Below are 72,089 nucleotides of genomic sequence, written 5' to 3' on the forward strand. Positions count from 1 at the left end.
TGTCAGTGTCAATCAGAATTGTCATGAAGTAAAGTCTACCAAATTTAACTTAGTAGTCTGTGACTTCAGCTGACAATTGTAGAAAAAGCTGCTGTCCAAAGAGTCCTATATGTGCAGTGTATGCAAATGAGTAACCTGTGCAACTTAACACCAGAAAATATTGTTACTGTGATACTGATCACTATGAAAAAAATTAATAGGAGCTACAATAATGATGTATTTTGCCTCACCTCAATTGAAGTAAGCCTTGTTTCATTTTTTAATTTTCTTTTTTGTTAAAAATGTAATGCTTCAAAATCTTCAGCTAATGCTTGGAAATCTCTTTCTCATCTGGCGAGGTGTGTGGCACAGTCCGTGGGGCTGCCAGCTCTGTGCCAGTCCCTCCGTGAGAGCAGGGGTTCGGTCCCCAGCCATGGCACTTTCTAACGCGGGACCCCTTCTCTATCTAAATGGTAAATGGTAAATGGACTGCATTTATATAGCGCTTTTATCCAAAGCGCTTTACAATTGATGCCTCTCATTCGCCAGAGCAGTTAGGGGTTAGGGGTTAGGTGTCTTGCTCAAGGACACTTCGACATGCCCAGGGCGGGGTTTGAACCGGCAACCCTCCGACTGCCAGACAATCGGTCTTACCTCCTGAGCTATGTCGCCCCTATCTGTTCCCTTCTCTGCTTTCTCCATCTGAGAGGAAAGAGGGAATCTTTTTCTCAACACTCGATGCCTGGGAAAGCTTGCTGAGAGACGGGTCAATAGGTTAACCTGCTTCCTTCAGGGCATGAAGCCCAAGGTGGCAGTCAATGCACACGTTGAGATTTAAGTGTGCAAATGCAGTGTAAACCCATTACATGTAGCATTACTTAATAGGGTCACACACACAGATTCAGTTTGCTTCTGCTTGGATCCTTTAACTTCTGCTGGCCACTATCAGCTTTCTTTTAATTTGCAGACACCGAGCTATTTTGGACCCTCTGGCATTGCGCACATTAATTAAATAATTTCAGTTAATTTGTTCAATTCACCTTCTGTAAAAAGACTTTTCATAAATTCTGGGATTTGGCTACCGCATAGTGTAATTACAGAAAAAAAACACATTTGAATGGAATTTGAAAAAAAAACAAAAACATTTCCCAGCTGAAATCTTGACCTGCTGAGTCTAATTGGAGCCCCCCTCCCATGCAAAATAATTTAATAAATGAATGCTAAATACAATCAAAAGTAAACAATCTACTTTTTCAATTTCACACGCATGAAGTGCCAGTAAATGCAAGCTATTTATGAATTTGTCAAACTTTGTTATGGAAAAATGTAAGAACAAAGGCCTTGGGCTTTGTGTGTGTGTGTGTGTAGGTGTGTGTGTGTGTGTGTGCAGTGTGACTGTGCAGGAACATGTAACACAACATTGCAAGTAGACCAATATTCATTCTGTCATATTGTGACACGTACCAATTTGTGTAGTCTTTCTAATTAGGAAAACAATATTTGACACTTTGACATTAATTAAATTAAAGCAGGTACTGCTCATAAATTCTGCCCAGCAGCCCATTGGGAAGTACCATGATCAATCTAATCTTGCTGTGCATTTATTATTTGTGTTTCTGCTAGTAACAGAGCGTATATTTTTCATCTTCTATTGAAGAATTGGCCGATTCAACTTCAGTATCAGAATGTCCAAACAAGGCAATTGTGGGATTTCTCTAGATTTAAACATATGCTGCCCCCTTTCCTCACACTCTGAAATATTTCTAATGGCTTAAGCAGCACTGTCTCCAATATGGATGCCAAAATTTCAGGAATCTCATGGTACCACAGCACACTTCTGGTGCACATTCACTCAAGGTTCACGTTTCCTTTGAGACTAAGAGATGGCTGCAAACGCCTGGAAAACATAACATGGTATTCAAAAAGCACTCGCAAAAAGTCAGTGTCACTGCCTTTTTCTGCTGATTGGGACACAGGTGCACCTAGACGATTGGTGCTCATCTTAGTTTCCATTTGTATGTGTAATTATGGGACGTTACTCCCATAGCCTGCCTATAGCAACTGATGCTACCCAGAGGCTACTCTTCAAGTGATTCACTGCCTGTGTCCGATGCTTTCATGGGATATCAACTTTTTTCTTGTGCCTCTTGGCAGCTTGCCATCCTCATCCTTCTTTTATGTCTCCTGTGGATAATCTCATCACACACAAAGTGCTAGCTTTACATGCAAATGATTTCCACACTGGTTTCCAGTCCCCCGTGTGTTAGGACCAATGTTAATCTAACATATTATATTCATGCACACATGTTTTTATAACTAGATAGCAATATGGTAATACTTCTTGTGAAAACGACCAGTTCTCCCTTGTTACTGTAAATCGTTCACAAACTGTAATGTCTAACAGTTTCTCATTTGTCCTTTCCTGATCATTCTTTGTGATTCTGACAGGGTTATGATATAAAATTTAGCCCTGTGATTAAAAACTCCAGGAAACCCAAGCTACTGTCAAGGCTGGCTACCTGTCTGCTGTCACTTATTTACATTCCACAGCCCACCAGCTGAGCAGCGCTGTCACTGTACAGAAGAACAAACTTTATTTGCAGTGACACAGGCTAATTGCAGATGCCTGATCAGAAAGAGGACTCACTGGTCTGTGATGTGACAGGATTGGAGAAACCCAAGAATCCTACAGATTGGAACCCTTTCCTCCCTTCCAGCTACCCAGTATCCTTTTCTAAAAGAGAGATCTCACTCACATTATTATCATAAAAAAAAATTTCTATTATAGATAGCAACAAGTACTGTTGTGTGTGTGTATGTGCGCACATACTTAGGCAAAGAGCGAGAGTGCCACTAATACTATTATAAGGGTCCTTATTTGTCAACCAACTTCAGCGCGTTCTCTGTTTGGTTAATATGAGGAACAGCTCAAGTGTGAAGAAACCCAATCAAACTAAATCAACAATGTAAAACATTGTTTGGAAATGAGTTTCAATTTGCGAGTGAAGTAGAGGGAAATGCATTCGCTAACAGCTGAAGATGCCTGCAGCCGGAGGGTCGCTGTGGGTTCGAGTGAAGTAGACTTCCCCCTTATTCTAATTAAACGCGTGATAAACGAGCCTCGCGGCAGTGATTAGCAGCGTATTTACCATCTGACAAGAGAGAGCAGAAAAGAGTGATGTGATTGACAAGAGGGTGGAACAGGCCAAAGCAATTTTATGTTTTGGGCTGTCATTAAATGCAAAACATGCTCCTTTAAAATAAAATAATAATACATTTTGTAAAAAATTTTTTTTTTTTTTTTTTTTTTTTTTTTAAGTGCTTGCTGCCCTGCGTCGCTGCGGCACAGAAAGCCAGTTGTTAGAGGCTGTCATTTTAAGAAAATTCAGGGTCCGTGACTTCAAGCGCAGGCTGCTTTTCCGCAGAGGAAAAAGGGTACTGCGTTACCTTGGTGACAGCTCTCGTATGTGGAATATTGCTCTGAGTGTTAGAAAATCCAAAAGACTTTGCGCGGAATGTGCCCATATGTCCATCACCCCCGGACCCCGCGGGGGGAATAAAAATTGAGAAACAGCATGCCTAATATGATGGGATGTCAGAGCCAGACGTTCGTTGGCCGAAATTACAACGGGCGAGGAGGAGACTGCAAATGCGCCCGACGCAGAGACATGAGAACAACGTGCTGCTGAACGTGACCGGCGAGGCTGCTTTCCCGCTAAAACCCGCGCGCTTTTCCCTGGTGTCTGAAAAGGGCTTTAAATTAGAAATATTACAATTTTTTCACCGCTGCTTTTTATTTACACAGGGCTGTCAGTGAACGTGCGGCACACTCAAACTATAGTTCTGCAGAAGTACATGTGCTATATGTATTTGCTACGCTGTAGCCTATATGCTTCACAAAATGGAGTAATTCGCTATAACAGTGAAGGCCCTCGTTAACCTGTCACAGCTTTGTTTAATTAGGCTGAATGAGATGAAGTGTGGAAAAATGAAAGCAAAAAATCAAGCAAGATGCTTTTTTTCAGATTACTAATCTGACATCATAGACTCACTTGGACCCACTCCAAAACAGTGTTTGATGCAATTACAAAAAAGAAAGGGGACATGCCAGCTAATACTATATGCAATATGGGATAATTTTTTCTCTTTGTTTTTCGAGTGTTTGACAAAACAATTTCTATTTCATTCTGCCAATGCTGTTGAAAAACATTAATGGTGAAAAATCGGACTACACGTAATTTGCTCTTCTTCTCTGTACAAGCACAACAACGGCATTTGCAAAAGGAAAGTGGGGTTTGAGTAAACGTGACACGGTAGCAGATTTATTCAAGAATAACACTGAAATAAATAACTGCAACCCTATATGCAACAGTCATGGAAGGATCTTTAGGAGACACATTACTGTGCTTGCAGCTCTCTCTCAGAATATGCGCACACTTTCCATAAACAAATTAATATTAATGTGACCAGCCAATGTTGTACATCAGTTAAGCCGCTTGTCTTCACTCAGACGATTACAGAGATGTCAAGTGAATCAAACACATGCACGATGAAGAATGTTTTGTCATTTGAAGTATATACACACTCTCTCCACTGAAGCTGCTAAAATACCTGACGCAAATGAACAATGTCAAAATATAGTACAGCCAGTACTCCATATTACGAACTCATGCCTAATATGAGAGCAGATCTTTCTTATAAAGATTGAATTGTGCACGTTGCTCTAGGTTTCCTTTCATTGGCTGTGCTCCCCAGCTCCAGAGCACAGCGGATTGGTACAAGGGGTTCTCGCTGGCCAGTGCTGTCCTGGTGCCACGTGGTAGGTGGGAACACACCCTTTTTTCAAAGTGTCAGCTGTCTGCTTTCCCGGTGCAAAGAGGTCGCTGGCTCCGGCAGCCATGTCAGGCAGAATATAGAAGTGATGCTGCTATCTTCTGGGTAATGAGACTTGGTGACAGGCTTCTTCCAGCGATGCACATGCTCTCTGGCCACTGCTGCTGTAAGCTTGGTCATTGCTGGAGTGAAGCCATGGTGTGCTGGTTGCCTGATTCACTATTTTATTCACTCCTGGTTTTAAGATGTATGGTTGTGTTGTTCATACAGTTCCCTGAAGACTAGACAAATGCAGACATATGAACACACAAACACACACGTATATTTGCGCACACGTGCACACACACACACACACACACACACACACACACACACACAGACAATACCTACCTAATACCATACAAGTTTTACTGTATTGCTTGCATTTAGATGATGTGTATGCGTACATGCTTGTAGGCAGACCACTGGCAAACTTTGTCTCAGAATGTCCAGTGGTTCTTAAGCTAGATAATGTTCACACTATAGAAAAAAAGTTTAATTTAAAAAAGAACAGAAGGCAACTTCCGTAATGAATCTGTAGGCTTAAATGAATGACCAGTCACCATGCATATCAGTTTAAAAATAAGTACTTTTTTCCCCCTCTCTTGACCACTCTGTGATTCACTGCAGGCCTCTCAGTAAATTAAAATGGTATTCAGCTTCAGGGAGAAAAGGCTTTTGGCAGTTCCCATTACAACAAATTTGAGCGTTCAGGAGCAGAACTCAACAGTCAAACTGATTCACAGATTAAGAGAACTGACTCAGCCCATGTTTTCCCACTTCCATTTCAATATATTCAATATGTATCAAAGAAATGTAGAGTAAAACTGCCCAGGTACATTACACAGTGTAATTACAAGTGTAATAAGAAGGAGTACTGCAAGCACCAGAAGTAGACGGTACTGTGAGAATGGCAAGCAGTCAAACAGGAGGCCGACAACAGAAATAGGGTGAACGGTAAAATTATTTTATTAAAGTGCAAAACCAAAAACCAACAAAATAATGACAAAACTAAATAAGCAAATAAAGACAGCCATGCAATCACTTCCCAAAACATTTCCTTTGGTAGGATTGAGTAGGCTCCTCACTCAATCCCAAACTCTTCCTACTGATCCAAATGGAGGTCTGAAATAAGCTAACCCCCCTCAGACTGTACCATTCTTACCATTAAAATCAATTAACTAAACATAAATCATAAAAAGTGTCATTTTATATCCAACCTATAAACCTGAAAATACACATACACACACTGAACAAATATGCTTACCCCACTACCAATACATCACAATTACATAGACAGATTCCCGCTCTGCAATAAACCGCTGTGAACTACACTACCCACAAGGCATAAATCCACCATGATTAGTGCATCGCTCTGACGCCCTCCTTTGCCCAAATGCTGCAGAAACGATTCACTGTGAGTATAACTGTGATTTAACGTAGCGTATTGGGGATAAAAAGTAATGTGTACACCTGTTAAAATGCATATAAACAGTTCGCAATGATTAAGATTAAAAATGTAATGTTTTGTTTTGATGGAAACTGACAATTCCCCATACAACTTCAACCAACAAACAAACAAACTGAAACAGACACAGTATGGCGCATTTAAAATATATACGCTTGTAAAAAGGCGAGGCGTACCGCGAACTTTGGAGCATAGAATTAACACGCACGAAGTCGTCCAAACCCACGGCATAGCTAGCTATGGCATGTCCTCACCTCTGTAACGTTATTTGTTGTCCTCCGTGTGTCCATACATCTGTATCGGTGGTTGTAGCTGTGTGTCCTTAGCTCCTACTCCTGCGTGCAGGATAGCATCCGTACGCGCTAACTAGGTTAACTAAAGTAGGCGGTGCGTACGCGCTAACTAGGTTAACTAAAGTAGGTGAAACGCGAACATGTTAAGGTTATCTAAAGTAACGTTAGGCGATACAGCTGTGCTTAAAAATGTCGTGCCATACCACTTGCACATGCATCCTACTAAACGAAGCACCACCTGTGCGTGAGTCTCACGAAACGTCCCTCAAAGGTCGTCCATGAGTGAGTTAGTGACAGACCACTATTTGCCATGCATAGCCCACGGCGGCAGTCCTGCCTGCGTGCTGTGGGAAAAATAGAATTAGTTCTCTGTCACAGGTACCATAATAACTATAAAGTACAAAGCTGATAGAACTCAAGTACTAGAGAAGTGTAGAAGAGCAGGAAAGTGTCCATTTTAAGTGCCCAGTCATTTATATTGACAAGCTTGTTCTACGTTTGCTCCTCTGCTCGCCCAAGCAGATCAGGATGGTGGACTGCTTTATGACCATTGCAGCCCAAACATAACCTCATAAAATGTTCTGTGTTGTAAATCAGAGCAGGCAGACATTCTGAGGTCAGATAGCTTTGGCTTAGGCCTGGAAATTTAAGGTTTAACACCAGGAAATGGGTTCCCGGGAATTCTTGCCCAAACCATTTCCCAAAAAATATAATAACGGGAAAATGTTTTTTTTTTTTCATTAGCTCACACCAGTGCTATTATTTTACAAAATATATGTGGTTTACTTTCGTTAAGACATCTGAAACAGCTGTTTGACATGCTTGTCACAATCCAGGCTGCATCTGTGGTAGCAGAGAGAGCATTTTTTGTTTGTGGGCAATTAAGTACAAAGATCAGAAATCACTTGCGTCCATCGATGCACTTCCGTAGGAAAAAAAATAAGTAATGTGAGTCATTAAAGGCCGTTGCCTATTTCCTTTTATTTAGCCTAAAGGACAATGTCTGTTTTGTTTTAAATTGGGTAATATCTGTTTTATTGACGACTGACCACTGTCTGCTTTATGTATAATGCCAAAGTATATTTCATAGTTACTATGCACCATTTTGTTATATTTTTTTATTTTATTATCTCAGAAATTTTACAGGCTACAGCCTATTTATTTAGTTATAAAGTGAGAGCACATAGGACTTAGGACCATATTTACTAAGGATTTGTGGTACTTTTATAGACACTACTGAGATAAATAGTCTTTTTCCATTTACTAAGGTGTTGCATTGGAGATTCGCGCCAATAAAACGAGAAAAATGTGGCATCCCTAAAATTTGCGTGTTTGGGTTAATGCATGTGGCTGCATTGTGTTTCTGAGCCCACCTGGCTCACTCACAAGCATCTGTTGCCACTGAAAAAATAAAAATAAATAAATTTAGGTGAGAAGAAACTTCCACTCTGTTTGAGCTTTTGTTACTTTCTTTCAGTAATGTTTAGAGTAATTGTGTCAAACCCCCAAGGTTTACCTTTCAGAAGAGAGGAGGATTATGCCTGTAGTCAAAGTCATTTCCAGGCTTGTGTTAAAAAAGATGGTGGTACAGAAGGGGTTAATAAATATTAAACTCCATTTAAAATGCCTAAGGTCTCCCCAAAAGGACACTACATGTAGATGGTCTTCAGCACCACCTATTGTCCCAAATATCCAAATCTGAAGCCCCCTCATGACCTACCAACTCTCTAGTTTCTCTTTAGATGGCATTTTGTAAACATATTTATTGTTTGTTATAGCAACTGGCAGCATAACTGCAACAGCTGCTACATTTATACAGACTGGCACATCATTTTTTTGGTCACCTAGCATCCAATTCCTGCTAGAATACTCTCTCCCCTACATAAACGTTTATTTTTTTAAGCATCGGCTACTTACATACATCAAGTTTATTTTTATGATGCCTATATATTTTCATATATTTTATGTACTTTATAAAACTAATCCAACCCATTTTTAGTATACCTAAAGTATTTCCTGGAATATGTACACCGTTTATTCTGACATCTGCATCCTAAAGTGGTATACTTTAATTATTTTAAAACCATTTGCTTACGGAAAGTAAAAAGGAAGTGCACTTTACATAGCCTACACTCTGGGATTTAGTTCAGAAAAAGTATACTTTGGCATATTTTTATAAACTTTTTATAAACATTTTTGTAAGTGTTCACAGCTCTGCACACCCGAAAGCTTCCTTGCAACCCCAGCTTTCTCTGGGTTGTCAGACAATGCAATGGAGTAAGCATACCCTGCATCTAGATGTATCTGTAAAGAGACAACGTATTGTGCAGTGCCGTTAAAGTATTTGCCCCCTTCCTGTATTATTGCATATGCATCACACTTAATGGCGTGTAAAAGATCTTTAGCCATTCTTTCGATAAAAGATTGGGTGATATGAGTATTTGATGATAACTGGGAACCTATAGGTTTTTGCATGTTTTTCCTTGTTTTATTTAGTACTGCCCGATATTTGACAAACACATTTTTACTGGTAGCTTATGCCATGAAAACAAGCCCAGTTTCCCAGGATTTTCAGGACAGTGTGCATCAATTCCTGGGAAAGATAATTATTTATGTCTGAGAAAAATATTAATCTCTACTGAGAAGAGCTAATGGCATAGTACGCACGCAGTGTTGCAAAGGCTAATATGTGAGTGACATATGAGTAGCATTGATTGGAGGAGCAGCACATTTCTTACAGATGACAACTCACCGGTAACCTGCCACTTTGTTTAGCTAAATTAATGTAATCACAACATGAGCACATCTGAATGACCCGAGGCTGAGGGATCCAAAAAGTCAGGCCACTGCAGGCACCTGATCCTAAGCATCTAATGACATAGTCCTGCCCCGGATGCAGTACTCTATTTGGATAAAAAAAAAAGTGAAGCAGTGCCACAAACATTTTCTGCCACAGGCTGCTGTTGTGTAATATCACATTGAGGGCTTATCCTCCCGAGAGGTGGACAGGTTATGGGAGAAAAGCCCAGGGATGCGTTCCTGAGCGACGTAGAATCCCGGCGATGGTCGCTGTCCTCAAACACCTCCATTTGTGCTAAGCACCTCATTTCTTTTGGTTTCCGTGATGAGCTGTGGGAGCCTTTATAAGTGGCCTTTAGAATTTCCCTCGCTTACTCTTATGCTCGGTGCTTCCTTGGTTCCACAGCCCAATTGAAAAAAATGGAAAGAAGTTAATCAATTAAAACTGTGATAGTGATCCGCTGGAGGTTTATCAAAAGCCAGTGTCTGCACAGCGCAAGGCTGTTTGGCCAGGAGAAGGGGGGTGTGGCTCTTATTGCAGCGGTTATATCACGAACACTGCTAATCTTGCTGGCATAGAACAAGCTGAGGGGCTAGGCCTTTGAGCCAGGCACTTAAATTGGATTTCTTCAGGAAACATCTCCCTGTGAAAATGGATAATGTGGATGTTATGTAAGTTGTCTTCGATAAGTAATAATAATAATAATAATAATAAAAATAATCGTATGAGATGTGAGATCTTTATTGTAGATGAAGTAGGAGATGTTTGGGGTTCACAGTACAGAACACTATTGTGTGGGTTATATTTCAGAGTTGATGATGACTCGATGATTGTAAGATTAACTATTTTTCTCAGAAGCTTTCTTCTGATAGGGTACATGACCTTTAAATGTTTCTTTACCTTATAGGTTGCCACTTTTTTTTTACCTTATGGGTTGCCATTTTTTCTACGCTATATTATTAGTGATATATGTGGCAAACTTCACCAAATTTAGCATCCAACAAGATTTCTCTCAAACACAAAGTAACAAAATTAGTTTTGCAGAAGAATATTATTAGCAGACAAATAAACAACATGCAGATGTGACTGAAATAATACCTTGTAGCTAGTTGGCACAAATTAGCGTATCAGTCCAGATATCTCAATATAGTGGGAGAAAAGAAAGAGTTTTTGCAATGCAACACAAGATCCTTCTGCAACCGTGTCTACTCAGAATTCCTTTTTTTTTTTTCTTCTTCTAGCAGTTCTGTAACTGTAAATTTAGTGCCGGAGCGCGGTTTGATTCACAGTTCAGAAGTCAGCGACTCTTCGCCTCCTGTTAATCCGGCTCTCCTCGGCTGGCTTTCAGCACACATCGCAATGATCACAGAGGCACTTTGCTGCACTGTGAAACTTAATGACCCCCTAAAATGACTGCGGGACTGGGAGAGGGAGAAAAATCTTACGAGGTTACATCACTGCAGTGTAGGCAAATCCTATGGGACAGGACCAAACAAAATGAGATTTTGTGATACTTCGCTCCAAGTGCCAGAGATTTAACCCTTTGCTTGTGTTCTGGTCAAATTTAACCTATTTACGTGTTTTTATGTAGGCTAAGCCATAAAACTTCTTGGATTTTCCATACGAGGAATCTGAACATATAGAAGTAATGCTCACACTTTTCATTCATTTTTTGGTTTCTCACCATGCCTGTGAAATGGTCAAGTGCGAGTATCTCAAGCCTGCATTGAGAAACAGATGTTCATTTGGATATACGTTTACATTACAGGGATTTAGCTGACGCGCTTATCCAGAGTGACTTACACAACTTTTTTTTACCTAGAATTTGCATTGCACCCATGTGTACAGCTGGATATACTGTATACTGAAGCCATGCAGGTTAAGTACCTTGCTCAAGGGTATAACGGCAGTGTCCTACTCAGTGTCCTGCAGCCTTTCGGATACAAGATCAGTTCCTTACCTGTGATACTACACTGCTAGTAAATGAGGTCTATAGACTAAGAATTTCAATAACAAAAAAAAAAAAAACCTGTAAGACTTGAGGTGATAACTGTTGGATAATTTTTTACCATGACATTAGGTGATAATTCACTCTTCATGATTGCTTTATAAACTGTTAAAACTAACTGACCGATTTAGGATGGGAGTATAAACAATAGAAACAAGGCAAAAATACAACCTGAGGGTTAAGAAAATGGAAGCTTCTAACCAACCGCGCAGTGTCTTTTTTCCAAGGGTGCACTTTCAAAGACGTTTTTTTCAGGAAGGAACAATGTTTAGTTGAATGACTCATCCAAGAATCATCATAAAAGTGGAAATCAAATAGAGGTATTTCTTTTATCAGCAGTCTTTTCTTAATTTGCTTTTAAGGTTGCCCAGACACAAACATGTATGTAACCTCGTGCACCATCACACACATATTGTAGCCTACATATACGCACACACACACAAAAGAAATACCGTCAGTACTCTCACTCATTCTCCAGGACGCCATTGGAAAATGCCCATGCAATGGACTCGACATTGAAATAGCATACTACAATGACATTTGTTTGATTGAACTTATTCCCAATGAGTAAGCCTGAGCAGAGTATGATCCCTCCGTCCTTGGAATATGAACCATTTTTGTTGACCTACAATAAATTAGTTACTGGCTTTCAATTCAGCTGTAAATCTGGGAAGACTCACCTCCTCCCCAGTCGTACTTGTAGCATTATTATGGAACTTGACAGTGTTATTATAATCTAACATGATGTTCTTAGGAAGAAAATTGCTTTGTTTTGTGCTTCTTGTTTTGTGCCGTCTTCCCTTCTTGTTTGAGAGGAATTGAGTCCGGACCTCTTACTAATGAAAAGAGAAACTCAGCCTCTTGAGCCTGAATCTCGTTTATTTGATGTCTGGCTAATCTCTCTGTGGGTGGCCCTGTTCCTCAGATAAGGAGAAATATGTTGAAACACAGCTAATAACTTTCTGCTCAATAATGCCACTGAAAACCACATGAGCAGTCAGATCAAATAAAGCCAAGAAGTGGCTTTCAGAAAAAGCTGGCCACCATGTTCATGTGAATCCCTCGTATTGGGTTCAAAAGAATCTGAGAAGGGTGGGCAAGTATGAATTCAACAAAAGAAGAAAATAACTTTATAATGCAAATGTGTTAAATAACATCTTTTCAAAAGCTATTTTCTATTAAGGTTTCCATCTTTTTTATTTATTTTTTTAGGATAGAGGGCCACTGGAAAGCCATCCCATGCAATAGAACATGTCACTTCAAATGAAGGCAAACACTCATATATAATCTACTGTATTTTTGTGAACGTTTTGTTTTAATATCTGTTTTAGTGATGTCATATTTCATATTAGTACTATAGGCATTTAGCAGATGCTCTTATCCAGCACAATATTCAATATATCATTTACATTGCATCAATTTATACAGCTGGATATATACTGAAGCAACTGAAGTACCTTACCGTACAACGGCACCTAGGAATCTAACTCCAGCTCCTTACCCTTTATACCAGCTTGTTCCTTGCCTGGCGTTACTGATGTATTTTATCTGCTTTGTTTAATTCACCTGGATTCTCAGAATTTCTTCAAGTGGTATGCTATAGGTTTGATTCATTTATAAGCAAAACAATAATGGGCCTAAAAATTAATTGCAGGTGCCTTATTGGGAAATGGGGTAAAGAAAAACAATGTCCAAAATTGGATAATTACTTGCATTTACCCACAGGTTGAACAAATAACAACCAAATGCTTGATTGGTCTAGGCCTCAGAAGGTATTCGAAAACCTTTTTTATTTGTCAATATTTGGAATAGATAATGTTTACCACTATTGATTGTTTCCTTGCAAGCTTTTAGCCAGATATTTGCCTATTTTTTCATGCTGCAAACTAGTTGGCAGTCTTCGTCATTGCCATTGAGCTTGTTCACAGGAATGCGTTTTCGAAGCCAATTAAACAGTTCAATAGGCTGTCATTACAGATGTACTTTTTATCAGTCCTTGAATACGGTAGAAGCCAAATGGTTGCAGTTATCAAAGCCTATTACAGGACATTACCCAGTGAACATTTTAATGGATAAAAGTCGGTGACAAGTCAGTGAAATGCCATCAAGGCATTCAGGTGAAAACCCGCCAACATTTTGTTGAAAAGTATTATAGCTGACTAGGAGGTAACCAGGCTATATACAGTTAAACCTTGAACTATATTGGAGTTAACCTAGTCCGTTTATGTCAAAACAAACAACACCGTAAAATGCCCAGTGTTAATTAAACTCTTAACATATAATATTTGATCCCACTCTGATGGACCAGTGTTATCTGTTAGACTTGAATCAACGCAGTCAGAATTTAATTATGCTGGACATTTTACTGTGTAGCTTTCCACCCGTCTATACATCCCGATTCTGGCATTTGCTCGCCGGGTACTTACATTGGTTTTGCGGTATATAGTTGAAATGTAAAAAAAAAAAAAAAAAGAAGGCAAACAACAATGTGAACATGCCAAGAAATATGTCATAGTTAAAATATGATTACAGAAAGAAACCTTGGGATTGTGTTTCCCCAGCAAGCATGTCTTATTTTTCTTTGGATTTGGGGATTGGCGGCTGTGACTCGTGACTCATTTAGCAGTCCAGATTTGATACCTCTCAGAAAGCATTTTCTGTGAGTTGTGTTTGCGAATCTGACGCCATGGGTGTCGCAAATGGGTTCCAATTAGAATGCTGCGGCTACATGCGAACAGCCCGTGTCGATTTGATTAGACAGTATCTGGCTACAATGCGGCCTGTTTACACCGCAGCCTACCATGACCAAGGTTGAGTCACCTGACCAAGTCGTTGCTAGGGCACTGAGTCACTCGAAGGTGGTAGCCTTTCGAGACATCACTCCCCTAAGAAAACAAAGCCATTAAAAGGCAAACGATTTCACAGGAGAGTTACTTTGAATTGAAAATTTTAATTGAGTCTAGAGAAGTTATAGCAGCTTCTCAGTAAGTAATCTAGTTGAAAATTTAAATCAGGATTGGCCGTAATTGTTGCATTTATCAACACAGAAGCAAATCAGCAGCCCACATCATCACGGGGATATGGTATTATGTGTCTGCCTGATCCAGTGTGTGTGTGTGTGTGTGTGTGTGTGTGTGTTTGTGTGTGTGTGTCTGTGTGGGGTGGGGGGTGGGGCGTGCTGACAGATGTTGACACCATGTCATTCAAGGCCAGTTTCATTTAAATGTGCTTAAAACCCCCTTGGAAATCTCAGAACAAACCTGAACAGAACAGGATTTATTTTTAATCAGGAAACAAGAATTATAATGAACCTAATGTCAGGGTCAGGTCAGGGGATCAGAAGTGGGTGTCCATGGCAATAGACAAAAGGATTTTTAACCTGCTATTTTCTGCTCTCTTTAGTTATCATACTGTAGTTGAATGGCACCACAGAAAAAATGGTACATCAAAAGCATGCACATATGTAGTATGCAAAATTAAAATGTTCTATATACAATGTCAATGCATATCTGGGGTATAAATGTTATTCTTTACTATTGAGTTTTGTATTATAAGCTACTGTATTTTAAAAAATATAAACAGCCATTTCTTTTGCCTTGTATACAATAAAATGCCTGTCATCATCTTCATACATTTCACAAATTTGACCTCATTCAGAAAACTTTCTTTTGTGCTTCAGAAATGTTCCTACGAAAAATTGATTTGTAAAACATGTGCAGGCCTGTGTTTTTCTGTGTATCAGATGATGCATGTGCCTATTCACATGATTAGCATAAGGAAATATCCTAGCAATGCTGCAATGCCATATAAGGCCTGCTGGCTTCAGGGTGTCTCTGTATCCCCATGGCTTGGTTATCCAAGTAATCAAGAAACAGCAAATACGCCATCGCTAAGTGCTGGGTTTGACTGTGCACTTGTGGGTCTTTTTATGTATGCATCAATCATCTTCAGTCACTCTTTATCAATGAAGGAAATTAATTACCAGTGTAACCAACAAAGTTTTTGCTGCAAACTAAAACTAAGACAAAAAATTAGGTGGGGAAAAAAAGCATTATCCATCCATTATCTATAATCGCTTATCTAGGTCAGGGTGCTGGATCCTTTCCCAGTATGCATTGGGTGAGAGGCAGGAATACACCCTGAACAGGTCGCCAATGTATCGCCAGGGCAAAAAAAAAAGAAGAAAAAAAAAGCAATCTAGCAAACAAGCTCATTAATCAAACTAAACTAAAAATCTTAATCAAAATTGACAACAAAATACAATTAAAAACTAGTGAAAGATTTAGCTTATTCAGATAGGTCTATTAATGTGGTTAAAATCATTGATGTATTTATGCATAACATTGCATTGATAAATATTTTCCTCTTATTATGAGCTCCGAAACCACTTAAATTGACTTTGCATGAATAATAAAACATCCTAAATAGAACCCTCTTCTGCGTATATGCCTTTATGCTTGTTTCCAAGCACAGGTAGATTTTGAAAGAACACCTTTGGAGATACGTCAAAGATAAGAACAAAAGATGAATGCGGAAATATTCTTTATAATCAAGTCTAATCATACACATGCTTCATGAATGAGGCTCATTCAGCATTCTCTTCTGTTAAGCACATGGAACCAAATTTGGAGCATAAGCACTGTTAGCCTACACCTGTTCCTTAGTTTCAAGGCTCTAATTAGCGTGGTGGAGTTCTGCTGGCCTGGCGAATCAAAGCCTGGTGTTGACCCAGTTATGCACTCATTTAACTTTAATTGTGATAATTAGGTAATGCTGTCCGTTTCATATTTCAGTGGTAGTTACACAGTCATAATACTCTTGTAAGTCTGAACAAAGGTTTTCAAGGGAGACGATAATACTTATTGTTAATTAAATAGCGTTAATTATACTGGAATCTTGAATGAACTCTTATTAATGTTAGGATAGTGCCACAATTGAGGGGGAGAGCTAAGACGAGTTAATGCTTAATTTTGTTAACTGATTTATACCTCTGTCTTTAATGATTCATACACTCTGTTCAGCTGTAGGACAGAGCCATCTGTTAGGCATTATAAGTATTAGCTGTTCTGCAGGGCAGGAAATGGGGGGTGGAGTGTGTGGAGGATCACCTGGGAGGCCATTGCTTGCCTTATGGGTGAAAAAGGATAAAGAATAACTGCGATCTAACTGTTCCCTATATTGATACCTATTTTCTTTCTCTCTCTCTCCCTCTCTCTCATTCAGAAAGCCACCTTTCTGACATGTGACAATAAATAAATAAATGTCCTGCTCACAATCCTTTTTGATTGTAAATTGTCTGTCTCTATCTCTATCTCCCTGTCTCTCTCTTCAAATGTATGTCCCCTTATCAATACAAAATAACAAGATGCAACAAAACGGCTGTGATACTTAATTACTTTTACTAATGAGTTAACCAGAAGTCTAGGTTCAAATCTTGAGGTGAGATACGGTTTGTTCAGCCAGTGTGGAACCGCAGACCATGACTGAGTTGCAGCTCTGCCACCCACACCCCTGCACAGGTGAGCTGAAACGACAGAGACAGCGACAGTTACAGGTACACATTTTACATTCCGCACAGCACTGCAGGAAAGAGCTGCAGCACCTCTCACTGGAAAGGCCTGGCAGCATGCGGGCGCCCGCCACATCACAGCGAGGTGCTAATGCAGCGGTGACTCAGGAAACCCTGGAAACCCTGGGGGGGAGGGGGATGTGGGTTTGAGGCCAAGCGCGTCCCTGCTACTGGGGGCTCCCAGCCGCGGTTGGCTAATGACACAGCCTGGCCCTGAACCTGCGATGGTGTGGAGCACCGCGTAACCCGCCTCGAGGCAGGTTGACCGAGCGTGAACCGATTTTCGTCTCCGTGTTCAAAGTGGGTTTGAACGTAAGGTGAGCGGGCCACCATCGGGTTTTCGGCCATTTTACAGAATAAATAAATAACGAACGAGCGAGAACGGTAATGCACGCTGTGACTCGATCGCTCCCGCTTTCCCTCTGTTTCCCAGCCCCTCAGCGTGAGCCACGGCACGCATCCTCTGGAGACGGGGGATTTCTACTGCGGTTTTATAACTACCCTCAGCGCAGCGATGAAAACAGCGGGGGGAAAAAGCATAATAGCGTGGGTCATTATCTTGCACTTACTGCTGCAGTACATAACCGATGAAGTAGCAGAAAGAAAAAAAATTTATGTGGAGACTGCATTACTGCGATTCTGTTTGTCATTAACATGACACTGGAACGCAATTAGGTTTAGATTTTTTATTTTTATTTTTTCAAGTGGACAGAAGAATTCTCTGTTCAGTGGCTGGAGAGATAATTGCTTAATGCTGAGGAGGAAAAGACCAAAAATAATAAAGATAATTATATTTTGACAACAGCAGAATGCAAGTAACGCTGGTCACATTAATCCCGACATTTGGTGAAATAGACCCAGAAACCTCCCAGCTTTCTTCACGCAGAAAGCCGACTGGGAAAAAGTGTGATATTCATGACAAAAAACAGAAATTTGGCCATGGGCATAAAACAGTCTAACCATTATGGTTACATAAGTATAATTTGCCGTTTTAGCCTGTTTTTGATGTCGATATGCGTGTTCAGTATTGTATGTATTGCATTTACAGTTGAGGCCATGGTTACAGCCCTTCAGAGAGTTTGGACATATCAAATCAGATATAATAATGCACGTATTACATGAAAAAGCTTCACTTGATCAAAAAAAAAAAAGGTGAGAGAGAGATTGCCATGCAGGATATTGCTCTTTAAGTCCTCATTTTTACTCATTATGGTGCACAGCTGCATGTGCCCTGGTGGCCTTGTGTGTCAGACGTGATTCCCGCACTGGAACAACGTGTGTGGTGGAACGTGCTTGCTTGCTAAGTTAACAGCTACCTTTTCTTGCTGCAAACAGATCCCCAGTGAGAAAGTGCTCTGAACATCGGCATACATTGTCCACGCAGAAACAGGCCAGAGGAGGACTGCTGCGTACAGGGTTGTGGTAAAGCACAGCAGACAGGCTTTCACTGCATTAACAAAGGTATTTAGAGGAGGCAGGAGGTGGAGGCAGGAGGTGGCTCATCAATCGTATTTCTAAGTCAGTGGTTCTTAACCTTGTTGGAGGCACCGAACCCCACCAGTTTCATATGCTCATTCACCGAACCCTTCTTTAACTAACTGCAGACTAGACTGAGGGGTGGACCTCTGCGGCGGAGGCTCCACCGAACCCCTGAGACCGACTCACCGAACCCCTAGGGTTCGACCGAACCCAGGTTAAGAACCACTGTTCTAAGTGATCTCATGTTAGCCATTAGCGTAGTTGGCAAAAACAAATTTGTGCCCCAGACCCAAATGTGATGCTGAATGTCTCCTCGCATGCCTCTTCTCTGATGATTGCTGTTGTTGAACTCTGGCTTGGGCCCGGCTCATTGACACTCTCCTGGGAAGCTGGATGGTGGACTTCAGATTGACCTTGGTTCTTTGAGGCTGACTGAGTGGTTCTTCTCTCCCAAAGGCAGTGAGGAAAGTTTCACACTCACTAATAATAATAACTCTAAATAATGCATCACTTTAATAATAATGTGCAATAATGTGGAGTCAGGTGAAATGGTAAATGGGCAGTGTAATGCATCGATTTCACTTAGAGTCAGAACTCATTTAAAATGCAGCTTTACTCAGGGCTCAACAGCATGCAACTCTCACGGTGCTGACCATGCACCCAATAACAACTTTTACCAATAACTCTTACCAAATAAAAACTTACGAATCGGTGTCGCTGACACTAAAGGCAGAACTTAAAAATGAATGCGAGTAGACTCACAATCCAGTGCCAACTCAGAGATGCCTCTGTGTATTCTTTGCAGTTTTTACTTATTTTAGTAAGTGTCTGTTTGGGACAGTATATGGCTGTTTTGTTTGCATTGTGGTCCATCCACAGTACCAGTGGTTACAAAATGATTCATACACCTCACGTTGCTTATGTAGTCTAAAAAAGATTTATTACTGTACATCCATGAAGTAGGTAAACTGCAGGTGAGTATTGCGACATGATGCATGGGGTTTTGTGTTATGTACTTGGTCCTGGAGATTGATGTTTGGGGACGGGGGGAGGCAACATTTCAGACACAGTCTTTCAGATAGTTGGACTTTGCTTGCATTGCACTTTTATTTCCCAGTTTGGAATACCAGCTACAGCTGTAATCCTGTCCCATTGCCTCATTACCCTCAACTGACTTATCCATACAGATTTCACACGGCCATGACAGAGGACGATGAGTTCACATTCTATATGGGTTTCCTCCTGAGATTTCTGCCAGTCAGGATTATTATTATTTTGTATTACTATTATGATGATGATGATGATGAAGATTATTATTGTTATTGTTATTATAGGCCCAGACTTTCCCAATTTTTCTCTAAGGCATCTTTGTGACAGTGTCCTTGTGAAAAGTGTAATTGAACTGAAAGCTCCCTAACGCTGTAAACTCCATCCCATCATATCTCCGGCAATGTGAGATAAGATGTGAATTTTCTGTTTTGACATTGCAATTGGTTTGAGAGTCTGATACCGACCGGCCTGTGCTGCTATATGGTTTGATTCCTCATGTAGAATGAGACTTGCACGGAGTTGTTCTGTCTTATAACCCATTTGATTCCTCGTGTAGAGTGAGACTAAGGCAGGGATGTTCTGCTTTATAACCCATTTGATTTCTCATGTGTAGTGAGACTAAGGCAGGGATGTTCTGCTTTATAACCCATTTGATTCCTCGTGTGGAGTGAGACTAAGGCAGGGATGTTCTGCTTTATAACCCATTTGATTCCTCGTGTAGAGTGAGACTAAGGCAGGGATGTTCTGCTTTATAACCCATTTGATTCCTCGTGTAGAGTGAGACTAAGGCAGGGATGTTCTGCTTTATAACCCATTTGATTCCTCGTGTGGAGTGAGACTAAGGCAGGGATGTTCTGCTTTATAACCCATTTGATTCCTCGTGTGGAGTGAGACTAAGGCAGGGATGTTCTGCTTTATAACCCATTTGATCCCTCATGTGGAGTGAGGCTCTAACACAGGGCTGCGCAGCTACATAATTATTATCCTTACTATACTCCTTTATTTTTCAGGGGCATTGCATGTATTTTAACATTAATGTCACCATTTCCTGTCTTGCCGTGGGTAATTTTCTTCTGCGATCTCAGGACTGGTTCTGTAGGAGAATTCTTCCAGAAGCACTGGGTCGTGTAAGGTTGGAGTTAGCGGGCTTTTGCTTGTTCTTGCAAAGCTTACTTTGTGTCCATGTCCATGGTTACAGCTGCCTACTGATGAGCCAAATATCTGTATTCACATTAAAATATTCAGCAGCAAATATCAACAGAATTCCACAGATGACTCACTGGCTGTTTGCTTTTTTTTTCTCTTTTTTTTTTTTCTTGTGTCTGAACTACTGCCCATTTATGGATGTATTGAATTACATTACATGACATTCATTTACCAGATGCTCTTATCCAGAGCAACCAGAAAGTAAAGTGCTCAAATGCATACAACAGGATTGCAACAGTAATGATGTCTCCTTGAAAATACCAGCACTATTAGAAACAAGCAGCAATGGAAGAAGTGCTTGAATCTTCAACTGTACGGCGAGCGTAACTGACTATGCTGCCAATCACAGTCAACTATTCTGTTAACATATTGAGTTTTAAATTAAGTGCTATGTTTCGTGTTTAGAGGTTTGGAGCTACTGTCTTTGAAATACCAATCATGCATGATAGAATGGTTCTGTAATCTATAAAAGTGTGGCTGTGCATAGAGTCAGTCTATTTTCCGGTGAGCCTTGAGAATGGTAGTTGAAATGAATAATCACTCTTGAGAAATACTAGAGTATACAGAGACTACAACATGGTGGAAATGCAATGGAACAAAAGAGTTCAAGCCTTACACTACTCGTATATCTATTAGCAACAATTATTTTAATCATCAACTGAAGAGAATTTACAAAGCAAACGCACTACATGATGTGATTATTTTTCTTGAGAGTTGGACTGCATAGTATTTGATTCCATCTACTAATAATAACAATATTAAATAAAAACTTTAAAAAAGAGTTTGCTTTTTAAGATATCTATGCATTCCCTATATTGTTAAATGAACAAGCATATTTATATCTATATATAAGATTTGTGCGGTAAAAAAAAGATACTAGATAAATGTTAGAGTGACCAACAATCTCCTCTCAAAACTAAGAAATGGGCTCATTATATACACAGTTGTGGCTCAGCAAATTACAATAATAGCTGGAAAAATTACTCTGAAAACACAACATACTGTAATTTGTGAGCTTGCACACATACAGAAAGGTTAACTGTCACATACGGAGGCACTGCCAACAGTACGCGGCCAATGGAAGCAAACTGGTTTCGCTCCTTCGCTTTCCTACCTTCCTTTGATCCACCGCTCCTATTGTGCGTCCACCGTGTAGACTTGAGCTGACTAAACTACTAACAATGGGGTTCTTCACTTTGAACGTTGCCATTTCAGTCCAGTTCATGGCAGTTTTGAGGACAAGTAGGAACTCCTCAGAATTATGCATCCTGAAGAAGAAAGAAATGTTAAAGCTTTATTCTTTGCACTCAGTGCCTGTGCGTCCTCCTGCTCTTATCTGGGACGTGCTCCACAGTTGTCCTTTGAGTAACCTTCACGCTGCAACTGTTGGTAAATAGTGTATACAGAATGAAAGATAACTTTGATGAAATAAATAAATATCTAGCTAGCTAGCTTTTAAAGCTTTACAGTGGCACAGCCCTGTTTGACTGAGGCTTTGTCTTTGAGGGTCTTTTAAAAAAAAATCTTTTTCTTTTTTTTCTTTTCATTTTTAAATTAAAATTTTTTTTATTGTTTTTCTTTCCCATGATGTGGGATGATTCAGCAAAGATCTCTACATTTATATATACAGTATATATTTATCTCTGCATTATATTCTTTGCCGACAAATGAAGGCTGCTATTGAAGATAGAACAAAAGACAAGAAGCAATATCTGGGCCGGCCTCCTCGCACAGCAGGCTGGGCTTGAAAAATAGAGAAATGCAACAGTTGCACTGCAGTGGGCCCACAGTAGTATTTTTATAGACCACTTTAGGGGTATTTTTTTCTGTGAGGATTCCTGGAAATGCTTGTTCTGTTCACAAAGACACCTGTGTTTTTGGAGATCTGATCAAGAGTGTCTATAGATCTAAATTTGGTGTAGTCAGTGCTTTGTGCTCATTTCTATTATTCATATTTGAGAACACAAACACGCGCACGCATACACTGAACGTACAGGAGAATGCTTCAAATAATTAACGAATTAAGTTAACAATGGCACAAATGGAACTATCAAGCAGTTTTGCTTGACAATGGTAAAACAATATGCCCAATGAGCCGCAGAAGAATATTTAAATTTAAGCTGATTAAGTTGATAAAAAATCAATAAAAATAAAAGTAACATGTAGGCATTGTTGGTGACCGTTGTATAAGCAAAATAAGCCACTTCAGGCTGTCCCGTTATTGGAAAAGAAGGTACTTCGGAGATGGTTAAGCATCACCTCCTCTGTCATACACTATTTTCCAATAATGGAACAGCTCATTGTGGTTTATTTCTCATATATATATATATATATATACATATAATAGCTATTGGCCATTATTCCATAGACCAGGAATCAGCGGGTGTTTCCAGGGAAACAAGAGGAAGACAACAATACCTGACTGCACAGTCTACTGCACAATGAGCTTACAAGGAAGGCGGAGGCGGGGCTCCAGTGACCTTTACCAGTGATAGTTGCTGCCAGCTTTCCACTGTCCTGGACTCTCTACCTCCTCCAGGCTACTTCCCATTCCCAGGTTATTAGCTCATTCTTGTGTAAAAAAGACCCATTGGAGTTTACATCCCTTCCTTTTCACCCAGCAAGAACAATGAGCAAAGCAAGGCGCTTCCTTTTCTACCTTGCTGAGTGACATCTGTCATTTCATCTGTCATTTTTTATTCTTTGTTTCCTTTCAAAGAGGTAAGAATGTAGGGCAGTCCATATGAAAAATTCAGTGCAATTATACGGTCAACAGGTTTCATGCATTCATTATACTTCTAGTATAGCAGCATTAGTGTTTCCTATATTTTGTCAACAGGAAATTGTGCTGAATTTAACGTGTCATGTGGGTTTTGATGTATTATTATGGCCACTGTTCTTACTAAAAAGCATACATGAATTTATCTGGGGATATGTGTGCATATATGAACATTGTATTTAGTCCTATACTAAATATAGTAAACTATATATTACAGCATACAGATTTAGAACCCAGTACATGTGTTTGACCGTGCATTGCGTGTAATGGTCTGGAGGACAGGAGTGCACTGACCGACATGCTCAGTATAATCCTAATTAATCTGTATTAATTCCCAATATGTTGTTGGGGGGGGACAACAACATTTTCACTGAAGATACAATAGTATGAACAAACAGCATCCATGCTCCATGCAAAGTAAAAAGCCAGTGTTAATTCAACTCTATTTGGAACCATAGGCACTCTGTAAGAGTCGATTTTGACCTCTTAATCGTTATCAGAAAACAGTTTGGTACAAATAGGATGTTGCATACTTTATTTATAGAATATTATGTGAACCATGCCAAAATAAAATGTCCAATTTGGATTGCTCAATTAGCTTGATTTTTCACAGATCAAATTATATGTCTACAAAATAATGCTACATGAAAGCTCATCTTCTAACTACAGGAAACATCTGAGATAGTCATGGTCAAAATCCAATGTTTTCTGCGAAATGAAATGTCCCTGAATATTAAGTAGTGCTTAACAAGTAAATTGAATTGTTGATGTATGTTTTGTTATGTACGGTATGAATACACTATTCCTACTTCTTACAACCATTTTGTGAGTGGTATGTAGTAAATATATGCCAAATGTTAGCTAATTAGTTGAATCATATATATTTTTTTTTTATTTAACTTTTTTGTGCAAGTTAAATGTTTTACGACTGTTAAAATTTTTAATTTGTGTATTTCCCACCGCTTCTAACGAAACCTAACATGCCCCAGTACAACATTGAAAAATATTGTAACATGTCAATGGTAGTAAGCAATCAAACTGAATTACACACATCAGTGTCACTTGTAAACATTGCTGTCAATCATCGTCTGTACTTAATTAGTGGCAATTACTTTATAAGCTTAGATTACTGGGGTGGTGCAAATGGGATAATTGTTTGAGAAGTGACTTGACAAACGGGCTATCACAAGCACTAGTTGCCAGAGGACTGAAATGCCATGCGAGAAAACATGGGGAGACAAACTGAAGGCATTATTCATAAGTTTCAAAACTATGTAGGATATATAGGTCTGACCATACTTGAATGCTACATGTATTGTAACCCAAAAGTATAAATTCTTTATCTGGTAGTCAGTGATAAAACTTTTTAATGAGTCCAGTTAGCAATGAGATGTTATGTAATGTTGACACTGATGTGTCGACACCTGTTTATATTGTCAAAAAAATGAAGAAGATAGAAATTGATTATCAGTGACACTGACAAGAGACAGCTTACATCGAAATGATAAATGGAAATGGAAATCTCATGGGATGCAAAGCATTAGCATCACATATGCTTTGTAATTCAGCGCGACTCAATTTTGGACACATTTATAATGGAGGCGCAACACCTACAGTATGAAGCAGACCATTCGTCTCATCAAAATGTCCAGCAGCCCATTAAACTAATACATTTACATCCATCACTTAAAACCGTTATTTTACGAGACAGGCACAGACTGTGGATAAAAGGGGAAAATTACATTGTGGAAAGTGCCAAATAGGTTATTCCCAAGCTTCTCCTTTTAGTTACAGTCCATCAAATGCTTCACTAAATCTGCCCTTTCCAGCTCAAGTTTACCTCAGTTCTTTAGGCTTCAAATAGGTTTTTTTTTTTTTTTCTTCGGCACAAAAACACCGGTTCCCCCGGGGTAACCATCCCTGCCGGGATTACCTTACTGATTTGGAAATCTCAAGCCAATGCCATCTGTCTACCAAAGAAGGTAAAGCTGTGGTGAAAGCGGTTAAAAATAATACATTTTTTTCACAAATGTGATTATTTCTGCTCTTGAAGTAATCTTTTCTCCATCCTATTTTATCTCCTATTGCAATGTTACATTATTGTGTAACTATGTAGTAAAAATTCATGCTCCATCTTTGGTCCTAGAGTTTCAGATAAAATAAGCGAAAAACCAGTCCATTTAGGTAAAACAACAAATCTACAACTATAAAACTCCTTGTCCTGGTTTAACAAATGCTTATTTAAAGGTGGTGAAATAAGTACAACATTTATTTACCAATGACATAGACAGAGTTAACTGAAAAAGACTATGCCAATGACAAGTATGCACATGAGCTGCCAGGTTTGGCTTTTTCTGCCGAATGTAAATTTTCACCAAAAGGTCAGCGATATTGCACCATTGGGAATATATTACGTTCTGAGAGAATATATAGTTGTAAGAAGCCAGACAACACAGGAGGTGCCAGCAGACTACCAGCAGGCTACCATTTGTCATCACTTTTTTTTCTCTGATTGGGGCCAGTTCTGTAATAGTGTGTGGACTGTGGGGTGTAAAATAATAACTGGCTCTTGGGTGACTGCTTCAGAGCGGTGCCCAAACTACAGCCGTGGGGGTCCGCCTGGCACCGCGGTGTCTGAGGCACTGATTCTTAGCAATCCAAATTCTTGACAAATTCTTGAGGCAAACTGTTTCTCAAACAATCACGGCAAATATGTTCACGGTATCTTAACCTCATTCTGGAGAAGAAGAAAATGGCCACGGGGGACTTGCAGGGAGTTATGCGCAGGAAATATGCTTTATGTTTCAGCTAGATGTAAATCTCACATTTGCATTGCAAGGTTGTAGTACATGCCGTGACAAATTATTCAAAGTAAATTTCAAACAAAAGCACAATGAAGGCTCCCGTTTTGCCTCTGAAACAGTTACAGAGAGAAGAAGACAATACGCACTGTTGCTGGATACCCTGAGGAGATGATGGAAACGGGGAGAGAGAGAGAGAGAGAGAGAGAATTGTTGTTTTCATAGCAACACCATTGTGTAAAGTATGAAAATTAAATTATATCAAGTGAAAAATTGGCTGTGGAGAAATGTTAGTGAGGCATGTCATGATGTAAAGTCTACCAGGTTTCAACATGATCAGATAAGAAATATAGAGAATAGTGTTTGCACCAGTAGCACTTTTATGGGATAACCAAATGTCTGTTTAATTTATTATTTTGCATCTGTTGCTAAATAATGGTCACTTTTAGCTAGAATTCCATATGCAGTCCTGCAGGCTCATGCAGTTTTAATTAACCTTTTTTTCTGAAGTTTTTTTTTTTTTTTTTTTCATCAGGCCTAACTGCTGATGGCATAGTAAAATGTTAGGCTCTAATGAAGTATGCTTACTTTAATGAAGCTAATGGCATTATGAAGATACATCCCAAGAACAAGATATGTTCTGCATGAAACAATTTTCACAGTGGATGGGATGGTGCACGTTTATGTTAAGTTTCTTACATTTCCTGTGAAATATTTGTTATGCTTTAACATGGAGGCGAACCATGTGACCGAGATTCGAAACGAATGTTGTGAAATGAAGTCCACATCAATTTGCATACAAAGAAATTAACTGGGCGGCTCCTTTCTAATATACGATGAGTATAACTCAACGTAGCCCCATCATCATCCCATTCTTTTTCCACCGACATCCTAATTAGTTACTATCTTCTCTCCGCCTTCGCTTTGATCTAAATGGTCTCAGCCCAGCCATTAGGACTACAATTAATTCCATTACTGACCCAGGCGCAGCTGTCGGCTGACAGCGCTTCTAATGGGAATGAGCTTCTCACATGTCTTCAGCTGTGTCAGTCCAGGGTCAGATATTAATGAAGTGATGTTGATTGGCACAGCCCCCCTCTGGAGCAAGAGGAGGAGGGAACAGAGAGCTCGGGGGGCAAACGCTGCACCTTTTCTAGCCTGCAGTGACATGGAGAGTCCATATCCTGTCCCTGGGGTACTGCTGTATGTAGGCCACACGCATGAATGCACGTGCGCACGTAGTATGCAGGAACGCATGCACACACACACACACACCAACACCAACACAGGCACCCACACGCATGCATACTTATATATGCGTAAATGCAATGTACACGCAGACACACTCTCTCACATACACACGCACACACACATGCATGCACACGCACACATGCATGCACACACACACTGCACACACACACACTCACTCATGCACACACACATACACACGCATGCACACACACACACACACACGCACACACATGCACACACATGCACACACACATACACATACACATGCACACACACACACACACACACGCACACCCTCTGCAGGCCACAGTCATACCCTGGGAGGATGGAATAGCGGTGCAGCGTCTACAGGCACGCGCCGGTGTAGCGGTTACCTGTCAGAGCTGGGTTATTTTTTTCTAACCGGCTCGGTCGCTCAGGGGCGCGGTGATCCTCTCTGCAGTCTCCGTGTGAGACCCTGACTGACTGCGACCGCGTTCTGGGGCGAACAGCAATCCCACCTGACATTGATGTGCCTATTTAGAGAAAAGCTCCTTTTATTTTCTGCAGATGACTGGCAAGGTAACTTTCCCACTTTTGCACTGTGCGGACTGCAGGCAGTGCTGCCGTGGGATTCAGCGGGGGGTTGGGGGGGGTGTAGTGTGTGTGGACATGGGGCTCGGAACACCAGCGGTGCTGCAGGCTCAAATCCCAGGTTCTGCAGGTGCATCATTCTGTGCAGTGCCCATGGACCTTCAGAGGTATATGGCTTACCTGCTGAATAATATGCAAAAACCTGATCTATGCAAAGAACAAGGAAATAAATAGTAACAATATTTACATAATATTATTGCACCAAAGGGCATTGGATTCACATGTATTCAACTGAAACGTGTAATAGTTAATGTATGGAAATTCAAATTAAGGGTTTGCATCAAAGATTGGAGTACACACCACTGTTGAATGGAAAGAGGCTGCTAGACATTCTTTCAAAGGACTTAAAATCTCTGAATATGAATGAGACCATTAGAAAGATGAATTGTTCGCATTCTTTTATTTGTTTAATTTAAGGACTAGTTGCACAAAAATGCAATAAATAGATAAGATGAAAGATTACGGCCACTTTCCAAAAACAATTAAAAAAACATCAAATACAAATTACGCTTGTAATGAAATGATAAATCTTCTAATTAAATTTAGTGTGCAAACGTTCTGGTTTCATACCCAATGATAGAAATATACGCGCTTAAATGTAGCAATGGTACCATTTGTGACCATTTTCTAAAATAAAAGAAACAAATGAGTATGCATAATGTATAACACATTTTATACATTTTTTGAGTTCTTAACTTCTTGACAAATTTTAGAGGAGAACTGGATAGTATAGGATTTCATTTATTTTGAGTGGTGATTGTTAAGTAAATCATTATAGATGATTTTCATATAATTGTTTCAGAGGCCAGGAATATATTGTAGATTTTGAAAGTGTGTGTGGATTTTAATTAATTAATTAATTTATTTATTTATTTATTTTTATTTACGTCTTCTGAGGACTGAGCAGTTGGAACAGAAAGATCAGGGATGTCCAATCAAGCAGAGTTCTTATTGGGTATGGCAGGGTTTTCACTGCACACTGAAACTTTCCAGTCCTAGAGACACGCCGTGGCCAATTATGCATCGCCCTGAGGTGCTCTCAGAACCAGTCACACACAGATATAGACCACAGGTGTATCTCTGCACTGAAACAGTGCACTTCGGACGGATGCATCAGGCAGCAGCTCCCCAAATTGGTTTTTAAACATAAACAGTATGGCCGCTTTTTCTGTTGCTCATACACAGTAGATAAAATCAGATAAAGCGATGACAATGACAAGAAAAGCGGCGCCTTATTTTTTCTGCGGTGGCATCCAGAGAATTTGTTATTCTCGCAAACAGAGGAACACCTGCATTCTGCTCTGACACCGGGCATATTGTTTTGCCTGTTCTCGCACAGGTCATCTGGAGAGTACAGTAAATCTTGTTTGCTGTCAGTTTCTCCTTCACCAAAAGCAGAGCAGCAATTACACTGCCAGCAGCTACCCTGCTTGACAGTGCTCAGGAGTAACCCGGCCCAAGGTTTCTTCTGCGGTTATTAAAAGTTTGTCTCAAAGGGCTGGGATTTCGTTTTCAACTGCCTCAAAAGTCTAGGAAGCTGATTTAGCCAAAGAGCCAATTATTGATCATCTTGTTATTACACCAACTGATACAACAGGCTGCCTGTCGAAAACCATCAGCCTTTGCCAAGAATTGAAATGAGCTACATCAAGTTTGTGTGCCTAATGTGTTATTGTGACTTTTTCCCCCTCTCGTCTCTTGCAGTGACATTGTGTCAAAGTTATCTGCAAAATAAATAAATAAATAATACTGGTGTCAGGCTTCATTATCGTCTCGGTTGCTCCAGTGAGTCTTTTGTCCCTGTCAGTCATTCTTACTCGAAAAGGAGAAATTAGTCATTAAAAGTACTTTGAAGGCCAAATACTATAAAAAGGATAAAGCAACAGGTGTTAATTATGCAATGTATAATGAATGCTTGATCTGCTTACCTGTCCTATCCATTCTAATATGCAATAAAACACAACTAAAGTAGACAGAACAACTGTTTAGAGACAAAGTTCTGGATCTACTGTAATCAACAGTAGTAATTGTTTTACTTGCTAATAACTGAAAGTCTTTTTTCATCATAATCACAGGCTAGCAATAACCAAAAACAACTCACCAATCTGTGTTTCTAAAGAAAAAAGTAATGCTTGTATTTATTTCTCAGCCTCACTTCTGAAAATCATAATTGAACCCATGCCAAAAGGAACCATGCCAAGACAAACAGAAATGCTGGTTGTTGCCAATGTGGGAATTACTGATGCAACTGTTTGACAGACAGCAACAACTTAACTTTGAAAAGCCATGATAATAACTGGAGAAACCACAACAATTTCACATTTAATCAGACCCTTTAAATGCCATAAATACGTACTGTATCAATGCCCACAATCTAATTACTTATGTTATATGGATGTGCACACGTCCAAATGATCTTCCACAGTATCTTTTCGTCATAAACATGTACTAATCAATTTTCGGGTATATACTGTGTTATACAATTTAAAATAAAATAAAAAGTAAGACCGGATTCAATTTTATTGATAAATGAAAAAAAAAAAACATGAATTTTTGATGTTTAATGACATTTTATTGTATAGCTACAATGTTCATTTTGATTAGAGTGTATAAAATATATATTAACTGGTAATGGAATGATAATTATACCACAATCCCTAAACGTTAACATAGTATGTGAAGCAAAGGCCTGATAAATCTACATTGTTAGGATTTTTAAAGTTCTAGACCAAACCTTAAAGTTATTCCTAAACTGTTTTTTTATGGTGTAAAATGCTCCATATCATCTCCCTCTCCCTCTCATGCCCTGTCTACAGTCTCCCTTTCCCCTGACAGCACTTCAAATCTCAAGTTCTGTCTTCCTTTCTTATTCTGTCAATTTTGAAAGTCCTTGCTATTTTCAACTCCACTTTTGGACAAGTTGATTGCATTTGAAATGTTTTACATTTTAGCTGATTGTATTTTACATTTCAGGCAAATGTCTTTTTATTCTAATTTCAAATTTAGGTCACTGACATATAAATTGTTAAACTTACATGCCACATGATTTTTATATTGATATATGATTGTACAATACAGTATGTACAGCATGTATTTAAAATATCCTAGGGTATTCATGTCTGCACCAACCATATTTTATTTATTTATTTATTTATTTATTTATTTATTTATTTATTGTCCTATGATTAAATTGGATTGAATTGTATCAGCCAAGCTGAACCATGACATTACCTAAACACTGTTATAAACATCAGTAAAACTCCTTTAAAAAGGTTTTTAATTTGCCACGACATTGTTCAGATAAAAAAATTATTGGGCAAGCAAGTTATTGTCTTTTTAATGCTAGTGGAGTGCAGCAAAACAATGCAGCCAATTCTGTGCAATTGCAGTGTTCCCACTTCCACCGATCCCATACTATTAAACAGGAACCACAGTGCCTGCCTCTGTTTCATTCTCTGTGCATAATACAATGGTGTACCCATGCTGTTCTTGATTGTAAGACAAATTGCCTACAAACAGAACATAAATCTTAGAATAATGTAACATTTTTTTTTCTTTTTTTAACTGAATGTGAACCTAAGGGGACTTATGGGACTCATTGATTTCCCACATGTAGGGAGATGGTGCAGGTAGACAGCGTAATCACAATGTAATTCGTAGCAAGAGTGAGAGTTTTATGTATATATATATATATATATATATATATATATATGCTACCAGCATCTTGAAGGTTACATATCCAGGAATCCAGTTCCTCCCAATGACAGTCCTGTAATTTGTCCCAACCTCTTTTAGCCTTCCGAACAACAGTTGGCTGCTTAACTGTTATGGATCTTGGATTAAAACTGCCTATTTACAAGCATGATTCCATTCGAATACATACCCTATTGTCTTTCAAATTCACAGTCAACAACTAATCTATCATGCAATTACAATATGGTAAACATGACATAACTGTCTGGTCCATTATGAGAAAAAAGCAAAGGCAAATGATATAATGCATGTGAACAACCCTAAATCTGTTTGAATCGCTACCATTATAAACTACTGCACAGGGCGGATCCAGATGCTCTTTCTTTGACTCCAGGGGCTAAAATGTTCAGTCCCTGGGGCAGCCTTTTGTCGTATGGGACCAGCCAGGTTAGTCCCCTTTCAGGCTTGTCACCATGGGGAGCACACAGTGCTCCAGAAACAGGAGATTTGCAGCTCCCTTCAAAAGGAGAACAGGGTACAGGTGTACCTGCCAGTAAGACAAATAACTGCACCAAAGTCACCTTTTTTGTGCACCTGTCCCCAGAACCAGGTGACACGGTGCCAAGTGGAGGCTAAATAGTTAATAAGATTTTTATAAAAGTACACGAGCAAGGTCATCGGCGTATGACAAACTACTTAAAATTACCAAGTGACCTCATTTGATGAGACAGGTGCATCTGTTACTTTCTCACTTGTCAAGAAAAAACAAATTAAATGAACAAAAACAGATACAGTCTGCATTACAATTAAGATGTACACAGAATGGCCCCTCTGAACTGTTCGTGCTCTTTGCAATGTGCAGACTTTGTCATCATTAATAATAAATGGACTCAGCAGATACTGTTGCATCGGCGTAGTAAGTATATTCCCAGGGAATAAGTTGAAGAAGCAAAAATAGTTCTTTAGAAATCAGGGTTTATATAACTCTCCCTCCCCCTGTCATTAAATTATTAATGCCCTGCCTGAAAGAGTCTAGCCTGGGTAAGTTACCACCATGCACTCTGTGCAGAGCAGCAGATGCCAGGTGATGTTATATTCAGTTCTCTCATTTTACTCTCTAAACCACTTTTTTATGGGGCATTCAAGCCTGTCAGAACCAATCGCTGACCCGGGAGCAGGGGGCGGGGTGGGGGGGTTTAACAGTGCAAACGGATTTATATTGTCCAATGGGGACTAGACCTGTACAAATAATTTGAAAACCGGACATTCCAGTCCAAAACTGGGCATCTGGCAACCCTTGTTGAGGGCATTTAAAATAATATCTGTCAGCAGTGCATTAGCTATCTTTTTTATACTGTGTATACCCTTATTTTACTTATTCTTATACTTATATGTTGCATTTCAAATGAAGCTTTAGCTAAATGTTGTAATGTAGCTCTTGTATTTTTGGTGCTAATGTAGCCTGTACACAGTAAAATGTCCAGTGTTAAATCAACTCTAACAGAGTACGTATGAGTCAAACTGGGACCATACAAGACTCTTGCTCTGTAAGAGTTGACTTTACAGAGACCATTTTCTGTATACTCCCAACGACCTACTGAGGCACTGCTATTACAGCACTGAGAACGGTGATTAACCTGAACTCCTTCAGTAAAATAAAGTTGATAGCATGCAAAACAAAATCACCTTTGTAAGAAGCTCTGAATTGGGCAGTCTGATAAGCAATTACAAAGTGCAGTAGTGTAAATAACTCCGCAAGTGACAGTTGGACTCCACTGCAAGTTGTTCTGTGGTGAATAGCGTCAGCTTGGCTGTGCGTGCCCTCCCTGATGCCCATGTCTGTCACACCGATAGCACATGGAGATGAAGGGCAGTTGCTCCTTACTATCTATACAGCCGTGACAGGAGGCTAATTCCAAGGTTCACATCGATCTTTATAAACTGTGAGCACGCCGATACGTTCCTCTTTCCACTTCCTGAAATCTTTCAATAAGCGAATGATTCCCAGTCAAAATGAACTCCACTGACCCGTCGCACTCAATCCCGTTCCTCTTCCCTGTGTGTGTCACTTCTGTTTAGCGTGAGTGAGCTTTGATCGGGAAAGATTATGCACGGCGAAAATTAAACGAGCCAGGGTTGTTGTCAAACATTTTTAATGGAATGAAAGCAAGGAAAGCTTCAGTTCCAAGGAAAATGGCATTCGCTGGCTTGAAAGACTACCCCTACTATGATAGGTGTACGGAAAGCAACTGGACAACATGCATGAAGGTGGATAAACATTGCCATATTTAATGATATACAATGAATTAATTTACTTTGGCACCATGGATAATTCATTTTGTTCATTGAAACGACTGCTCCAATCCAGTTCTCAATAACACCCTGAACTTGACTTTGATCAAGCCTCCACGTTTAATATGCTGCATTGCTTTGATCTAAACCTGTCTCTCTCTCATTCTCTTTCTCTCTCAATGAAAAAAAAAAAAAAAAACTGATATATGTGCCACTGTCTCCTCTCTCCAGAGTCGAGGGAGTAAAGCAGTGTGCAGGTCATATATTACCTTTGGAGCAGGACAGCACACTCTCCTGCATATTCCAAATTGAATAATAAAGGAACTCAGTGATTCCCAGCCTTCAAACTCAGACCCCAGGCAGTGTGTCGATCACCTCTGCCAGGCAGCGCGATAGGGCACGCCGAAGCATTGTAGCTGCATATTCTACCTCTCGCGAAGGGGCCCTGCCATCTGGGGATATGGTAATGCCATTGCATTGCCTAGTGGTGCACATCATCATTATTATCATTTATTTAACATGGCAGACACCTTCATTTGTCACAGATTACTTGGCCTACATGGCTTACCGCACAGCACTGCCCACCTGGGATTAGAACCAGCAGCCTCCAGGTAAAAAATAAATAAAAATCAAGCCCAGTACTTATTACTCATTGGTCTACTGCCACGCTAACACTATTTACTTTGACCTATAGTGTGTAATTTTATGAATTCAAATGAAAATATTGTCCAGGGTATATCATGATGAACACAGCCAAATGGAAATACCTGTAGGCGTGACTATAATCATGATGTCTTACAATATGATTTTTTTGGTTGTCTATATGATCTTCATTTTGTTACTGAAATCACTAAAAGGCAACCTGCTAGCAAGCTAGCCCACTAAAATTAGCTTGCTTCACTTTTCAGACATGTTAAAATAATACATACATGATAATATTACTTGGGAGTACGGCTTGACAAGGACATAAGGCAGAAGAATTTTAGTTTCAGCGTTATTCAATATTGTATCCAATACAAAATATCACAGAAAATGCACAACACAAACAGATGGTTGTTTTTAATGGGCTTCATTGAATCTTCTATTTGTACTTCACTAAGACATAATAACTATGCTTTTATGCACGAAACATGACACATTTTTGCTATTCTTTCCTAAAGATTTTTTTCCCTGTCCTTAATGTCTCTCTTTTTTTCAGACTGACTGTGTCTACTGCAATAGCCTGTGTCCCAGTTCTACAATAGTCTGTGAGTTTCATTTACTTTCCACTCAGTGTTTAGCTGCATGTAATTCATATTGCTTGTGGGCCAAGCTTGCATTTATTGACCATGCCACCAGATGTTGCTTTGGGGATATTTTTCACATTTCATTGCTTTGTTTATTCCTTTGTTTTGTTTCTCTTCTAATATTTTCCAGTTATTGGATCATTTTATGGTGAATTTATTATCCCACTCATGTTAAAATGTTAAAATATTCATGAAAGTGTGTGGCAAGCCCATTGTTTGCTGTCCCCCACCATGAAAAACAGGGTTCTAAAATGACTAAATATAAAGTGTTCATTTTGTTTCTGATGATATGCATGGATGTATTTACATAGCATCAGCAAGACAAAAAACAAAAACAAAAATTTCAGGCACCCACTCAATGTGATCTATTATTGAAGTTTATGAATTACATAGAATGATATTAAGCTCAAATAACACCCTAGACAATTTAGTAGCATCTTGCTAAAACTTTTTTTTTTTTCATTTGATCCTTAACTTTGACTAACAAATAAATGCAACTGTTCTTTCTTTCTTTGGAGAGTTCATTTTGATGACTTGCTAAACTGTACTTGTGAATAAAAAATAAACACTTCTATTTCACAATCCCGGCCATAGGTGCCATTCGGCTTAACAAAAAGCTGATCCCTTTTCCCTACTCCCTCCCATAATGCAAACCACAGCAATGGATAGCTTGCCTAAATTTAACATATGCTGTTCCTTTCCCTTTTGTATTTTTGCAAGGCCTGAATGTCAAAGCACCATCATTTCAAGAGCCACTCCAGGGGAGTCATTGACTCAAGAGTGCTAAGTGTTCTATTTTTAAATTCCAAGACAAAGCAACATTAATGTGTATGACCTCCTAATAATGAATCTGCTTCTATTGACAACCTACTGCAAGGAATAGCAAGTGACTGTCGGGCCTCATCAGCCCAAAAGCACATAAATAATGTACCCTAAGGCTATGCTATCTGCGCTGAATTACAACAACTGTGCTCCTGTTAAACGAGCAAACGGTTTAATTCAGAGACAGCTTCAAAGTAAATCACCCTCACTTGTTTTATTGAGATTGTTGTAAACATTTTATATGCCCTTTTGTACCATATGTATGAATAACAGAATGGTGAATGTGCCGCTTGAAAAGTATAAGACTTAAAAAGCATCATGTTTTCAGTTAAGGCTGCACATTAAGATTCATTTTTATTCTCAGATAATGTCCTGTGACTTACAAGGTCCAGTATTTACATAATGGGATTCTGTTTCCCCCCAAGAACCACATGAAGGGTATGTTCACTCAGGTGTCTCAGGAAGCATAATAACAGAATTTTCTCTCTCTTTTCTTGCAAGGTTATGTGGGTCTTCATAAAAAATATTGAGGAATTGGATAACATATAAATCAGCCATTTTGAGTTCATGAGCAGCCATTTAGATACTGATGTATGAAATTAATTTATGATCTAATGGATAAAATAGTTGAGCATTTGAATATTGCACCTGTAATGTCTATGCCCTGAAACAGGATATTTTAACAATTACAGCATGGTATAGCTGTACAGCAGAGCACTGAATATGGCAGTGTTGAAACAGGAGTGCAAATATTCCCTACAAGACTAATCTAAGCTCAGAATTTAATTAACCCGGTTGGAGTGGATTTAATTGTAAATATTTTTAAACTGTGTGGATGTTTTTTCTCCTTTGTAAACCTTTCATATCCTACCACTGCTACTGAAGGCTATGTTGAACTTGTTGATTTTAACCCAAAGTGCGATTAGCGGAGCAGACACAACAATCGCTCCCGGCGACGTGGCTTGTACATTAGTGTTCGGCTGGCTTCTCTTGCAGGGTCAGTGGAAAAAAATGCATAATAGCCCTTTCTATGTTTTTACAGCCGAACTATCCGCCTGAAAAAAAGAGAAGCAGTCTCAGGGGATCAAAGAGCGCAGCCAGCCATATGCAAATTGAATCAAGATGGACGGTGCTAGACGTTTTTTTCGCCATAACGGGCTATTGCAGTTTGTTCTTTGTGAAACAGCTGTCCTGTTTAGCTCCCTGTCTCCAGTGGATTACTGAATCTGATTACTCTGGGGAGAGGTCTTTGGATTATACTGATGTTGTGGTCTGTAAAGATTCAGCATCTCTCAGAATCAAAGAGTTGCTTCCTTTTAACTGGGTTTAATTTGAGTGGTAATATAAAAACTGACTAGTGCCACATATGGCTGGTAGCCCCATAGAGTGACTGTGATGACAAAGCTTTGAGTGTCCGCCATCTCACACACTTAGTAAAGCACTTTAGTTACTGCCATTTATGCACAGACGGACATTTTGATTGCTGTCGAATGCACACTGTTTATTACATATTATGCTGATTTGTGTAAAAGGGTTTACATTATTTCATTTTGTGTTCATGCTGATATTGACTTCATCTAATTCAATTTCATGCTTGCTCTCAGACTTCGGATTCTGTGTTTATTTGGTCAGAAAGTGGCACATACCTGGCTATAACAACAGTGTTGGTGTACATTAAGTCATTTCAACACTCTGCATAATGTTCAGATTGTATTTCTGTTTTTCTTCAATGTTCCAGCACCTGTTTTGTTAAACTGAAGATTTCATTTTTTCCGTTGGAAGCAAGTCTGCATTCACTGCTTTAGCTTCACTGGGTCATGGGATGAGGCAGGAAATTTAAAAAAATCTTTTTTGTTGTTTTTATTAACAATATCCTCGTCCAGTTGCTCGATTTATTTTGTTCAACATCCGTAAGGTAAAAAATAATAAAGCATTCTTTTTTCACCAGGTTTCTTGTCCATGGTGATCTTAGGCTTGTGTACGGCTGCTCGGCCACAGAAACCCATTTCATGGTGCTATTAATGAACAGTTCTTGTGCTGACGTTGTTTCCAGAGGTAGTTTGGAGGTAGTTTGTATTGAGTGTTGACAGATGATTTATAAGCGCTACACACTTCAGCACTCAGTGGTCCTGTTCTGTGAGCTTGCGTAGACTAACGCTTTGCAACTGAGCTGTTGTTGCTCCTATACATTTCCACTTAACAATACCAGCACTTGCAGTTGACTGGGGCAGCTATAGCAGGGCATACATTTGACAAACTGACTTGTTGCAAAGGTAGCATCCTACTTTTCAGTATGACCCATTCTACTGCTAATGTTTGTCAATGGAGATTGCATGGCTGTATGCTTAATTTTATGCAGTGTTAGCAATGGTCATGGCTGAAAAAGCCGAAGCCACTAAGTAGATCAGGTGTCCACATACTTTTGGAAATGTAGCGTGTATATATACAGTATTTATACTTTACAATTTATACGTTACGATCTAAGCTGTTGAAAACCAAGCATTGCCGAGTGAGTTCTTTGGAGATGGGTATGTAAATGTGAGATTTGCGTACTTGCATGTGCCGTATTTTGGTAAAAAGTGAGTCCTATATGCACTTTCATTTGGACTAAAAAATAAAACACCTGTTCTGTATTTTCTAAGCTTTCTGCTTCAGTGGTTTGAAACGCACACATATATCACTTATCCCTCCATGTGTCTGAACAATGTCAGATCTGCAATACTCACAATCAGCAGGAAATATAAATCTGTACATGATAAAAGCCAACTATTTTGTGATTCCTTCTATGAATCTTATAGCAGTGTGTTCTGAGATATATGATTATATTGGCTCCCCTCTCAATTACTCATGGGTAACCATGACCATATGATTTATAATTGGAATAATTAACGCTTTGGCATAGGATTGGTTTACTGGTTAGTTATGTCTTAGTATAATGTAAGAGAGGATTAGATACTGCACATCCAAGGATTCATGCTATGTGAACGATATACCATAGATGATCTATTTGTAATGCCTTTGCACGGAGCTGCCACGCCTGACCTCTCAGAGGTTTGTAGTAATTAATGCATCGGACGGAAACATCTTTGATTTATGTGTCTCCATGCTGGAGAGTCAAAAGTGGTGTAAGGCTGAGATTTGAGTCAGCTGTAATCCTGTATTCAGCTCCTAAGTGTTCCTCAGTGAAAAATGAGGCCATTTTCTTGGGCTATATCAGCTGGTAAAATTAGTTTTAATCATACTGGTGTTAGGTGCATCAATGCATACTGCACAGTCTGTTTGGTGGTGTGTTCAGCATGCATGCGTGTGTGTGTGTGTGTGTGTGTGTGTGTGTGTGTATTCCCATCATGATCACATTCGTTCAGATTGACATTCCTGTTCTTTTGGTACACCCCATGATCCTCAGTGATCACGGTGAGTCGCTGCCATGGCCATAACATCCTCCTATCCCATGTTCCCATCTGCAAGACTATATTACCTCGGTACAGCTTTGGCTGAATACTTCAGTAAGACTGATATAATATTGCCTCCACACCAGATCACAGTTTATGACAAAGTGACAAGCAAAAATACAATCTGCAGTGCAGGGACAGTACAAAGCATGGCTTTGAAAGAGTTCCTGAGGAAACTGCCTTATCACTGTACCAAATGAACACCCAGGCCCGTAGAACATCATTTTTTCAAATTAACATTTGAAAAATTCGAAACTGCCAAAAGCAGCGACATCAACATGAATAAATTAACAACTTAACAACAACAAAACACTACAAACATTTTGTTTAATTAAATTTGAGTGTTTAATTATGTCTATTGCTAATAATCGTAGTATAAGAAAAAAGAGCTGAGCAGTTGTATGAAAGTAGACCACTTCAGCTTGGGTAACCCTTTGAAATATAGCAATTTTCCCAACTATTTTTTATGTTTACCTATTTTTTAAGTACCATTAGGCAGAGGCAAGTAACCCACATCTAGCATCATATCAAGCCTGGTTATTAAAAAAAAACAAAAAACGTTTCTGACTACTACATAACCTGTTAAGCTATTCCCTACAGTGACAACTCTATGTGTGACAAAAAAAAAAAAACAACAAAAACTTTCTAACATCTGTGCAGAATATACCTTTAGCTAATTTCCAAGTATTCCCCTCCCCTTCCTAAGAAAGGAAAATGTACCTTTCCAAATCAACTGTTTCTTATATTTTGTGCACACAGAAAAATATATCTCGACATTGTTTTGACATTTGCACATGAAATTGGGGATCTATTTGGCATTTGAAAAGAAAATACAGAAGGTGGCTAGTTACTGACAGGCAGAATAGTAGAGTCTTATATAGGACACCAAAAAAAAAGAAAAATAATAATTATAATAGTATAGAAATATGTAATAAAATGTGTCCAAGTAATACCATTACTTGTTACCTCCTGGATAATAAACATGATAACAATGAAACATGATGAATACATCATTGTACATTTGTTAAATTGACAAAAAGAGCAACAATAGAATACATACCACTCTTCAAAAGAATACAGCTGTCAAACATAGCACATTGTCTGTATAAAGGGATTATAGTCTGGAAGACACAGCATGTACTTAAAATCCTCCACAGTTGAAAATAAATCCTTCTTAGCCAGTAAAGCAAGCAACAATTATAAATGAAGTTGCTTTAGTTCAGCACAACTTGGGAGCATCCAGTTGTAACTGCCTCCCTATTTGACAGTAACAGAATTGTCGCTGAACTCCACCTTTCTCTTGTGCAAGCTTTGCATTGTTGAGAACAATATATGACTCATTGTGAAATCTGAATTCTTTCCCAAAAGGTATGACTTTTCTAAGCTGTAGCAAACAAAAATATTGGCTAAGCCGTCTATGTTGGCTGAAATTACTTGACTATAGAGGGTTAATGGTTTCTCAGATTTGACCCTCATGTCACTCTTAGTGCGTCATGTTCATACAACTGTTCAACATGTCAGGGTTTATCCCTTGCATAATGAATTTTTAAATTTTTATTATGGCTATGTTCTGTGATGAAATGTTTCAACCGACTTGGACAAAATACGGTTAAAGAATATCAACAAAAACTACAAATGAAAAAAAACTGTTGACATCATCATGGTTGTTGTTCACCTCACTGATTCATTTACCTAGTGTAAACAGCTGCATTGAATCTTACAGGTTTTATTTTTATCTAAATTTATTTGATACAGTTGACAGGGACTAAATATAAATTCCAAGGGCTAAAATCTGATGTATTATACCGAAAAATGGCTAAACAGCTCATTTTTATTCCTGGTCCCTGGGCAGGTGTACAGAATTACAAAAGCACAAACATTAAACAGGTATAGTGAGACACCAGTTTATCTAGGGCAGTTTTCTCACCTGCAATTCAGTCATCGCCCAGCTGGAAGTCTGTAGAGCCTTTTTTGTGTGTCTATTGTGACATTTCCCTGTACAATAGATCTACGTCAATTGCATTAAGCACAGTGAGTTTTTGGCAGCAATATTACTACACTGTGATGTGCTATTTTCTGTACATAGACATTTTTTTGATGTCCAGCTATCATGTTTTTTTTCCCTTTTCTAAGCAATGGAAAGTTGGTCATTGCATAATAATTGCAATTATATTAGCTATACAAAAATTGTTAAATAGAATTAATTATAACAATTAAACAGCTGTGTAAGCTTAAACAATTAAAGGCTGTCACCTCAGTTCAGAACTTCCCAAGTAATCAGTGCTGTGCCTGGTTTGTGTGCCAATCATTTGGTTGAAAAAACCAGTATTTTTGTTTTGTTTTGTTTTCTGAGTCCATTCTATCAATTTCTCAGCAATTTTATTGAATGTTTTAAAACGGTGGGCATTTTAGCCATTTGCCAGTGCTGTGTCTGTTGAGCCAGTGTTTTGTATTTTTATTCTGATACAGTATGTACTCTTAAACCATGAGATAATTTCACCCAGACTTCTGTCTGTTTGTCTGGCTTTTCAGTGAACAACTTGAGCAGTGCCCCTTATCCTTTGTCATACAACAACTCCTTGAATTTCCCTGTACTGTAGTTTTTGGTGTGATGCCCAGGTCCACAAATTTGGATGAGAAATGTAAGTACTGGGAATGGTACAACACAACAAAGTACCAGGTGCCCCATCTTGTTTTCTAGGGTTTTAAGAAAAGTCTGAAACATGCATTCCATGGAATCACCTTGTAGGGCGAGTATCTGCTTGGGTAATTGCTTGAAAATCCTTTTGACTTCTTGAGGAATTTGCCACATTTTTTGAAATTGCTAGCCCAAATACTTCTTGTGAGTGGAAAAGTGTGAGCATTGCATGTTTGAAGGTATAAAGCCTTTGTGATTTTCATTGGATTTCAATGTTTCAATCTTTATTACTTAAACAGTGAGTAAATGAGTTTGATTCTGGCAGATAACAGACACCAGTTTCATTTCTAGCACCAGTTCACACTGACACCCTTACTGATAATTATATTTTTATTAAATCTAAATGCACAGCACTAATCTTATCAGCTAATCAGCCTGAATGGAAGAAAATACTAGTTAAATCTTAAAGGGAAATCGACATAAAGTATAATCAGTATAAAGTGAGTGACAAAGAGGTCCTGAATCAGTAGCCAAGATATATATGTTCATGATGTGTAGTAAAGCTCACATGAACTATTCCCCAATGTGAAACACACTAATCTGTGGACAGTTATGTTTAAAAAAAAAAAAATCACAGATCATTTTTTCCTTGGCTGAATGGACTATGCCATATCTGCAGAGAACAGTCAGTATTTTCCTGATTACTGAGCTTGACAGACAATGCATATCAGATAAAGTCAGATGGGAAAGCACCGCATGTCATTTCCCTGCGAATGATATTCCTCAAGCACCTTGGTACCTCTACGCTATGAGAGGGATTTTCTGCAGGCTATTTGCCTGTCAGATAACAGTCTCCATATTTTTGCGTAATTTAAAGAGGAGAAAAAATCAGATAGTAGCATTCAAGGACAATATCCTGTTACCCGTCTCATTTTTACTGCTTGTATGTCCAATGACATATTTAGTTCAAGGCTGTGATATCTAAACTATATTCATCACTGAAGCGAAAGGCGGCACAGAATCATTTTAAATGGCTATTTCATGAGGCATAATAACTGTCCCTTTTCCAAACCATATTTATCAAAGTGGTCTGTCTACGGGCTGTCCACGCTGTGCTTTATGGTATATGCGGCACATCGACTCCAGAATTCCAAGCAGTGTAAATTGGGATGTATGTGCCTTTTGTTCCAGTGAAGGTGAGGTGATTCCTACAACGTCCTGTTTAATTCTAAATATAAAGAGATGGACTGGGGACAATATCAAAGTAAACAAAGTCGATGAGTTCATTAAGTGGAGGAGAGATAATTTATTGTAAATCCCAAGTCTGATAAGCTGCACATTAAACACCTTCTCCATCATTTTCAAACGAAAATAAAAAATAAAAAAATATATTTTTGAAAGTTTATTAACATCCGAAGGGGATCAGTTTTACAGGCTCAAAAATGTAAGCATTTCTAGTCATAGGAATTGCTTCAGAGGATCTGTATTGAAGCATTTAAAAACAAAAATGTGTCATACTTTAAAAATGCAACCATTAATATATTTGATTAAATACAACATTGTAAAAATACCATTGCACACAGCGCCTGTGTATATTGCAACCCACAAATCATTTCATGTTTGAGAAATGGAAATGTAATCAACTCATTGAGAAACAATGAGATTGTTATCAAGTATTCCAGTTTATAAGGTTGGTTTAAAAATCCATTCATTTATCATCATACTATTTCCTTGTTAAAGAAAATAAAAACTGCTTTTTGTACAGAACTTTGAGTAAATATAGGGGTGGTCGCCTAGGGAACCAAACGACGCATACAAGGCTTGGTATTACATAGAGAGCAAGGTGGGAGGGGAGGGACATATGTTGTGTGACTTATGTGATGCCACTACTTGATAGAGCTGCATAATATGAGGAAAGTGTGCAATTAAGATGTTGGATATTATGAGGTGATATGAAAAGCGATAAAACAAATACCATGAGCATATTATTTAAGAGCCTCCGATCAGCATTTAGTACAGAAATGTAGTTATATGTAGACACTGAAAATGTTTAAATAAATCCTGAAAATAAGTGTAAGGATGAAAAGGCTGGGGTCTGACTACCTCAGAGTCCTACCTCAGAGTCCTTCTTCAGTTAAAAACAGCAGGAGCATCTGAATCGGATTCAACAAAATGCCTCCAAACTCATTGGACAACACTTCATCCTACAACCCAACAATGATCCTGAACATACTGCAGATGCAACAAATGAGTTTTTCAAAGCTAAAAACTAGAAAATTTTTCACTGGCTAAGTCATTCACCCAGTATGAGTCCAATTGAGCGTGTGTTTCATATGCTGAAGAGAAACTTTAAGGCAGTTAGCCACTGAAATAAGCAGGAGCTGAAGGTGGCTGCAGTACATGCCGGACGGAGCATCACCAAAAATACTCAGCACCTGCTGATCTCTATGGGCCACAGACTTCAGTCATTCACTGCATGCAAAGGATATGCGACAATGTACCAAACATGACTACTGTCATTTACACACAGCACCATTTATGTGTCCCAAACATTATGGTGCCCTGAAATGTATGTATAAAAAGTGCTGAAGCAGCTGCTGAAAAAACACACAGAGCACTGAGAGACGCTGCTCTGCAGTTCTAGTACTTGCCTCCAACATGCCTCCAAAATGAACATTGTGAGTAGATCTGCCACTTCAAGCCGTACTTCATTCTAGCCATTCATCCCATTGACTGTGCCCATGCGACATTGATTCTGGAAAACACCGCCCTTCATCTCTGCTCTCTCCTGCACATTTGGGAAGTCACAAATGTGAGTCTGATCACCAGTTTTCAAAATCATTCATTTCTGCTCTAACCAGTCCACAGAAGTCAGATGCACTGGGGAGAAATAACTTCTTCTTACAAGTCCAATATGTGGCACAGAACCATTACCTTGTGATAAAGTAAAGGATGCCTGAAGATGAAGCTTTTTGAAAAGTAAAGCAATTTCTGTACCCACCTCTGAAGTAAAGGATATTCAGAATTTCCCTGTGACAAACCTTGTTCAGCTTTATATAACAGTCCCTTCTTTTCTTACAGAGGCTAAAGATTTTGCTGGTATTAACCAGACTTTTATGCACCATTACCCAGTGCAACACTATTTCATCGGGCATGTGTCTCTGCACAGAAAGGAAGGCTCTTTTCTTATCAGTAGTCTCGTCCACCCTGCCACCATATACCTCATCTAATACTTTTCACTGAGCATTTAAGTATGGATGCCTGTAATGTCAGTTGGTCAAGACATATTTTATTTACTGTTGCAGGTTGAAGGAGCTTGAATAGAGAGGCACTTGAAGATAAAAATAAAACATTAAGAGCTCTAAACACAGAGTTACAACAACATCTGCTGAGGAAAATGAACTTCTCATCAACAGCAAAGTTCAGTGGTGAGGACAACTTATTTCTTTTCATTCTCCCTGACCTCAGAGAGTGTTCTTTAGCTAAAAATAGAATTTTCCACTGTCTATCTCTGACTGGGAGGGGGTGACGTAGAATCATTTGAGCACATAAAATGCTGCTTCTTGATTACCTATTGACATTTTCTTTATGTTCTCATGTTTATCATCATCTCACAAACTTCTGGCATGTTCTTTCTCTTTTTGATCGAAGTCCCAAAGTATTACAATAACAATAGCTGCAGAACAACTACTGTAAACAGGTAAAATTAAACAAAACATCACATCTGGGCTTGTCTTTGTTAGGTAATATGCTAACACCAATTACACAAATAATATCAAGTATTACTAACATTTTTGTACGCATATATATAATCAAATGCTCTGATTATATTTGTTTTAGGGCTTTTTCTCAGATTCATTTGGGGGGCGACATATCCATATACAGAAGGAGGCTTGGTCCAGAACCCAAAGCAACATAAAATACTTGTTATTTGCGAAGGAGTTGGCTGTGGGGATTTAGAAAACCAAAACACTGGGGAGATGAACCTCACAGGGAAAGAGTGTCCCACAACAAAAGCTTCCAGACAGAATCTAACCCCACAGAAACTTCAAACAATGAAGGGTGCATCAATCTTTCCAGCAGCAGCCACATGCTGTGTGTGTAAAAAAATGTGTTATGGGTAGGGTTGTTCAATACAGACCGCTTAATATTTTCTTTGCTCTGTAGTGACAGAGGCGTCAGCTTGATAAGTCATTTCCACACCACCTTTTTGGCCCCTTTTCTTTCCACTTCTTTTATAGGCAATGAATGGAGCAATTATGCATGTTAATGTAAGTGTGGTAAGTAGACCCTTTTAAACCTATATGAGTTCCACTCAGTGGTTAAAGCATACTCAGGATATAATTTGAATTATTCTACTAATATGTATCAGCAGAGCATATTAGTCACATAAACTAATTCATGCACACATTTTTCTGCTATGTTGCTGTTTTCCTGCTATGACTGTTGCTGGACAAAAGAAAATGTATCAGTGGACATGCATTTGTATGCAAAAATATACATAATTAAAATACATAATTGGGACCAAATGTGTTACTCTGATAACATGTATCTGCATTTGTCTTTTCAGTCTACTTCAAGGAGTGGCATCAAAAGAAAAACATAGTTGGAAGAGGGCTGGGCATTGCATAACAGAAAAACATAACGGAAATGATTAAATGTGTGTGTGTGTGTGTGTGTGTGTGTGTGTGTGTGTGTGTGTGTGTGTGTGTGCGTGCGTGTGTGTGGGTGGGTGGTTCACCACGGGTGGGCTGAAATAACAGAACTAGTAAGCTCTGTTCTGTTAATATTGATTATTGCTCTTATTTATTAAACAATCATACTGCCATGGAAAGCAGAAATAGTCTGTAACTAGTTAACAGCACACTCACATCAAGAAACATTATGTGACGTTTTTTATGATATTCATCTAGTCCAGCTGCTATCACCACACCAGCATACCATGCTGGTGACCAGCCACAACCACTCCGGCATCCAATTCTGATGAACACTGTCCAAAACACATGATATGCTGGTCATGCTGGTATCCAGCTATGCTGGTAACCGGCTATATAGGCACCAACTCCTTATTAATGCCCGCAATTTTGAATGAGATGTTGGATGTCAGGACTTCATATATTATTTGTCAGGTAGTGTATATACCTATATATACCCATACTGTCATTTCTAATTATCCCAGCTCTTGATCAGGATCCCAGGTCTTTGTTTAATAATTAAATAAACTTCTGTACCCCATTGGTGTCACCACGGACCCTATTTTGGTGACAATGTAAGGACAACCATGCCTGAGTCCAAGTAGAATTTCTAGTTTTGTCTCATGCAAATGGAATGCTTGTTGCCTGTGCCGGGTTTGGTAGTTCTGTGGTCTGCAATAAACTTATTTGCATCAATCAACATGGGGCATCACAATAGCATCACAATAGGGGGTGTGTCAATAAAAACACTTGCCGCTGTGCAAGTTCGGTGTTGAATAATGCATTTACGTTTAAACTAATCCTGACCCGGTTTAAACTGAAATGCTGCCACATTGTGCTATTTTGGTGGTGCTATGAATGCACTGCACATGTGAATGCATTATCACACAGATGCTTGAAATATATCATTTTTATTTTATTTTAATTTGACTATTTGAAATCCAAGCTGTGTTTTTTTTATGATCTGCAGCCAAGACAAGATTAGCTGTTGGATTTGACGCTAAGGCACTGTTTTTAAAGTGAAAGAAATGGGGTGATCTGATTGGCAATAATGAAACCACGCCTCCACAACACCCACAGTTAATTTATTCTTGTTGAAACGGGTCCGTTGTGTCCAACCAGCAAACCTGAGTTGAACACTACCTAATTTGCCAGTGCCTTGAGGTACTGGCAGCATTTGATACTTGAGATTTGACTGCGGATACAGAGCTCCATCATTGAGACAGCCTACCATTGTTCAAATTGCAGGATTGATTTAGATCAAATTCCACTGGAGGGTATAAAAACATATTTTATATGGAAATACAAAACAACTGCCACTTCCCAGATCACACTCAGTAGCCACAGAGGCTAACAATGCTGTTGCTTCTCTCCAATGATTTTAACGCACTCGTTTACATAGGAAGGGGTGCTGTGACCAACAGATTTTCACAAGTCACTGACTTAGCTGTATTACTGGACTGAATCTCAAGTTATTTGGAGGTATTTAGCTGTCAATTTAAAAAAATGGCAAGTGCAGTATCTAAATTTGATAGGGGACACTGTAACCTGCCAGACTGCACAAATTCTGTTTGAATGAAGGAGTCATTGCATGACATCCTTTAATCTACTTTTTGAGATCATTTTGATATCAATCTGAAGGAGGAAGTTATTGAAGAATTTGACATTAGTTTTTTATTTATTTTCTGGCTCGATTTAAATTCAAACCTTGTGTGGAGTTATCTATATTTCCTTCAACAGCTTAATTTTTCTTTTAATATATCTATCCAGTCATTTAACAAAAATGCAATTATTCTCAGAGACTGGTAGTTCCTTTCATCTTTTAAGGGCCTGAACCCAACATAATACTAGGTGCTTCATGCTTTTATATGCAGTTAAATAATATGGAGGCAGAGTTCATTAACACTGATATTTAATGAAGTGCTATCAGCTTAGAGCCAACCATTTCCTTCGGTTGGCTATAAATAGATCATTTGTGCAGGATCTAGCTTATATCATTTCTTTAAGAGCTAATAGAAGTACGCTGCAGCTGATCAAATGATGGGACAAGTTAGCAAAATTAGTGCTGAAGAGATAGCTAACTCCAGTTTTAATCACTATTATCCATCAAAAGGTAAAATTTCCTCTCGCTAACAGTGCCCAAGGGCAACCTGAGAAGGAGAATAATGAAAATACAGGTCTCTCTGAATGATAATTATTATTTTAAGAACCGAAAGGTTGCGAGCAGGGGCTTGAAATACTGTTGATTATTGTCAGTCAATATGCCAACCATCCATTTAATAGGCTGTGTTGACTGTGTGTTTGTATGTTTGTGTGCGTTTTGAAGTTTTAGACTCAAATTAATTTTACATTATCACTTACAAATGGGAACGATCGAAGGAAGAAACTAGCAGAAACATTGGGTCTCAATTATGTCGTTGCCAACCATGTATGGCATATTTGTTTAATTATCTCCCCACATATATTATAAGTGTTTCCTTCTAGTCATGTGGTTAAAAGGAATTTCTCCTCTAGCTTCATATGTTTTAGTAATTCATGCACTGTCCATTTAGCAAGACAACTCAACTCCAAAACCTTCAACTCATGAAATCCCCTATTCTCTTTGAACTATTAAACAGAGACAATGAATTCAGAGAAAGAGAGAGAAAGAGGGAGAAAGAGAGAGGGGGCGGGTGGGGTGGTTCTCATTGTCAGCTATAATAATGTCTGGTCAGAACACCTGCTTCTCCTTGATAGAGACACCTGCTATGCCTTCTTTCTCTCCTGCAAACAGTGGTCAGGGACTGCTAACAAAGAAAGATGTCTTTGGGTCACCTTTGTTAATGTCCATAAATTCCTTTCAGAGAAGGCTTCTTATAATACTCATCAGTTTTTGTTGTCTGATTTAGTTAATTTGGTTTGTCATTTGATGGACATTGTGACAAAATTGGTCTGCAAGTGTACTGATGCCATTCATACATAGATCTCAAATACCACATTCAGTGAGAAAAAAAAAAAGTTCATATTTGTGCTTGCTTTTGTTCCCTCCAGTTTCCCTAATCAATCGGGCCTCTGTGCATGTCACTGTTCAGAAAAAGGAGTAATTTGTGGATTTTTTAAGTATAACTGACAGAGGGGGACTGGGAGGCTGGTCGTTCTATAATAACGTCTTCCTCAGGTGTGTGTTAAGACAGGTCACATGGGTCTCACAGTCCGTCACTGAGGATTACCATACCAACGAGAGGGCCAGAAAGAGAGCGCCCTGCTGATTTAGAGAGGGGTCCGCTATCAAACCCATGACCCGTGGCTGCAGTGCATCACAGTGATCCCCACTTAACCTCAGACTCTTTTATTCTGCAGAGTCTCGTAGTGGCTTGGGGAAATGTGGGGAACAAAATCTCCTTAGGACCAGGAAATGTCAGAGTTGAGCTGAGAAAAGAAGGCCACATACACAGCTAACACAGCAGCGGCACACGCTAGCACGCCTGCAGACATAAACGCAGCTTGTGTCCAGGCAGCACAGTTGTTGTAAGATGAGCAAACTGGAACATGTTACAAGGTTCACATGCTGTTGAGGCTAATGGTAATACAAGCACACACGCTTGCACACTCGCATACAAAGGCAAACACACATGCATGCAGGCACACACATGCGTATATACAGACATACACATGCAGGCAGGCACACAGGCATACATGTATACACAAATATACACATATATACATGCACATAGGCACATACATGCAAATACACACACACATATGCATGCAGACACGCTCACACATACACACACACACACACACGCAAACTTGCAAGCACACACACACAAACACACACCAATTTTCTCTCTCAATTCAATCCAATTCAATTCATGTTTATTGCTTTATTGGCAAGAAATACAAATTTAATTATTGCCAATGCATACATATAAATAATATGTAGAATAATAATAATATTCAAATATAATAATGATAAATGTAATAACTTTCTCTCTCTCTCTCTCTCTCTCTCTCTCTCACACACACACACACACACACACACAGACACACACTCATACACTACTTCACTTCAACATTGTGCCCACAACCCCTCCAGCTCAATAATAGCTCTCTGCCACAGCAGTGGAGCTCATTACTTTGGGCAAATGACTTTATACAGTATAATACATGGAGTCTACAGGGAGACTGACCTAGGTCACATATTGACCATGAAATATTTAGCGTGGGGGACATTACTTTGAAAATGCTTAAGGAGGAAAAGGCAACTGTGGTGGTGGCAGTAACCCCAAGTGAAACCCCCCCCCCCCCCCCCCCCCCCACAGAAAACCCCCCACCCCCAGTCAGAGACGCGACTGGAAAATGCTAAATGCACCGATGGCATGTCACCACCACTCACGCATCATATGCAAAATAATTGACCTCAATAATTGAATCGGCACATATCACTGGAGTGCTGGCTGTTTATTGCAGGGGAAGCTGAGAGCAAAGGGACGGGCAGACTGCTTAACGGGTGTATAAGTTTCTTAAGGGTGGATACCACACTGATACGTGTCTGATTACAGAACAAGATTCAACACTGAGAAATGCACTCTTGCAAATGTATTTATTTCATTTAACATTCTCAGTGAGACATTGAGGGTGGGACCCTCATTTGCAATGGTGTCGAGGTACAATAAAACAAAATACAAAATAATTTTAAAAAATAAGAAATTGGAGAAAAAAATGGAAGAAAAAATAATAAGCATCAGCTGAAACAAAAATTGAATCATAACCACAAATCACAAAGCCTCTATGGACTCTATAAGTAATATGATGGGCTAAAGATTTTAAAGCCACAGCTACAACAACATTGCTACATAATGTATTACGAGTAACTGGGAAATTAAGCTCAGTTACACTTGTCAGAAGATGTTTTAACCTGACGTCTCCTTGGAACATTCATAATGCTTTCATTAACCCGGCATAATATTTGCATACATAATTATGTGTAAAATTAAATTATTTAAAAGAATGACAATTATCAAATTAAATTAAGTTCTCAAAAATTAATGATTAATATAAGGTGCTGACGTAATATAAAGGTTTTGCAGTATAGACTGTGTGTACTGTGTTAAATGACCAAATTTCCAAATGACTTGGATTTATTTACTTATCCTTTTTGAACAATATTTGCTTGGCTGTGATTTCCCTGGCCCTTCTCTGTGACATAATGGGATAGGAAAGTGAAGATAGAGCTGGATATTAGAAGAGAAGAGAAATCTGGGAGAGGGGGCGGGTAAGTGAGATATAAAATTGAAATAAAACCACTTCAGCCAGGTCTTCTAAAACTCATAAAAGGTCTTCCTCTACATTCGAAAGTTTAGCTGGCTGCCAGGAACACAAAATGATTGAAGGCTTCCTTTTTTTCTCTCCTTCTTTTGTTCTCTCTATCACACATTTTCTTTCTTTCTCTCAGAATGTCTCTCTCTCTCTCTCTCTCTCTTCTCCTGTCTTATCTGGGCTCAATATGAATGCCAGTAATAGGGTCAGCCCTCTCTGGAAGTCATCAGTCATGTGTGCATTTCTTGCATTTTCTGATCGCAGGAATATTGCCGCCGCGTGTACTGTGGCGATTATTGGATCGGAGTCATGACTGCATTCAATTCCTCCGGGTCTGAAAATGGCAGGCATTCTGAATCCTTTGATTGGCAATTTCCTGCCGCACAGAGTTCAGTCCCGTAAAGAGTTATTTCCGACAGCATGCATCATCACGTCTTAAACAGAGTGCAGAACCGATCGCGGTTCGAGTGATCGTTAGACAGTTACAGTGAGGTAGGCGGTGTAACTGCGTGCCGCGTGCCCCTTCCTGAACAAGGCTAAAACCACAGTAAAATGTGTTGTGTTGATGGGATTGCGGCAAAGCAATGAGAGGTGGATGTAGTGATTAAATAAAAATATATTGGGTGGTTATTGAAACGGTTGCCAGGGAAGGCTTATTAGAAACACTCTGGAGATGCCTGTGGTAAAGGAGCGTTTATGTGCTTCATCACCTCTGAAGGAGCATTTTTGATTCCCATCCTGGAGTTAACCTCCTCCTCCTCTCGCCTCCCCTCCGCCCTTGCCACGGGCTCCAACTCAACCACCAGGGACATTTAAAAACCCAGGACCTCCTCCAAACTGTTTATACTGTGCTGCATAAGGTAATTAGAGACAGTTGACTTTGCACCTCATTAAGCCAGGATTTGTTTGTGGATCTGGTTTGCTTCCGCTCACAGCGTTTCCTTTCTTTTTTGGGAAATGTTGGTCGGTGGGGGTTAGTGTTAAAACTCAATTACACATTGCCATTTTGCGAACCCTCTGGGAGGTGCTTAATATTTGCAGTCTGCTTGTCGGCATACTGTTGCTTTCACCACATATGGTGAAACATTTTTAAAAAGGAGGGCTAAAGGGAATCGTGCTCGTGGTGTAAAGGAACTTCTTTTGCTTTTGAAAGGAGGGGAAGGTGCTGAGAGATAAGCAACGTAAGAAACAAAAACCTTGCAGCACTAATTAAGGCATTATGCAAATTTTCATCGGCCTGTATGCAAATCCGACACTGCTCCCTGCTTAGTTACTGTACAAGTGTGTCTGCCAACCGCATTTTGCTTGTGTCTCCTCTTTGCATATGTGCTTCAGGTGCAGCTTTTCAATGGAAGACATACAAATCTGACTATTTTTGTTTGTCTGTTTGTGCAAAATGTCAGAACAGCACAGCATGCTTTTTATCGTGCTGTTTTGTGCTATCGCCGGGAATAACTATTATCATGGACCATTCCATTTGTAAAGTGACAAACAATGTATATTTAGAGGGAACAGTTCTTGAGTGAGCGAGCTCTCCACTGATGAGATACAGCAACACAGTTGCATTCTGCGGCAGGACAAGATCGTGTTAGCCTGTTTGTCAGTTATTAGAACACCGATGCAATAAACACCACTATCCCAGTACTGGAGAGTGACAGTTCCAAAATAAACAGTGAAGCAATACATCAGCTTCGAAGGCTTGCTTTCAAATTGACTGGGAAATTCGAACATGCTGTGCAAATATTTTTGCTTCTTCTGTTTACACAAAAATGCCATAAACAGAACATCAAACAATTACAGCTACTCATGATGAGAAGCTAAGATTAAATAAACTATCAGAGCAGAAATGATAAAAGTTATTGTATATGGTAAGTGTATTTGAATTTCACTTGAATATAATCAGATATAAATTCTCATATGATATAGAACTTTTGTTGTAAAAGAGTTTTTCCATGTACAAAACAACAGCCAGATCCATTTTATTGTGTGTGGGTGGTTAAGGGGGAGGAAGTGATTGAAAGATGGCAGTCTTACTCAGCACCCTGATTAAGATTTCCGATTGTGTCTCATTTACCTGGGGCAAATGTTTGTCTTCAAACTGTGTTTGAAGATAAGAGTGACTCTGATTACTCAAGTGTATGTCTAATACATGCGGATTGTACTTAATTGCGTAGGCTAAAGATAAATAGCATCAGACAGTATCATTGCTCATTGCAAGTATTCTTGTTGGTATAAACTGATGAGAAACTTCAGTAAGTTTGTATGGTGTTCATGCAGTGGAAATGCACATTTTCAGGAGTGACCTCAACAGCCGATGAAACATACAGCGTCTTGCATAAATAATCTTGAAAACAATAAAAATGGTTATCCTCATGAGAAAGGGGAAAAATAATGTATTTAGTTTATGAAAAACAATTATGTTTTCTGCATATAATGTACGAAAGGTCCACGATAAATGGGTGAAGCATGTGTTGGTAAAAAGAACTGACACCACTTCCACAGTTTGTTTCACCCATTTCTGCTACTTGCATCAGTCAATCGGAATGATTAAGCCAGCGATCAATGGCAGGGAATACCAAATGCACTGATCAGACTTAATCCATCTGAAACTGCAATCCCAGAACAGTCTGAACTAGGACAGCATTAGTCTTTGAAACGGTATCAAGCAGCGATCGATCAGAACACCTCATACGCAAAGCTGATTCATCCCCCTTATCCGAATGTTACAGGAAATGTTACACCTTCATTTGTATTGCTGTTATGCATTTCTTTCAAGGAAAGAAAATAAACTTTTTTGACAAGGAACTCACTAAAATAATTGGAGTGGATGTTCTATTCACAGTTCCTGCGTTGATTGATGCTTAATTTTCAGTGATGAGTACATGTTGTTTGAAGTACAGTATACATGGGCCTCAGAATTTCCGAATCAAAGGATCATTTCTCTACGGGGAAATTAATGGGAGTTTCACATGACCAGTCCTGTCACAGCCTGTGATTTAAACTAGCATTTAAAACTTTTTTATCTGGACACCTTTCTCTCTTAAATGCCGCTGGAGGCTTTTCAAGCTGTTCACAGCTACCATTAGCCAGAAAAGAAATTTAAAGAAAGCACTCAAATAAATAAGGTAATTACTAACAAGAACAGCAACAATAACAACAATAAAGATATTTACAGTGATATATACAACTCTACAAAACAAAAAATGTGTATAATTTATTACACTAATGGGTAATGGCAAATGGCTTATGTGAATAATGGTTGGAAATATAGCCCTGTGTGTGAAATTGAAATTGCGTTTCATGGATAATCAACCACACATACATAAGAAACTTCACATAAGAATTAATGATTTACAAAAGTATTTTACTTTCACTTCAATTTTTAGGGGGTATCCACACTGTAATATCATACTGTAGCTATACCATAATCAGTATTTGGTGAGCCCATGACGATTGTAGCTCACCTGTGAAATTGTGTTGAGAATGGCTTTGAAACGGCGGTGGTTCAAAAATCACTGTTTTATATGGGGAGAGCTGACCAATGTCAACATACACTGAGTGTGGTATCAATATATTTATATTAGTGTATACAGCACTAATGCATTTTCTTTCGTTTATAGTTTATAGGATATATCACACTTTAACCAAGCCTCTGTGTATTATTTGAGATTGAATGGGTTATGGAGCACAATGCAGTTGGTAAGCACAGTTTAATAGCCAAACACATTTCATATTTTCCACGTCTCATTAGCACCCAGCATGCTTTGCAAGACAAAAATGGTTTTGGAATGAAGTGCTGACCTGCAGTGCAACTTCAGAATGCAGGGGAAGGTGTGAGGTGTGTTTTGCAGACGCCGCACACCCCTCCTTGGCCCAGCCAGAAACGGAATCAGTCACACAGCTCTGTTTAAAAGGGTCTTTCTGGGCAAAACCACTTACCCTTCATAGCAGCTCCAATAAAGCATTAATAAACTTTTGTCTTGGGGAGGAGAGGCTGAAAGCACCAAAGGAATCGTATGCTGTATGTTTTATACTCCTCAATAAACTGGCCCTAAACAAGAAAGCGGGGCAATAAATTTTCCATCTGCTTCCACAAATCAGTGGGTCAAAACCAGGTCCACACAAATATGCTAATGCATAAATAAAATTGACCATATCCCGATAATTCCATAGTTGTTACCTTTGTGTTCTCTGTCCCACTAATTTAAATAATTGCACCGTCTGGCTGCCCTGTTCAGTGTGGGAGTGGCTTACACCACAAAATGGAGGGGGAAGGTTTCATCTTAATTAACCTTTACCCCATTTAGTTCTGGAAATGAGTTCAAAAAGCCTGAGAATTCATATTTTTTAAAGTGTTGTGGAAAACAACAGAGTTGTTGTGCAATGACAAGTTGCACTGAACAAATAATGGTAAATAACTGCGTTCATTTTCTGTTGGTGCTGTAACATAATTAAAAATGGAATTGAAATACAATACACTAAAGGTCTATGCCTTCCTACAAGTATTTTGTCAGAATACAACTGTATATTCTAAACACAGTAACACCACAAGGACACATATAATGTACCAAACCCTTACTTATGACTAAAAGTGAGATCTTTTAATTAGGTTTGGATGATTTGATGTTTCTACTTATTACCTGTAGACAGATTTATGTTTCAGTTATTGACGTGCTGTATGAATATAAACATGACTTTTTATTCTAAATGAAAAAAGGAAATGAAATGAATTTAAAAAAATAACCATCACACAAAACACAACACATCAAAGCATTTCAGTTTTTTTTGAGAGAGATCAAATATATTGCTTCAATATTATGCATATTTAAGTGAAGATAAACATAAAAAATAAACATTGCAAACCCTTCAAGTCTAGTTATGCTCCTAAGAAATAAATTCTACCTGGATTCAATGGCCAGTGCACTATAAATAATGCATTTCACACACAGAAGGAGTCATTAATTTATGTGGCATACTGAGCTAGTATGATTTATCGTGGCTGCTTGTTAATTGCAGATGATGAAAAAGTTGTTTACACTCTTACCCCATTTCTCTGGCCCTGAAGGCATTTCCCCCCGTGAGTTTCCTCTCCACATGGCTAGGCTTCAATGTGCTTACGGTGTGTTTATTACAAAGTGCTCAGGCCCTGACTCAGGCTGCGGATCACCAAGGTAACCTCGCATGAGAATGTCCGTGGCGATCCCAGGCAATTTGGTGGCATGAACTTGTCCCAGGCCAGTGCAATTCTCTGTCACTTACAACTGTATAAAAGTGCTTTGAGCTGTGGTTGTGTATCCACAATGATGCCATGGGCAAACTTTCGGCAAGCAGGTTTGTCCAAAGTTTCCTGTAGTATTGGTAATATAACACTACCTAGAGACATTCTTTCTAAATACACAGAGTGGTAGAGAGGCTTTCTACACAATGACTTCTTGATGTTGGAAACGTCCTTGGATGATCTGAGATGGCATCTGGATGTTGTCAGACACATTATACACCCCATGATCAGCTGCAGTATTAAGTGACAAGAAAAAGTGTACTTCCCCTTGTTCCAAATAAAACAGTGTATGGTTATCTTCAGTAATATTGTGTTCATTTACCCATGTGAGAGGGGTGAACTGTCCATGCCTTGCCAATAAAACAGAAAAGACAGGAGAGAAAACAAAACTTTTATCTTGACTCAGGCTCTATTTTTCCTGGAATTAACTTTGACTTAAAATGGCTCACTTTCCGATACAAACACAAATAATTGTTTTCATTATTATGCTGGTCTCAGCAACTCTTCCGCTATTGCAGTATCAGCCTGAAAGTCATTAACCACCACAGAAAAATATATTCGCGTATATGCTCTGGCATACGGAGTTTGTGGTAACAGCTAAGTTGCAGAATTTTAAATACAACAGTGGTCTGTGTGCATCACTATAAATCTGTAGGCTGGCAAGCCAAATATTTCTACCCTGGAATGACACTGCAAGTGAGAACAAAATGTAGTTTATACAGTATTGTAAGTTTACTGTTGACGCGTATCCACAGTGGTCCGGCCCCACTCAAAGGCTTAAGCCAGGCTGTTTTTTTCTTTTTTTTAAATAACGCGGTCAGGTTACTGGGTTTGTGATGCTGTTGCTTCTGACAGGAAAATGATTAATGTGGGAGCTTCATGTATCAGTATCACAACAACTTTGCTGGAAGAGATTTGCAGAAAAACCGATTGAAATTTTCAATTTGAACATGCATGTGGCCGATGGGGTTGAGGCTGGTGGAGATGTGCGCAGAGGGGAGTTGCTGCATATTTCTGCTTTTATATCCATACATTTTTTATTATTGTTTGCACTCTCAGAACAAACAGCTAGCAGACACAATATATCATTTTAAATTTGCATGCCATCCAACAATAACTGGATGAGAGAAGTTTCCTCTGAAATGCGTTTTTGAAGAATCAGCTTTTCTAACAGAATTACCTCTCCCAGTTCAAGATTTGTTTCCCACAGCTTTATTGGTGCATTAAATATTTTGCAACAGTGGCCATTCTGGCATACTGACTCCCTGGCACCAAAGAATAAATATGACTGGTTCTGAGAAACTGCTGAAGGATTCACAGAAGTTGTCTATGGTACAGATGCTCTTGGCTTGCAGGTTGTGTTTGGGTTAGATTGTGCAGTTTGTCACATGCCTTTGGGGCATTGTTGCTTTTCCCAGGAGGCAGAGGCAGGAGGAGCTTAGAAATGGTTGGAATGTCATGCTAGAATGTAGAATTATATGCATTGCAGGCAATGGAACAAGATTAAACAGTCCAATCACAACTGTGAGGCAGTTTGACAGGCGTTTCACTCAAGTTTAAACAACCCACACATTTCTCATTTTAGGATGGTCAAAGTCAATCAAACTTCACTCAGACACACATCGCTCAGTCCGCTTCATACATTGGTATGCAAAAAGCAGCCCTGGTCAAATTGCATGATTTGTTTAATCTCTAAATTAAAAAAAGTTAACATAACTTCTGTAATCTGTAGGCTACCAAATTAAACATACTTGTTATATTGCTGAAAAATGTAATGCACAGTTAGTACTTATTTGCTGAACCGAACAGTTTGAAAAAGTAAATGGGACTAGGGACCCTTCCATTTCATCCCTTTACATAAGGTTCAAAATGTGATTGATTTGTGAGGCCTTACATTAAACTAGGCAAATACAATTGTGGAGTTGTCTTCCCCTCTGACACATGTAACCTCTCAGAGTGTTGTGCTTACTCTCAGTGACCCCAGACTCCTTTAAGCATCAGACTGAGGACTAAAAAATAAAGAAGATTGTCCCTTAAAAAATATGGGAAGGCTATAAGAAGATATTTAAGTGCTCCCGGTCTGGAGTATCCTCTGTCAGAAACACCATTTAGAAACGGACCTTGAGAGGAACTGTTAAAGTCACGGCAAGATCTGGAAATCGGAGACAAATTTCAGATAGAACTGCTCATAGTCTGGTCAGGTACAGAAGGCAAAACCCACATATTACTGCAGAGGACCTGCAGAAAGTTTTAACTGCCATGAGTAGTGTTTCTCTGGTCCAATATGCATCATTGCTATCAAAAAATAATCAGCATGGAAGGGCTGCCAGAAATAAAACTTTCCTGTGATCTCAGAAGTCATTGTTTGAAGTATGCAACACGACAACTAGATAAGTCTGTGTAAAAGGTGCTGTGATTTCTACATGGTGAAATCAAAATGTATGAAAATGGAGTACAGAGCCAAATCAAGAAAAAAAATACCTTTGTCCCAAGTATTATGGAGCTCTCTGTATTTGCATATGTGCAATGGTGCATGTGAATGGAAGGATGGATCAAACTCAATACTAACAAATCCTAGAAGCTAATGTCCCAGTGACGGTGAAGAAAATGAAGCTGAAAACTGTTTGGATATTTACAGTGATCCAAAGCATACCCAAAAACCAAGCAGGAACTGCTTAAAGGAATGAAAGGTGAAGGTTTTGTAGTGCAGTTCAAAGTCCCCAGACTTGAAAATTATTGTAAATCTGTGGGAGGATCTCAAGCATGCAGTGCATGCAGGAAGACTGAAGTATATTTCTGAACCTTCTCTGCAAGCCAAGAATAGACTGTTGGCTACTAGAAGTGGCTGGAAGCTGTGATTTCTGCCGAAGGTTTTGTTACTAAGTACTGACTGACAGCGTGCTGTGCCCAAACTTTTGTTCTTTTGTACGTGCCATATTTATGATTATTTTTTTTAAATAAAAATATTTGGCATTAAAATGATTTTTTTTTTACATTTTCACTACAGATGTTTTTTCACTAGGGAAATTTATCAAATGTGATTGGACCAGAGCTGCCAAAACTTTTGAATATCACTGTACGTGTCAGTCATACAGCAGGGAAGATCTGTCGTATGAGTAGATAAATAGATTTATATAGTGATATATTTATGAATAGAAATATATAAATATTATATAAATTATGACCAGAAATGTAGATTAGAAGTCCCCCAAGCACAAAAAGGACGGCAAAGACTTTCGGCCCAGTTCTACAGCGGCTTTGAATTGGCTCATCATTTGAGTGAGGGGGCCTCTCTGGGATGAACGCAAAGCCACAAGAGCAGTGTAGGCCTCACTTTACCAGCCCAAGGAGTCTGTTAGACACTGTTGGATAAAATTAATTCATTCATTCATTCATTAAATGAGTGGGAAGAGAAAAACAGCAAACAGACTCTGTTTCAGGGAAATAAGCATCGGATGTACAGTGCAGTGCAGATTGTTCATCAGTGCCTGGCTGCCCTGAATGCAGGAAGCTGAACCCAGGTGCTCTCTATGGTCCAGGAGGACCCATAGGACACAAGGTTGCTAGTCACTACCCATTGTGCTAAATTGTAAAAATGTGTACACACACACACACACACACACACACATGCATTCTTGCTTCTATGCTTGATGTTCAGGAGACATGAGCCTGACTTTTCTGAAGGCTCAAGCTTGTCCAAGTCTTCTGCTTCCTCTCAGTTCCTGGCATTATAGCTTTCCAGACCACAGCTTGATGCACAAAGTCATTGCAAATTGTCTGTATTTCTGAGAAGCTCTCAAAGACGAATGCTGTTATTAAACATCTGATCTGGCCTAGAATGAAAATTTATTTTGAATCAGATTCACATTCGTCTAAGGGCTGCCAAGCATTTCCAAGTGATTTGACTGATATAACTGGATCAGTCTCCCTATCTTTGAAGATGTACAGAGAGTTATATATAAATATGTAGATGTATTAAGAAAGTAAATAAGCCGTGTGCACAAATGTGCCTCTTTATGTTGGAGATTTTAAAAACGACTGGGAGAAGAGTGCCCCCTATGAATAACTTCAAAATTCCAACTGAACACTCCATGACTTTTTAGTCAATATATATATATATATATATATATATATATATATTACACACACACACTCGGGTGACAAATTAAAGGAAAAACCTGATTAAATGAGTGGAGAAAAAAAAAAAACTATTGCAGATGCTTCCATACAGGTGTACTGCATAATGCAATTAAGCAATTAACATCCTATCATGCTCTGTGGTATGTATAAAAATGCTGAACAGGCCCAGATGACTTCGATTTTGGATCAAGATAGCAAGAATAAAAAATCTTAGTGACTTTGAAAGAGGGTTCATTAGTGGGGCACGAATGGCAGGAGCTTCAGTCACAAAGAATGTTCAACTGACTTGTGTTTCAATAGGAATAGTGACTAAAGTACATCTGCAGTGAGGGGGTCTGGTGAATCTGTTATATCAGGGGGGGGCATTTTTATGGCATGGTTTGGGTCCACTTGTCCACTTTGACAAAGAACATCTCCGTCTTGAACCACAATCACAAAGAAAGTTTTTTATGACCACAAATCCTTGGCATGTGGCAGCAGGTGACAGTGTGTAATGTGGAAAGGCTCGCCTTGTGTCAGAGTCTCATCCCAGCCCTGTGAGCACCCAAAGAGAGGCCGAGATGAAGTGTGTGCTCCAGGCCTTTGTGTGTTGTTCATCAGTGAGCCTGCGCCTCGAGTACCTGAGTGCGCTTGTAATCAGCTCCCCCTGCCTGAATTATTAGGCTCCCTCCACAGGAACCTAGAAATATCAACCATTTTAATTCGCCAGCCCCTGTCCTGTTTTTAAGTGGCTGTCAGCGATGATGAACAGGGCCACTTGGGAGATGCCGTTCCTCCTTGTTTTGTGCTCCTTCTGTCTGCCGGCACTCGAGAGTCTGGAGGGAAGGAAGCTTAAGAAAGGGAGAGTCACGGATCTATAAAGATGTGCCAAGATGACAGAGACAGAAAGTTTGTATTCAGAGTGTGTAACCTTGGCATTTTGCTAACGATACCAACCTCTGTGTTTCCTCGCTAGGCAGTCCGGTTTTATGGTCTCATGGCTCTTTGGTTATTTTTACTGATAACGTCGGCTTTGGATGTTGTTGTTCTTGCTATTGCTGTTGTTTACAGTGTTGATGTCATTGCCTTCACCGCTGCTGTTGTTGTTTGCGTGTTGTGATTGATGCTGTCTATGCTGTTGGTGCGACTGTGACTGTCGTGTCGGATGGTGTTGCTGTTGCTATCACCACTGTTGTTGTGAAGGTTTTTTGTCGTGGTCATCACATCACTGCTCTTGTTATTCATGTTCTTGTCAGTGCGGTTGTGGATTCACGTTCGCCAGATTCTGTTTCATCAAGTTAACAAAAGGGTATCGAGAGTGTAATTCACATAGCTTGCTCCATTACTTATTGCTTGTCTCTCACTGTTAGGGAAACCTTTTGTTCTAGTAATGACCACAAGCTTACAGTATAATGTCTGGCTCAGAATAGATTAGGCGTGGCAATGTCGCAATGCTGAAGCAGAGAGCGGGTGACAGATGTGTCACAGTAAGTGTGCGTCATACAGGTAAGGCTTGGCAGTGCGCCACAGGTGCTGTTTGGGACGGCGGGTATTGTCAGTTATAACACAGCGTGCCGTGTCCTCTAGACAGCAGCACCACCTGGGCTCCTCTCTGAAGAATATCTGGTGTGAGATGTTTAAAGCACTTCAATCTCACTTCTTGGGCCCCTTGAGTGTGTGTGTGCGTGTGCATGTGCATGTGTGTGCATGCATGCGTGTGTGAGCATGCATGCGTGTGCGTGCGTGCGTGTGTGTGTGTGTTTGGAGAGGAAATTGTACAGTAATGTTTAATACCTGCAGTTGATAGCAGAATTCCGTGTAATATTTCATTCACTGTTGTTTTTCTCTTCTCTGTATACGAGACAATTTCAGAAAATATTTATCGGCTGAAGGAGTTTACATGACCATCTGGGCTTCTCCCTGCAGTGTTTGGATGAGATCAGAATCCATTACTTTGACAGAGCAAGACTTACATTTTGGCATTCTGGCATGAATTAGCCATAAAAGTAAAAAAGGGGTGTGAGCTTTCACATACTAAACAAACAGCTTTTGTTTCCATAACCTACGTTTTTGGTTGTTTACCCAGATAAGCAAATGTATTTAAGCCCATGTGAGTTGTTGTTTGTCATGCTAATCTCAGGACACAATTGTTCTCATTTAAAATGTTAATAAATGTCCTGGTAGAAGTAATAGGTGCAAACACCAGAACACTATTTTATAAAAATCAATTGAATGCAAACAGTACACGATGAACTTAATGCAGCTGAATATGAAGTTGGCGTTAATGGACTTTGCTGTCCAAGATGGCCCCAGCGATAATTATTCTAACAATGTGACGTACGATGATGGACAGTACATTGTGTAAACAGACTCATTTGCTTGAGTGTTTCATTGTTCTGAACGGAAGCCTTTTAGTTTGCACCATAACCTTTTCTGTTCAAAGCTATAACACATGAGCTACGTCATTTTCCAAATGTGATTTTTAAATCCAGCTTGATCAGACAAGGAGACATAATATGACCTTTTAGTTTCTTACTCTGCAGACTCTTTTAGTTCTGACCTTTTTAAAATGTTGTTATGAATATATTATGACTTGGATATGGGAATTTTTGATTATCCAAAATGTGGGCAAGTAATTTGCCTATGTCATGTGCGTAGTTGTATACATACACACTGGCTTATTTGCTTATCCACATAAAGGGATACATGTTACCATAAAGAAGTGGTTGGGTTGGAAAATGAACATTTTATTGTATAAATAACAGATAAGTGTTATGAACTACATGGTTTAAAGATACCATATAGTTCATATCATAGTCTCAGCTCGTCCGCCTTTGCTCAACATTCACTAGACTAAGTTATACCTCCCTCAGTCTCAGCTGTACTTTTTCGGCCTTATCTGAATATCCATTATTCTAAGCAATACCCCTGCCAATCTGACTTGTACTTTGTTAACAAACTCAAAGTAGCGGTATGCTAACTGTCACTGCCCATTTTTGCGTGGCCTGACTGATTTGCATGAGGTCAATTTCATGTGCCCAGTAATGATGATTTATAAAGGTATTCATGACTTTATGTCACAGCATGCTAACAATTGCTGCCGCGTTGGCAAGCAAGCTAGCTAATGTTAGCCACCTCTCATTAACATATTCATTTTTAGCTCGTAGGCTAGTTGACTAGCAGGCGTAATGCTGCTAGCTAGCCCACTCTCAGTGCCTACCACACCATTCATCAACTGCAGAGGAAAGGTGGAGGCATAGATCATACAATCACTAACACACAGTGCTACTCCTCCCACTTTGGCACACAGCAAGTCACAAAATGACCAAATTCAGCTCTGGAACTTCAAAATCAATGACGAAAATACCACTTCGCCAGTGTGTCGGCTTTATGTTTCAATGATACTGAGAACAAGCATTCCCAATGGTCACTGTGCCGAGAGTACGCACAGGCAGTGTGTGGTATATTGTGGTCAAGGACACTCACAGTCAAAAAAATGAACACCATATTCTACCCAGACTGCTCGTTATTTTCATTCAGTAAACAAACACGACAGTTATGAATGCATTTTAATTCTTAATTTGACATGCCTCCAACAGCATTTCTTTTACAAAAGACTTGTACGGCATAGCTGACAAAGGGTTGCAAATGACACAGTTAAAAGCTCAATCAACCATAATTACTTTAGAATTACTGATTTGCAAACTAGCCTCCCCCCAGCCTGTTGGATCAGGTTCCCTAAGTGACACAATGCATTATGACATTGACCCAGTAAGAGGCTATTGAAACAAAACAGAATTGATTAAAGAAACTCAATTAAGCTTGACAATCAGATCTGCGGATAAAATGGGAAAAAAAAAAACAAAACAAAAGCAAAGTACATTTTTTATGAGATGCACTACAACTGGGTAGGAGGATCGCAATCAGTGGAATTATCTCTGAATTGTTTGCCTGTGGATATGTTCATGCATGTTTGTGTGTGTTTGAGCACGTATTTATGTGTTATGAAAGGGGGCAGGGCTTGTGTTTATATCCAGCTGTTAGTCCTGATTACGAACACTACTTGAAAATTAATGACCAATTTCCCTCAATCCCATAACCCCCTCCCCCAACCACCTCCCCCCCCCCCACCCTCCCCCCTCCCTCCTCCCTCCCAGCACTCCACCTGTGCACTTGTGTCCCTAAGCGACAGCAACAAAGGCTGTTTTTAGTGCTCATGATTTGTGCCCGAAATCAAAGCTCCACTCACAGCCAAACAGCAGGGGAGTTGAAAGCATCCTGTGACAATATTCCACAAATGGACGGAGATTAACGGAGCCTCGGAAAGAAAGAAAAAAAAAAAGAAAAATGGAAAAACAACCTCACCTTGACGCCCAGATAAAAAAAACAATGCTTGTTATACAATTTATCCAGCGATGCTTGGTCCTGGTGGCTAAGTGGCGTGACCATGCCTTACCTCTGTGGGCTTCCTGGAAATGTCCAGGGGATACAGTTAACTCTGCATCAGTTGCATGGCCCGGCTCGTTTCCTGGTATTGCCGTACCATGTGCTCGGCCCAGGATTAGCCCCTTTGCCTTCTCGTGTCAGAGGTGATATATTGCAATGTGTTATATGCCACACAATGCGCTCATGAAAGCTGGCTGACTTTGGAAGGCTTTTTTTTCTTTTCATGGTCGAAGTGAAAATTGAAAATATGGAAATTTGAAGAAAAAAAAAAAAATCAACACAAATCCTGCAAAATGACCTCCTCCCAAATAACCATCACTCAGGAGAGAGAAGAGGAGCTGGTATGCATTGCATCTAAAAAAGGGGGAAGAAATCAGAAAATACAGGAAAAAATTCTGAAAAGCATTCACACACAGCCAGACCTACACACAGTTAAACACTCACAAACATACACACTTGCATATGTACATATATATAAATGTGAAACAGCTGAGCAGCCAATTTTCCAATTATGTTTTGTCCCCTAAAAAGGTAGGAATATGTATAAAAGGGCCTGCAATTCACTGTATGCAATATACAATACCGAAAGGCATATTCAGGCCATGCACACATTAACTGAAGTGATTCATAAGCTCTTTAAAACAGTAGGGGCCAGTTTGCTGATGTTCACCAGATTATTATGCAGGATGAACACCATATTATTACTGTATGATAAGGTTAATGACTGCAACAAATGCTGACCATGTATTCTTGCATAAAGGCTGGATAAGTTTGCCCATTGGACCTTATCGCCGCCACAGTTCCTCCTGATAATATCTGGATTTTGTACATATCAGACATACAAAGATAAGATAGATGCTATACTATCTCTGTCTAGATTAAGTGCATGCATATTGTACAGCATATAGGACTCAACTACCTGAAGTATACTGAACAGTGTTCAGCAGCGTGTTTGCCAGCGGTTCATTTTCAAAAAGTTTGCACATAATTTGGAATATACTACCTAATTAATGTCTTTTGTGATGCTTATATGATGCCTTCATTCATTGTGACGCAACATCTATAGGTCATATGTATTAGCCAGGTTTGGAAGATTACGCCGAACATGTATTCAGAACAGGTTCCTGTTGGGAGGCGTAGCCAGGTAATGCACTTGTGTGCAGTGCATTCATGTATTCCATGGTATGTACAGATAGAGATAATGAGAGTGCTAATACTAAACATAATTCCTAACATTCTGTTATTGGACAAAACCGATAATATATCAGTTGGAGAGGCACAAACAGTACCTCTTGGAGACCAGTATTTTATTTTTTAAATTTTTTTTAATGTCTTTATTGTTGATTCTAATATTACAGGAGTGATTATTTTGGCAATGGCCAATGTTTGGTCATACCAATAAATAATGATCACTAAAAAAGAACCATAGAACCATAAACACAGCTGGATGAATGGCCTCTTCAGGATTTCTGCAAATAAGTTATCATACCAAATTCATTAAATTGGACCATTAAGTAACAAGGTTGGAGGGCAAATGGTAGTATGCCTAAATATTTGTCTCAATGATAAATATATGTATCATACATTGAGATAGGCTACTTAAATTATAGCAGAAAACTAATTACAGGCGCAGCTTCAAAGTCCTCATTGTTGCCAAGTAATTCTAGCGCTGAATGACAAATATTACTTAATATAACAAATTATTCTGCCGACTAAAAGAGAAATATCATTTAACTGAATATGTGCTATTTTGCACACAAAACGTGTGTAGTGTCTTCTTGTGACTATGTCAGGTTCCCTGGTTATTGGCAAGTTTGTGCATTTTTAAATAGATTACACCTAATAACACCATGTATTAAAAATCCCATTTTTATGTTCAATTGTGTGTCAATTTGAGATCATCTTTGTAAATAGGATAATACCTGTATTCAGCCCTATTTATGTTTAAGTAATTTATTTTGGTACTGGATTTTATGTAAATCACACAATAATCCATTGAACATGTGATGCGTTTTAGGACTAGTGATGGTTTAATGAGCACAAAAGCATTTCAGTCCTATTGTGTATTAAGGGTCTTAAAACTGAGGTACCAGGACCAAATCCCATAACGAAACAGGAATGAAGACTATTCTTAGTTCATGTCTATGAACTGTACAAGACTTCAAATTTGACCTTATTTGATTTACTGCATCAATTATGATTTTCCAGGTCAATTTGAATATTTGATTGGAATTTATATTAGTCAAGATTAATTGTATTAATCACATTATTAATCATGATTACTAATTTTAAACTGTATGACATCCCTAGTTTGAATATGTGTGGGTGCTTGTGTGTGTTTGTGTGAGTGTGTGCAGATGTGTGTGTATTTTTGTGTGTGTGTGTGTGTGTGTGTGTGTGTGTATGTTCACGTGTGTGTGTGTGTGTGTGTGTGTGTATGTTCATGTGTGCGTGTATGTGTGTATGTGCACATGTGTTTGTCTGTGTTTGTGTGTGTGTACTCCCTGATCTACATAACACTGAATTGAGGGAAAGAGGGCTGGATTAATGAACAGTTACGACTTCAGATTTGCAGCTCAATTATCCCCTCAGTACAAGCTTAATTTTTAAAGCATTTACAATATCCTGTATCTTGTATGGAAAAAGGAGAAAAAATGGGCCTTTTTGGTGTAATCTTTCGATTCTAATCATTTTTAGTGCCTCTAGATGGCAGTGGTAAAATAAGCCCTGCCTGTTCCTGCATCCCCATTGAGAACTGATGCAAACCCTCACAGACAGGGCTGTTACAGCTAATCATATTAATTTAAATTTAAGGGAATTAATCTATGTGCCATTTCATTTCATTTAAAAGAAGAAAAAAAAATGTTGGCAGCTAAATTCAATGAGTCAATAGAAAGGGCATGTCAAAAATAGCTTGCCTAAAGGTAATCTCAATTAGAAGCTATTCATTTCCTCAGATACTGTCACTTCATTTCATTTCTTTCTTCTGGAATGAATGGGAGTTGAATGTGATGCACTTTGCAGGCATCCCCAGCATGTACTGTGCTCAGTCAACATAGATAAAATTAGGATAACGTTTAGAAATGTATACGATGCATAACTGCTGTCCCAAGGTGATGGCACAACACAAAACAGGCAACATTGTTAACCTGTACAGCAAATGCAAACTGAAAAGGGATTTGAATATTTGCATGTTTGCAACCATTTGTGAAAAAATTATTTGAATTCATATGAGTTTATCAAAGTCTTGAAGAAGGCCTGCCCGACATTTGTTGACCTGAAGCTGTACAATATTAACTGTGTTATAATTGTACAGTATTATAATGAACAAGCAAGCGGCGACACGACCTACATCAATAAAATAATGCTTTAAACCTGAAACACAGCATCCCTTACTGAACTTGATGCCATTCGAATATTTTTTTTTAAATATTGTCATGTCATGTCATCAAAACAAGCATATGAAAATCAAACAGCATTATGTGCCAAACTAGCAATAACAAGGGAGGCAATGTCTTGTTTGAAGCCTGTTTGCTCTCCTAAAGTACCAAATACTATTCTGGTCCTGGGAGAATTAATTTACTCATATATTTTGATAAATGGATTTCCATGGACTGTGAAACTCAGTCAAGCATACCAGTAATACACAACCACTCGTGACATGTTGCAGGCCTCTACTGGTGCATACATGACGCACCATTGTCAAGAAACCATGCTTGCCGTCAGATGAATCCCTAACTGGATAGACCACAGGCTTTAGCAGGCTTAAGAGATGAACAGTGACAAACCACGGTGCATTAAGCACGTGTCAAAAATGTGGGGTCAGGAAGCATGCGTTCGCATAGCCTTCCTGGAGCATGTTTAATACCTGAACTACTGCAGCATATCATTATTATAAATCATTCATAAGCACGTGTCCTGCAATTTCAGTTTGACCTCAAGTCAAGTGACATCATGTGGTATGTCAAGGGCCCTGTGTTTTTGGCAAGAGGCTTTTACAGTTTTTCATTCAGTTTGATACCACTTGATACAATGGCTACAGTAGCTGAACACATCAAGGTAATCAACTGTAATTAAATGGTATTTAGTAGAATAGAGATCCCTGCCATAATAATTTAAAATGCATTATCTGAATAGATCTGACCACTGGCTTCTGACAATGGAAGAAGAGATATCAAAGGTTTTGGTTGTGTACAAATGTATATATTTTGTGCAAATAGCAAGTTTTTGCAAAACAGCATGACTCAAAGTCATTATAATGAAGAACCTTCATACTTAAATATAACACAGTAAAACCAGTTGATCCCAAAGGTGTTGGATGGAGTTGAGGTCAGAGCTCTGTCCAGCCCAGTCAAGTTGTTCCACACCATTCTCGACAATAGATTTTTGTATGGACGACGCTGTGTACCCAGAGGCCTTGACATGCTGAAACAGAAAAGGGCCTCCCCCAAACTGCTGGGGAAGCACCGAATCGTCTAGAATGTGATTGCAAGCTGTAGCATTACGATTTTTGCAAAACAGCATGACTCAAAGTCATTATAATGAAGAACCTTCATACTTAAATATAACACAGTAAAACCAGTTGATCCCAAAGGTGTTGGATGGAGTTGAGGTCAGAGCTCTGTCCAGCCCAGTCAAGTTGTTCCACACCATTCTCGACAATAGATTTTTGTATGGACGACGCTGTGTACCCAGAGGCCTTGACATGCTGAAACAGAAAAGGGCCTCCCCCAAACTGCTGGGGAAGCACCGAATCGTCTAGAATGTGATTGCAAGCTGTAGCATTACGATTTTCCTTCAGTGGATCTAAGAAGCCTAGCCCAAACCATGAAAAATAGCCCCAGGCCAAGGGGTATCCAGACACTTTTGGTCACATGTTAAGAAACATTAAACATGACATTAAAGGTTGTAAATTGCAACTAGGACTCTTCCTGCTGCCTTCAATTTCATTTTTTTTGTAATTTTGATTTTAGAAGGCTGTATATAATATGGTTTGGTGTTCTGTGGATTCATCCTGTCGGGTGGTGACTGGACAAGATGTGGAACTGAATGACCTTCTTGTAGATTGACAAGCATTTGCTATGATAAGAATCCAGTGCTGGACATCTCGTTAGCTTATAGAATCTGTGAGCTCCCTTGTGCTGTCAATCGCTGACTTTCTGTAACAGCAAAGCACTGGGGCTGGGTGAAATCAGTCAATGAGGTACATGAAACTTCATAAAGTTTCTCTCTCACATCACCACTTATAAACACTGCAGAAAATGAGATATTTCTTTCAAAGAGTACTCAAATTGTTCTGTTGGAAGAATCTCATTCAAAAAGAAACTCCTACTGAAACAAAAAAAAAAAACTTTTTAAAGAAGGAAAAGTGAGGGAAAGCCAGGGAAGTCATTAACCTTTATGGACCTTAGTTAAGTGCTCTTCATGACTTGGGTGATGCAAAGTGTTTCTCAGAAGCAATGAACTGCCTGCAGCCACAGAACTTAAATGAGTAACTCCTAACTTTACCCCATCTGAGACACCTCACGGCACACTTTCCAGCTCCATTCTGCAGAACTAATGAAAATCCATCTCTTTTATTTGCTGCGGATTTGTTTAACATTCATTGGAAAGTCGGACAATGCACAGCATTTGTAATGACAACAAGAAAAATAAAAAAGGATGGTGTTGTGAGTGGTCTATACTGTGGAGCATTGTATGGTACTGCATATTGTTTATGTATCATTCAGTCATAGGTATCGCATCATATAGATCATTGAATCTTTCAGATAGTGTAAGGTGTATTAATATGGTAACATATACAGTCAGTACAATATGATCTATTCGTTTAGTAGTTCATTCAGTCAGGGAAATTATTTATAAGAAAACAGAAATAAAGTCAAG

At 39.1% G+C, this 72,089-nt stretch overlaps 1 long non-coding RNA gene across 2 annotated transcripts; it reads left to right on the forward strand.

Annotated features, from left to right (window-relative positions):
- The first annotated feature begins 6,219 nt into the window (after positions 1-6,219).
- LOC118228135 lies at positions 6,220-46,287 on the forward strand. 2 transcript variants are annotated; one of them, XR_004765412.1, is made up of 4 exons: positions 6,220-6,268; positions 35,372-35,420; positions 45,677-45,799; positions 46,212-46,287. It is a non-coding gene; the product is annotated as an uncharacterized LOC118228135 (long non-coding RNA). The 2 variants fall into 2 exon arrangements; XR_004765413.1 differs by lacking the exons at positions 45,677-45,799; positions 46,212-46,287 and adding an exon at positions 37,324-38,341.
- Positions 46,288-72,089: the final 25,802 nt, after the last annotated feature.

Source organism: Anguilla anguilla, chromosome 5 (genome assembly GCF_013347855.1).
Source record: "Anguilla anguilla isolate fAngAng1 chromosome 5, fAngAng1.pri, whole genome shotgun sequence".
Classification (NCBI taxonomy): domain Eukaryota; kingdom Metazoa; phylum Chordata; class Actinopteri; order Anguilliformes; family Anguillidae; genus Anguilla; species Anguilla anguilla.